This window comes from Cupressus sempervirens, chromosome 2 (assembly GCF_028749045.1).
Source record: "Cupressus sempervirens isolate cs-2001-9-10 chromosome 2, ASM2874904v1, whole genome shotgun sequence".
Classification (NCBI taxonomy): Eukaryota; Viridiplantae; Streptophyta; class Pinopsida; order Cupressales; family Cupressaceae; genus Cupressus; species Cupressus sempervirens.
This window is the reverse complement of record NC_143119.1, coordinates 192,445,051-192,517,139: the sequence shown is the minus strand read 5'-3', so window position 1 is coordinate 192,517,139 and position 72,089 is coordinate 192,445,051. Positions and strand designations below refer to the sequence as shown.

General features: G+C 35.1%; 1 protein-coding gene across 2 annotated transcripts; it reads right to left on the bottom strand.

The window, feature by feature from the left end:
• Positions 1-22,629: 22,629 nt before the first annotated feature.
• LOC149571730 (uncharacterized) lies at positions 22,630-54,538 on the bottom strand. Of its 2 annotated transcripts, XM_089813140.1 has the most exons (3): positions 52,263-54,538; positions 23,105-23,205; positions 22,630-23,010 (listed from the first exon to the last, which is right to left on the bottom strand). In XM_089813140.1, exon 1 carries the CDS (start codon positions 54,389-54,391, stop codon positions 52,643-52,645), a length of 1,749 nt encoding a protein of 582 aa, XP_089669266.1. In that variant the 5' UTR covers positions 54,392-54,538; the 3' UTR covers positions 22,630-23,010; positions 23,105-23,205; positions 52,263-52,642. The 2 variants fall into 2 exon arrangements, with proteins under 2 accessions (XP_089669266.1, XP_089669265.1); XM_089813139.1 differs by having other exon boundaries at positions 22,630-23,205.
• Positions 54,539-72,089: the final 17,551 nt, after the last annotated feature.

Here is a 72,089-nt window from a genome sequence, read left to right as displayed (position 1 = left end):
TTTATCTAGGCAGTTAATTTACTCACTACTTGCATCTTTGTTTGGCAACAATTTAGAAATATGGTACAGTCAAAGCTTAGTTCTCATCTCAGAGCTATTTCCTAATCCAAAGGTTGCATTGGATTCTCTTTCAATTTGGTAATGCTATATACCCATAGTCCTAAATCTAAAGAAACTATTCAATTGTAATGTTCTAAGATCTCTTATATTCTTGTATTTTTTAAATGTGTTGTTGCACAAACTCACAGGTCTAGAGATTTTACATTAATAAAAAAGCCAAGAGTAGAAGATTGTTCTTCATATATTTATGTGTTAGAGTAGAAGATTGATGGATTTAGAAAATAGTATAATGTGATTCTCCTCTTGTGTTTATTTCGACATACAACTATTAGAGATTAAAAAAAGATCTCTCATACCATAATTAACTCAATTGTACTCGTCGGTGTGTGCAGCATGACGTATTTCAACTGGGACATGCAAATAATATTGGGTAATAGTGTTGTTGCATGGGTAATTCCAAAACTATACATGATCATCATCATATCGGTATTAATAATGAGGTTGAGGGCGAAGACAAGAATGATGAGACTGACAAAATTGTAAAAGACATCTTTAGGATAATAGAAATTCTTACAAATCAAAAGGTACACCTTTCACTTCTTGACAGGGTCAAACAAATTTTCACTTGTGTTTATCATTTAAATTTGGGGATTCACTGTGATAGGTCTTCAATTTGGTTATTCTCATAGAAATCTTTTGGCACTTTAGCCAAACTTGACCATCTAGCTTTCTCGAACATCAAAAGTTAGTAAATGAATCAGTCAAGTCTTTAAGGTAATTATTTTTGTGCAGGTCCAAGTTTTGCAAAAAATACATTGGACACAAACTTTGTGGGAACTCAATCTCATTCCATATACTTATTGACAACTCTGTTAGATTTTTCAAAGGCTCAGGGAGATGGGATCTTGACATGCTCAGGACAAAAAATAATTTCAACTTCAATATTCTTATATCCAATTTTGACATTCTCCTTCACATTGTTAAATCCTTGAGCTCTCCTTTGATTGAATACTTCAACTCCTATGCAATTAAATCATAGTGTTTGAGGTCCTTATCTCAACTAAAATTTAACTCTTTTAATGGTATTAATAGTAGTAATAGCAGTACATTATCTCTAATTTGAATCTCTTCAAATATAAGTGCAAGGATAATGATACAATACAAAAAAAAAAAAAAATTAGTTTAAAACATAATATAAGTTTGACAGCTTCAATAATTTTGAAGGACATTTTTCTATTTTCTAAAGTACTTATTATGTTTGCTTATTAATTGCATTTTAACCAATGGCTTTCAAATTACTGCAAAATACTTTAATTGCTAATATTTAGATGCTAACAGCATTCATCTTTCCTAGAACACTACATTACCTAGCCACCCAACTAAGGTATCCCTGCTCATGCTCCTTCAAACTATCCTCTATATCTTGAAAAGTTACTTTTTTCTCTCCTCAATATTCGTCATGCTCTTCAACCTTTAAATCTTCATCGTTTCCCAAATGTTTGTGGGTCACCTGGGAGAGTTGGAATTAGCAAGAGCTTTCATAGAAAATGTCGAAATTCAAGGATTTGCTTATGGAATTTTGGTTAGTACCATTTTGAATAATTTGTAGACAATCCAAGACTGGGTTTTTTTTTTATAGTAATTATGAATTTAGTTCAAATAGTTTATAACAATGAGTTGCTTTATTGTTTGGAGAACAGCATAGATTTGAATGTCAAGTGCAGTACAAACACTGGGTGGGAAAACTTTTGGAGCCAAGAAGTACAAAATGCTTTGAATCATATGACAACAATCTATGATTCTAATGACTGTCATTGCCATCCTTCTCAAATTACTCTATATCTTTGTAGAGCCTGCATTGCATGTCATTGGGCAAAATAAAGAAATAGCTGCTCAGGGAGCCATCTTTGCAAAAGGACTCATTCCTCAATTGTTTTCATTTTCTTTGACTTCTTCCTTGCAGAGATTTCTACTGGCTCAAAATATAGTGGCCCCTCTTGCCTATATTTCTACAGCCACTTTTCTACTGCATCTTCTTCTAAGTTGGGTAGTTGTTTACAAGCTTAGGTTTGGCCTGTTGGGAGCTTCATTAACCTTGAGCTTTTTATGGTGGATTCTCACCATCACAACTCTTCTTTACATATTGTGGAGTCCAAGTTGTAAGGATGCAAGGACTAGCTTCTCATGGATTGGGTATTTAGAATGCAAAGTAACACCTGAAGATAAATATCCAAACTAATCACCAACCAGGATGTCGTTGGTGATTAGTGTAGATATTTATCTTCAAGTCTTCTTTTTTTAACATTCTATATTCGTCAACCTTTCAACCAAACTTGGTTGAAACCTAACCAAGGTTGGTCTAACTTTCAACCAACCTCCATCGAACTTTCGACCAACTCACTGACAAGGGCACTGTCATGGGCTTGGCATCCTTGTCGGATGGGTTAGGCTTTCGACGACCACAATGGCCAAAAGTAAATGTCAATTTCTAAACCTTGACCAAGGCTGGTTGAATTTTCAATTACCCTTTGTCAAAATTTCAACCAAATAATCGACCAAAATACCATCGTGGGTTTGGCATCCTAGTCAAATGGGCCACGCTTTTCGACCAACAATGGTCAAATTTTCAACAACCAAAATGGCCAAATGTAGATGTCAATTTCGACCAAGACTTGCATGGAAAGCTTGACCTCAACAAGGATTAATCAAAATTTTGATGGGAAAAATACTGACAAGACCATTTGTGGATCATTTGATCAATTTGGGTAGAAAATTGACCAAATTTTGACAAAAACAATGGCCACTTCTACTAGTGATAGGTGATTTTGATATTTTTCCACTTTAACATCACCGTAGATCTTAGGGTTTGGTTAGATTCATCGAATCCTTCCAATATTTTGTGTCCTCTTTTCTCTTCTAAAAACTTCTCCAAATTTATTCTTGAATTCTTGCATAGGAATGCTCAAACATGGTTTCCTTTGAATTAATTTCTTTAGGTCATCCATCATTATCTTTAACATGTGTTACATATTCCAAGAAATAAACTGTGTCACTAGAAATCATGATTTCCTCATAATATGTCAAATGTTGTCCCTCGGTCAACACCATGTTCTAACACTCAGTCATCAGTAGATTACTCGATCGCTACTAACATTTTTGTTTGGCACATATACTGACACTCAGTAAATATTGATGCTTAGTCGCCACTATATTTTCTTAGCTTATACTGGCACTTAGTCGACACTAGCATCACTTGGCATAAACTTCAAGTTCCTTAATATTCTCCTATTTTTCTTGATCAAACCTATGCATTTGGTCATTCTTTGATCACTTCTCTTAGGCTTCAATATAATTGTCTTCTTCACTTAGATTATGATTAGACAATCACTTTATCTTTTCAAAGTCTAACTAATCAAGTGCCCATTATATTTCCTTTCATAACTTAACCTTTCCTCTAGTTCCTTTTGTAATGCCCTTATTTTCAAATCCTCTTCATCAATCATCTTGATATGGCACTCAAATCAGATAGAAAATTGTCTTACCAGTAAGGTTTGAGATCAATGACAATATAACAATTGTCTCAATTGTAGTTTTCAATAGTAACTCTCGAGTGCACAAAGGTTGTCGAGTACTCCAAGCATAAGTTAAGTCCGTCAAAAGGAGACAGTATGTGTTGAGCACAGTAGAGATCGAGTAACACAAAAGAAGTTGAGTAGAGTAGATGCTAAGTGACAATATGCATAATAGTTATGGCCAAGCAATTAAGTTCAAGTACTAAGTAAAAAAATTTTGACATATTTGTTTGGAATGACATTGAATCCTATGTAAACCATTTTTGTCGACTTGGGGATGTATTTTTATGATCAGAGTCAATCATGAAGATGATTATGTATTCATTTATGGATTATAAATCCCTATGTAAGTAGTTTAGCCAATCAAAATATTGAAAGGTTTAAGAGGCAAAATGGATGAATCTAGATTATTGATTATCTAGAAGCTTCTAAAGAATCTATTTAAGCATGATTTGGTGATGGAAAGGGTTGTAGTCTATTTGCAAAGTTTAAAGGATTGGATGCATGCAAGGTTGAAGGTGAATGAGGCAGAGTGGTCGATTAGTATAGAGAAGCAATGAAGTGCAGAGTTAGAGATATATCTTATCAATGAAGTGATCAGTGAATAAACAGAGCAAATTTGTTATCCGCATCTTAGTCCAAATTGAAGGATCAAGTATTAATACATTAACAGGATTAATCAAGGTTTAAATCTCCTAACAGAGTGGTCCTAACAGGCCTATGTAAATCTCTTAATAGAGTACTTATATGTAAGGATAAATCATTTAATCAAGATAGACTAAATAAGTCGTGTAAGCTCTTAACAAGGTAGACCCCTCACAGGGTAGTGTTAGAAATAATAGTCCACCAAGATAACTAAGAGGGGAGGTGAATTAATTATCCAATAATTAAAATATGTATCAACTTTAAACAATCTTATCCATTCAACCAAAGTAAACAGTAACCATAACAAGATGCACATAGAAAATTACACCAGATATGTTAACAAGGGAAACCCTTGATTAGAAGGAAAACCCAGATGAGAATGATGCCCACAAGATGATGTACTAATATAAATATTTCTTGTTAGAGGATGGGACCCTGCTAGGAGTCTATTACAATGTTTAGTATATATGGGTCCCTATTAAGAGACTTTGAATCCTTGTTAGAAGATTTCAACCCTATTAGGGGTTGTGCCAACCCTGTTAGGAGTTGTAGAAGACAGAAAGACCCGCTGTCCAAATAGCTTCTAGGGAAAGACCACTGAACTCACTATCTAACTAATCTCTTAACTATTCCTTGTAGAATAATTGTGTGTATTCTTTCCTATCCTATCAACCAGACCAAATACTGTTAGACCAAGTATCAAACTTCGAATCACACAATAAAACCTCGACAATGAAGTTTCCTTCACTTCCGCTCAACTCTCCTTAACTTCACATTCCACTCTTCAATCATTCGCATTTATCCATACATACTTCATACATGATAAAGGAAAATATCCTTCCTTTATACCAAATCCATAAAACAATTCCCTGAGTTGATTGTTACACCTCAATTAATTATTATATGACCACATTAGGAACACATTACACTTAGCGATAACAATAATCTTTCGCCTTGCAACTTGAATAAATTTTTGTACATGTAACATTATAACGAGCGAGCTTGTCCACGTCATCACCAACATGTCTTCCTCACATCTTTAACTTCGGTTTCTCAAAATAACAACTCAACAAAGATATATAACAAGCTTACCAGAACTTGCCTCTGTAAACTCTATCTTAGAACAGTCTTCACTAAAACTTGCATAACTTCTTCCAAATTTAATATCTTATGCTTCTGAGGTTACCTTCATATACTAGACACATAGTATAATCTCCCTTTAACCTCACTTCTGAAAGTACTCAATGATTTGTCTATACCAACTTGATCTTTCTGTTGTTCTTCTTTCAGATACCACAAAAAACTGCTATGTTGACATCAATGACAAAAATAGTCATGAATGTAACATATCATCATGATAATGATCTAATAATGTTTTAACAATACTCCCCCATAGGAATATAATTAGCATTCATGCTTCCAACAGGTAGGTGATAAGAAGTGATCAAAATTGTAGCCCTAATAGGAAAACTTTGTTGCAATACTAAAGATTTGTGAGTGTCATCCCCACTGCAGTTTTACCTTCACTTTGGAGGGTTTCTGCATAACCAAATCTTTGTGTGATGTGTTATGATTTGTTTATGTGCTACAAGTTTATTCATGCCATTAGATATAGATCTAATTATACATTGCAGTGAAAATTTGATTTGGTTTATGGTAATAGTGAGATAAGGGTTAAGTGGTGAATCTATTAGATATTATTCATGTTTGAAGAGCCAAGGTTTTATAGATCCTTATTCCCCCACATTCTCCCCCCCCCCCACTCCCTTCTCAGAATCTTACTTTCTTGTTAGATTTCCAACAATCGATGTCAAGGCAGTATACTCTTGGAAAAAGGCTAACCACTTGAGAGTTAAACATCTTGAAGATGAAAGCCTACAAACTAGGAAAGATCATTGAGAACTAGAAGATTGAGTTAAGCATGCATATGAATAACTCAAGGCTACAAAAGAAACATTAAGGCAATCCTTGAAAAGAAGGAAAGATATGGAAATTCAACAAAATGATACCCGATACAAACAAGAGATTGTTGAAGAACTATTTGATGAAGTTTCAGCAAATATAATGCAGCAATACCAGATCTGTTGGAGAGAAACAACATTCTAAATGAGAAAGTCATCGTATTGAAAAGAGAATATGAAATTCAAGCAGTAAGGCTATGTGAAGTGACCAAGCAAAAGAAGGCTAAGAAAGATAAAGCAAAGGTTGAAGATGACAAGACAATGGATGCTGAAGACAAAAGATAATTGTTTACAAGGTTTGATAAAAGGATCAATGAAGTATAGAAGCTGACCCACAATCAGTTTGACATGATCAATTAGTTATTAAGTGAAAATCATGAGATCGCAAAAAAAGAGTTAGAGATTGCAACCTAAAATCTGAAATTGATAGACTGAAAAATGAGTTGAAAGTTGAAAAGGAGTTTGTTGAGAGGTTGAACATACCTAAAGAGGCTATGAGATTTCTTAATGAACATTTGAATCCAGACCTCATGACACCTCTAGACTAGGCTATGTCAAGTTCTTATCAGGTATCGAGCAAGGAGAAACATCAAAGCAAGAAGAACAAAGGAATGTGAATAGAAAACAAAAGAACGAGAAGACTACATGTTATCACTGTGAAAAACAAGGTCATACAACATATGTTTGCATGACAACAAATGTTTGCAAGAGCAAGACTGGTAAGTTGAACCCTAAACCCAAATTCAATGGTTATTGTTTTACTTGCAACAAACAAGGTCATCAAGCACATGAGTGTAGATCAAAGCTCAATAGAGCACCAACTACTTATAGATTTGAAGGTTACTATTATGCATGTCAGAAGTATGGTCACAAGGCACAAGATTGTGGATCTAAAACAAAGAAAAATTGGACACCTAAAGGTCAAGAGAAACTACCTAAGCAAGGTAATACCATAAATTGGGATTATAATACTTCGGCAAATTGTCAATACTGTGGAAAATATGGACACAGCGTAGCAACTTGTGCTAGGATCCATCTCAGAGGAAGATCTAGAAATTGGAGAAATTTTGTACCAGTATGTTTCAATTGTGAGAAGGTCAGTCATCTAAGCAAGGACTGTATGAACCAAGCACTAGCACAAAGGCTTGAAGAGAACAAAGGAAAGGAAAGGTAAATGCTAAAGAAGTAAGGATTGAAATGAATCAAACATGGAGAAAGAAGTTATATGGAGGTAGTAATGACAATGGAGAAGTTGTCATCATTGAATCTAATGGATTAGATGATCTCCTCGCATCAAACTAAACAAAGAAGGTACGTATGGAACGGTATTACAAATGATATATTATACATTGGTTCTTTTAGTTAGATGCATTGAAGTCCATATCAGCATATGATAAGATGCATAAGGACACGTTTGAAGTATAAACTGAGTAGTGTGAATCTATTGCAAGTTGTTGGTTAGTTGATGTCAAGTATCAGTATTGGAGTCATAAAGGTCGTAGTGTCGACCGAGTCGTAGTATCAACCGAGCTGGAGACTAAAAGTGCTAGGTTGAAATTTAGTGTTGAACGAGCATAGACAAATGAAGCATGGTTGTCGAGTGTTGAAGAGATGGCCAAGACAACTTGATGTCACCCACTACTTGTATGGAGCAATAATGAGGTCGTAAAACTAAATTTTGAGCTATTTAGTGCATTTTTGAAGTCATTTTATGGACCAAGCATTCAAGTTTATAGAGAGAAAAGCGAGTTTGAGCATTCAAGAGCTTTTAGCAGTAGTAACAAGTGATTCAAGCATGATGTCAGCAATTATTGTTGATTGTGAGGATGTTGCAGTTGCTGAGTTGCAAAGAAGTTCTAAATCAAACCTAAAATCGAAGAAATGGAAAGCAGATCACTTGTAAGTCAGAAGAAGCATGAATTAAAGGTTAGTAATGTTCAATTGGTCATATATTAGGTTTGTCCTCTATATAAGTAAAAGGTTGTCCCTTGGATGCCTTATCATTGATTCCTCCTAGGGTGATCATGGTACATGATCTTAGGTCATGTTCTATGTGCAAAGTAGGAAAAGTAGGAGCTTACAAAATAACAATGGCATATGAGAAGTTGTGAAATGAGGGAATTCTAAAGAAAGAACACAAGATAGTCACTGAGAAAGATTTAACACATGCATTGAATTTCCCAAAAAAATTCAAGGTGGAATCAATCAAAGTTGTGTTGAGTCAAATCCATGACATGAAACTCTGGTGGACCAATAAAGATAACAATGGAGATTGTCTATCATGTCACTGAATACCTTGTTACAGATAGGGTAAAATTTGTTCGACAACAAGCAACAAAAGTCATTAAGGCCAATACCTTGGCAAAATGCAATTGCAGAGGGGTATCAATTTCCATTATCGAAGACCCTGTGATTGAATTCATTGTTTGAGTAATTTCTCATAAATTCTACCAGTCAAGCGAACTAAATAGCATGGTATACATTATAGTTGATTTGGGATGGAAGCTAGTGAAGAAAGATCATACTTATGACCTAGCAAATCTTCAACTTAAGAAAGGCACGAAACAATTTGTGTAAGTTTGGATCTCTAGTTGTCTATATTTTCTTTTATGTTCGAAATTCATTTCCTACTATGGGGAACATTGTTTGGGATATGAAGAAGCTTGTAATCGAACAAATTAATGAATTTATTAGTCAAATGGGTGAAAACTTTGAGACTGTAATAGATGGTTATTTTGAGGAATTCAAGCAAAAGAGGAAAAATAGGTCAAGGATACCTAAGTCTTTAGTGGACAAATACTATGAAAATGTTTGTTTCTTAGTAGATACAAACTACACATGCGCAAGCTATATTGTCGAGATTTCCATGGTTAAGACCTTTTCCCTATGAGGTAGATATTGATGAGATACTAGTTGTCATTACTGCTTTATTGGGAGAAGAACTTGATAAGAAGGTTGAAGCATTGGGTAACTATGACACAACTAAGGCCAAAATAATGATTAAGACTGAAATTCCTAAGGTGGAAAGGAAGAATAAGAAAATGGTAAAGAGTTTGGAAAGTGCACTTGGTGATGCACCATTGATTATTTCTGAAGGTAAAGGAGAAGACTTTAGTGATGATGAGGATGAAGGAACGAATGCTCGAGAAGAGAAGAAGATAGAAGGTAAAGGCAAGGAAATAGTTGTTACCAAACCCAAAACATCTAATGGGAAGAAAGTTGTCTTTGTGGAACCTAAAATGAAGAAAATTTGAAGAGAGTAGCATCAAGTCCTACACCTACTCCATCAAGGGTCACAAGGAAAAGCACTAGGGCAACTAGCACTGCAGTTGCCAAGCCACTAAATAAAGGTGTTGTAAATATAACCAAGCTTACTCAAGGCCAAGGCTCCAAGAAAAAATAGTTCACACATAGCTTGCCAAGCAAGGGAATCCTGTAAAGAAATTGAGAAGGAAGCTTGTAGTAGGTAAGGATGATGATGAGTAAGAAGAAGAAGAAAGGATCGAGTCCAATGATCTAAGTCAATTCAAATTTTCCACGCACAGAAAGCCTCAAGATAGAGGTATGTAGAAATCTTAAGAGTAATGCAAGATTATCTAGCTTTGATTGTATAAATTATGATAAATTGAGCATGGTATTCAAAAGTAAAGTTGAGGAAGCGATTTTAGAAATGACAGAAAGATTCAAATACACTCTTGTAAAAATTTACAAGATGACTCCAGAGGAGCTATACAATAAAATTGATGCTAAGTAGAAATGGGCATTTACAACTGAGAGGCAAATGAGAGAGGTTGCACTAGTTCAAACAATGCCTGAATTAAGTAAATGGAAAATTTCATTAGCATTGTGGACTTGTAAAAACTCGTTTATGGTAAGCCAAATTTCTAAATGAGTTGGTAGATGATTTATTCAAGCTTGTAATGGTCACGTGGGGAAACATAATGGGAAAATGCATGCTTATTCTAGAAAACAAATGTCCTTTTTCCAAAAATTGCAGTTGTTGTTTGAAATGCCAGTTGACAAACACTGCATCTCAGATATCAATGCTCATCTTGATTTTCAGTCATTGGATACCACAACACTATATTGGAGTTGACTAACAGCCTCCACCTTCTCGTGGCTTGTATGTATTTGATAGCTGAAAATGCATATGGGTTTGGGAATTTTCATGGCAAGAAGAGAAGCATGCCTCTGATTGCATGGTGGCCAATTGAGGAGCAAAAATAGGTTAATGGATTGAGTATCCACAATTCTAAATTGGGATAGATGAGCTTTTTATACATGTATATCTGCAACCACATTAAAATCTCTTTGTAGTGCGCTCCCATCAGTGCGACAAAATATTTAAATGCCTCTTATGAGGTATAAGTTTCTTTAGGTTGTATCTCGTTGTGTCACAATAGCTCACCATGAAGATATAAATAGCTGAAAGCATATCTGTAAAGGACACTGAAAAAGGCTTACAAAACACAGATGTTTGATAAAACAAGTCCTTGTCTACCTCAGGCAACAACAAATTTTCTTTTTCTTGTTTTAAGCTCTTAAGCCCTTCATTTTTACTTGCAAGTGATGATGGTGCTATTGGAGAGTCCCAATCCAATCTTATCACTACAACTAAATGAAATCTCAACTTGTACAGCTAATTTCTTCCAAATGAAAGAGGGATTCAGCAATGAAAATGTTTTGCTATTGTTACTCTAGATTGAACACAAATATTAAAAAAAGGCCTGCATTTTGACATGTCACAATTTGAAATAGTGAATGATTTTTAAATCTTAATTTCCTGCAAACTTATCTGAGGCTCAATGCTGTTTTATTAGAATAGGTAGTGGTAGTCACAAATTTCATGCTTTTCCAACATTTAATAATTATGACAAAAAGCATACAAAAACTATGCAATGTAATGATAAAGGACAATGGCATACTAAGGGATACAGTTTATAGGAAGAATAGCCAATGCCCATGTAGCACATAGTATAAGCATGAAATGAGAATACACGATTGGGTAAAAGATCTTAGGACTATTTCGATTAGTTAGAGTTAGCAATGTTCCATCCATCTTACTGAGATCTTTTGTGTTTTCCATTGGATTTGACTAATATCAATCAACTAACACTCAAAAAAATGACAAAGCAAGAATTAGAAATCATAATACAAGACTATTGCATGTCACTTGATTTAAGTTCTCACATTTCCTCTTTCTATCTTGGTTGGATTGATATCATCTTACAGGGCCAGTTTGAAGAAATTAAAAGCTCCATCATTAACACAATGATGTAAAGAAGCCAGTCAATACAAATTTTAGGTGCATGGTTGCACTATTGTATAGTGTTTCAGAATAAAATTGTGCACCTGCACACAACATTTTATTGTAGTTATGAGCTTATCCCCTAGTCATAGCCAATGGTCTTAGTATTACTAATTTATTATGAACATTAGAATACCATATAGTTTATTTTAACCAAATAAGCTTGCCTGGCATAGTGCTTTCAATTGCACAATTTATTGCAGATTACCCGCAATAAAGGTAATGGGAAACCCCAAATGACAGCATTACGTAGCATATCTTTAGTGCATATGCAACAACTGAGCTATACTAAGATTTGATCAATTAGTGTGTTCTTAGAGATCTATTTGTGCAACCATTGTACAAGTCCAAAAACAAAACTCAAGACAGGTTCCAAAGACAACCATATCTTACATGAGCAACAATACAAATAGCTGCCAACTTATCTAGAAAATGAAGTACAAATCTACTTGGGGATCTCTGAAGGCCTTGAACTTGTAGGAGCAAAGAAGATCACTGATCCTATCAAAATAGAAGAGCAACACAAAGAATATTTTCCATATCATAGTGAACTTTAATATTAGAAACAAACAAAGGTTGATCCAAATCAGATCATGAAAAGTTAGTGAATCCAACTTGTTAAAGCCAAATCATTCAGGAAAAACTTCTGAAAAAGATGACTACCTGGAACAGTCTTCATATCGTTTGGCATTTTTGTTACATCCCAATTTTTTACCTAATTTGAAATATAGCCGTTGAGGTTCACATGAAGTCAATTGGCAGTTTAAATTGTTATAATCTTACGAAATGGTAAGATGGTTAGTCATTATAATTTCAAATGAAGATAACAAGTTAGTTGACCACTTATCACTAATTCATGCAATTGAGAAGATGGTTAACCATTATGATTATTTATGATTAAATAATATAATTTAATTACGAATAATTTCCTTGCAGGAAACACGTCAAACAGGTGGAAGCATTGTCAGAAAAGAAAAAATAGGCAAGGAGCATCACCATCACCGAGCAAATGAGTTGAAAACCTAGCAACGTGAAACATGATACATCTGTGGGACCCGCATGAACTATTTAAATAAATAAATTGAGAAACATAAAATAATTGAGTTAAAATATATAACATACATCAAAAGATTTTTGATCTTTCATCATATTATTTTAATAAATATTCATATACATGCATATAAATATAAAAATGATTTGGCACCATTATAATTTAATAATTTAATAATGTGATGTTTACATGTACATATAAGATTATAATAATATTCAAAATACAATAACATTTGAATTATAATCTTCCAACTCTATTCTTTCCATTTCAATATTCTTGCTTTTAACCATTTAACACTTCGCATGATAAATCAATTTAATATTTTGCAATTTGAATTGTCTTATAATCTTTCCAACTTCTCTTCCAACCTTTTTATTTTATTTTCCCTCTCTTTTTCCAATCAATTTAATATTTGGATTTTGAATTGGCATATTTTATAGCCGGCGGAAGCCAAGGAAGCACGACCTTCCTTTTAATTTAGCTGTGAATGAAGTCCGGCATTTTGTTTTATATATATAATGCTTGATTGCATTATGAGGAGGCTCATTAGTTTGATAGTATTTCTGCATATCACAATTTTCTTCTTTCGGCATTTCTTTTTCCATTTTACCATCTCCAACACCTGTGTTAATGCAACCCAGACGAAATCGATAGAAGGCAAGTATGCGGTTGTAGATACACAAATTGTTCGGATCCAGCCCTCGGCAACACAAGTTGTGAAGGAATTCTATGCTAAGATTAATCACCATGAAGTAGAATTGTTAGAATATCTTATAGCAGACAATTGCGTGTATGATGCCCTTGTATTTTCCCAACCTTTCATGGGCAGGAAGGTAATTTTTTGTCCTCAATATATTTAAATAACTTCCTGTCTCATGGGAAGTGAACCTAATGAGTTGGGTTTTGATCATATAGTGGATTTCACATCTTAAGTATGCAATTAGTATTATGAGATTTTACTTTAAGGCTTTGAAGAGTTTATTCATGGTGACGTTTTATGAAATATAGTATCCAATGATATTTTCCAAATAGCCTCAAGAACATTAATCTTCTTGTCACAATAGTGATAAGCATACTAAGCAGTGAATCTATGCATAGAGCAGATTTCAACAAGTTTCAGTATTTATCATGAGGATATCTTGTTTGTTATCTTGTTTGAATTTACAGATTGAACTTCTTTATTTTAGCCTTTTTCATGGAAGGTGATAACCAAGTAACCAAAACATGGATCCATAAATCATTACGCAACTAGGTATTAGAATTAAACAATCAATTCTGAAACCTTTAAAGAACATAATCAGGTAATCACAGATTGTGAAATGTTGGATGTAATCTTCCTAAGTAATAATGATATCTTTAACAAAGTTGTATGCTGTCACAAACCATGAGAAGATATTAAAAGCAGAATGCTCATTCAAATACACCTGGGAATCACCAGCAATGACGCCATAAATGTTGAAGAGGTGAAAAGGGGAAATGAGCTCATAATTTTAATGCACTTAAGATTCACTGGCTAGTAGCCATGAAATGGTCAAGAGGTGGAATGCATCTGCAAGAACGCAGAAGAGAAATCAAATATGATAAAATTAATTAATTAAACAATAAATTTTGCAATCTTTAAGAATATCTTTTTCAAATCACAAATCCTGATAAGTTAGAACATATATGTTATTCATGAATTGTTAGGAATCAATAGAAAGAATGATTTGATCTAAGCATTCCGAACACCTGGGACTCACCTAGCTATTTAGCTAAGGAAAAGGGGTGAAGAGGTGAGAGAAAAGAATCTGCAATAATATGAATCAGTATCAGTTATGACATAACAAAGTTTATTACTTTTAAAATGGAATATTTAATATCTCATACAAGATCCTGTTTAATGTATCTCCTGTTGTCAAGTCGAGAGGTGTGGTTAGATACCAGGATGCTCAGAAGATTGTTGGGTGGTCATTATGCACGAGGTCAACAGCAAGAATCCATTACGTAATTCCTCTCTTGAAAAGCTAAGCCTTTTGGGATCAACTCCAAGGTTCAATATTTGTCTTGCGACGTACTAAAATCCACTCAATTGAAAATAAATGTGATTGTTCACGAGGAGGCCTTTGTTGATTCTATTATGATCTCGAAATGAAGTAAATCTGTTTGCTATCTCAAAATAATACACAAAAGAACAATGTTTTTGTATTTTCTGGTTTTCCAATGAATGCAATTCTAACAGTGCAACTAAAATGAGTTTCTATTCTAGTAAGGGGTTAGCAAAGCAAATAATGAAATTGGAAGCAAATAACATGAAATTGAAATCGTAAATGGACATAAGCTACAAAAAATAACACGCTGCAAGTTAAACTTTCGAAGAAATCGGTAGGAAACCAATGAAAATAGGAGCAGTGCTTCCTAAAATCCACTGATGCAATTGTCGATGAGAAACTTTAACAATCGTATGATATTTCACCTTTCATCAAATCACAAGGCCACTAAAAGTACACTCATGCGAGACAAAAAGCTATGTAGGCACAATTCAATGATCTCTTCTCAAGCTCATTACATCAGCAGAATTCGTAAATCTATAGCAAACACCAGAACTAAAAGATCACACAACCAAAAACAACACAATAAACCTTTGGCTCAATCACAATTCTATGAATAAAATTCACAAAAATATGACACATTCAAGTAAGAATGACTACACTTCAAATGCGAGCGCCAAAAGCATAATTTTATTGCATAATAACGATGACCTTTGTTACATTTTACAATAGGGTATTTATAAGAAATCATCTCCTCAATTTGTGTTGAGAGTGAGAGATATCTTCATGCAATAAAATGTTTTTAAAACATTAAAACCAACTAAATATATACAGACTAACAATTAATTTGGTGTTTAGAGAGACTCCATCCATATTTTATTCATTAATTGGATGCATGAGCCTTTTACATGTCAAAAACAAAGAAAACATGAGAGAAAGTAGAAGGAAAGCTTTGGTTGAAGTAGGAGCATCTTGAGGTGCCAAAAATAGACGTTGGTCCTTTACTAGGCGTGTGTCGAAGTTAAACTGTCATTAGAATGCATTCCTGATGCATGGAAAGCGCTATTTTTGGAACAAGCAGTTAACTATCGACGCACCTCTGAATTGTGGAGTTGCGTACCTGTGGAGCTACGGACCTCGACAAAGTCAAAATCTCAAATGTTACTAAGTGTCAAAATTGAAATTCTGGCATCTAGGTTTTGTTTTTCTTCATCCCAAAGCTATGTTTGGATGTTTGCCCTTGAATTTCTCTATCATCTCAGAAATCTTAGCCGCATCCGAAAGATCTAAAGCCTCATACTTATCTTTTACCTTCTGCCTCTAATTGTCTACCTCAATCTTGGTATCAACAAAATCCTCGAGTTTGGTATCCAATTCCAACAAGGCTTCTTTTGTCCTAAAGGTTTGTCGGATGTCCTCATCATTAGCAACCTCCACAAAAATCTACCTAAAATTCTTCACTACTATCTCTACAGGTAACAACCTCTCTCATTCCTTATCTTCAAAAATATCCAAGCATGCATCACTATAGTGTCTCTCTACTTCCAAAATCCGCTCTCGGGCTTGGTCCTTGAGCCAATGAATCTCCTCATGTAATGTCTCTATTACTTTATTGCTATCCACTATTTTCTCTATCCAATCATCAATCATGTCTAATTCTTACCCGGTATATACATCAATCAAAACCCAATATCTTTGGCCCTTTGTGGCTTGTAGAGTCTGCAAATCCTTACTCCAAGCACATACCTCATACATGATACTAACATCTTGCTTCAAAATTGCTACAATCTTATTCACATTCTCCTACGTAGCATGCAGTAACTTCAAATTCCCCATGATGATCGTAACACCTTTCTCCTCAAAACTTTCTCGCCACTCCTGACAAGCCTTCAAAAATGGGTCTAATTGTACACCTCCCCCTTCTCTAAGTACAGTGTTCAAAGTATGCTCAGGGTGTTCAAGATCAAGAGGACCAACGACTTCGGCTAGATATCCTTTTAAGATCTCAACCTGCCTTCGAAGTGCTTGGAGTTCAATCTCCTCTTGTTCCATGTACTTGAGGACCTCTTTGACTCCCATAGTGATCATTTGTCGGGCTAAATCCCGTGTAGGCCTTCCCAACATAACATCCTTTAACTCATAGTCTTCGAGGCTAAGGCCTTCTACATCTGTGCCTTCAAGAGGGAGAGCCACTTGTGCAAATAAATCTTGGTTCCACATGGTGGTGACAAACGCCAATGGTGTTGCCTCATGTGATGGAGACTCAAGTTTGTTCAAAATCTCTACAATGTCTTAAATGTCTTCCTCTGAAGCACGGAATTGAGGCTTAGTACTCCTCATTATTTCCTCTTCACCTGATATGGTCCAATGACCAATGGCCATGCCCAACAAGGTCTTCGTTGCCTATTTATCTTCTCATAGGCTGATTCAATTTGCTAGGAAATCTCCAACAATACCAACTTGTCACTTGGGTATCTCGAGAGCTTCTTAGGATTGATGGACGCACCAACTACCCGAAGATATGTGAATGTCTTGAACTAGATGAAGTAAGCTCCAAGAGCTGTGACTTGTGCTTTGGCTCCATTGGATAACCTCTTCCCATAGTCTCCCTCAATGAATCGAATGATCGCAAAGATAAACGCATCATTCACGATTTTGTATTCTTTGCTCTACCCTGAGAGCTTTCTCTTCACTAGCTAGGGATAGACTATGTATGGCCAGGCATTAGGGGCCTGCATACTGCCTCTTCTGTACAAACTAGGATAGTTTGTCACCCTCGCTACAAGTACGTATACCACGTAAGAAGTCATGTAAAACCTCTTCTTGTCCTTCACCATCCTCAACTGCTCACACAAGTTCTCACTTAGTATGGTGGCCCAGTCCAATGGTATCTTTGCCTATATGATGGTCTCAATGAAATTGACCATGAAAGTGCTGAGGTGGCCCGCTGCGGGTAATCTCATGACTCTGCTCAAAAGAATGGAGTATCCAATGTCCTCCTTCATGTATCCTTGAGTCATGTCTACCTTGCCTGTTACTTTTCTCCGATGAGGCTTCTCAATGAGGTATGAAGACTGTATGATGTCAATTGCCTCTTGTTGATGCTCCCTGTACCATCTCTTAGCTACTTCGTATGAAAGCCTAATGAACTGCTCTGCTCTCGAAAGATGAAAGATCCTTTCAATGTTATCGGGTCGTAGATCCAAAACCACCTCTCTGGTGACACTCTTGACTACTCTTTCATTAGGAACAAAATGTTGTGACAAGGTCATGATTAGTTCTGCTGATTGTATTGACACGGGATGTGACACTGCCTTCACCAACCCGGAACTATGTGTCCCAGGTCGATATCTCATATTTTCCACATGGTCATCATGGAATCTCGACTTTGAGGGTACACCTTGGAATTTGAACACAAGTTTGGGTGCTACTCCGGATGTGGACACCATTTGATTACCTGCACATTATGAAAAAAAAAATTTATTATTAGTCAAAAAATAAATAAAACATAAAAGCTAATGAATTAAAATGAGCATTAAAAAAAAAAGTCCCCTTTAGGTATTTTATTTACTTTTTATTATTTTTTCATTTTATCCCCTATTTTTATTTTTTGAAATTTTTTCATTTTTTATTTATTTTTGAAATTTTATATAAAAAAAAATTAAAAATAAAAAATTGAATTTTTCTTTTTTTAATTTTTTAACATTTTTTTTTTAAATTTGTTTTTGAACTTTAAAAAAAATAAAAAATAAGGCGCGTGGCAACATGGGAGAGCGTTTGGCGCTAACAGAGGGCGGTAAGGGCTTTGCACAAGAGAGTGCATGGAAGAGGTGAAGCGCATTAGGCGCGGGCGAAGGAGGCATGAGTAGCGCAAGAAGCGCGTTGCACGCCGCGGGAGAGGTGGTTTATATGGCACGTGCACGGTCGTTTCATGGCACGCGACGGAGAAGGGGTCCATGGTCTGTAGCGTGAGGTGGAGTCAATATCGAACGGTGCCAAAGGGCACAACCCGTGACACGCAACGCAAAAGAGCGCACGACACGCAAGGCACAGCCCGCGGTGCGCGACCTGCGATGTGCAGCCCGCAACTTAAAAAAGGGCTCATGGGGTTTGCAAAACTCGAACATACCTTTTCCTTCAGCGCTCACATATGTAAAAAAATGAAAATGGTTGAAGTGTTATGCGAGGGGGGGAGAGTTTTATAACCCTCCCCGTGCGCGCGACCTTGCGCTAGCTCGCGTACACATGCGCGTCGCTTAAAATTTTTTATTATTATTAATTTTTTTTATTATTATTTTTTTTTTTTCTTTTCTTTTTTTTTTGTTTTCAATTTTTTCTAATATTTTTGTGTTTTTCAAATTTTCAACGACTCTAACACTAACAATTTGCTCCCAACTCTCAAACTATGAGTCCGAAAGTCAAAAAAAGTAGGTCGTCCCCATTCCTAGTGAGGAATGGGGCGTGTTGTAGACACCACAACAAGGATGACAAGATGATACCTATCTATTCCGAGTGGGGGGGACCTTTCTCGTTAGAGATTGTGTGGGGATATAGTCATGGTTCGAGGTTGGGTGGTTAAACCCCTAACAATATTTTACCTTCCCCCAAGTTGTTAGACGTACAGCAAACATAGATAAGCTATATATTCAATTGGTTACCATAAATAGGTGTTTTTGCTTTATGATGTAAATGCAAGATGAAGGTAAGATTAATTGAGTTATATCATTGTTACAGTTATTTTACATTTAGTTGCAAGGGATAGATTTATGGATTGTTTTTCATTTATATGAATATCAAATATGAACATATCTTCTAATCTTGAATTATTCCCACAGTTAAGTAATCAGAAGGAAGAAATGATACAATGGTATATGGAAGCCCTAATTGATTCAATGATATCTGATGTCGTAAATGCTCTAGTGGTAATTGTAGCCCTAAACAATACAATGGTATTTGAAGCCCTAAATGACTCAATGCTAATCAATGCCCTAATTGATACAATGGTATGAGATGCCCTAATTTTATATAGTGGTATTAATAGTAATCGTCATTTGATTTTGATTTAGCGATATTGGATGGAAGTCGTTATATGATAATGTTATAGTAGTATTTGTAGACTAATTTGGGTGATTGCAGGAGCATTCTTACAATGACTTATCGATTCAAATTCCATGGTATGTGAATTTTAATTTCTATAATAAATTCCTTGATGGTGTATTATGTTCTTAGTTAACAAATTTTGTTTTAACTTTTTTTAACTGTCAATCCCTTTTCACCTAAACATGACTAATATAACTGTCTTCCTATGAAATGAAGTAATAACTGTATTTCTATGAGTATGTTAGTTGTTAATTAAGACCTGGGAAAACTGGTTCTTACAATTTTGAATCAGATCTTTGGTACTCTACTTGCTAGTCGACTTATTTATGGACACCTTTGATGGATTGTTATAATCCAATCATTGGATTGAATACTCCTCAGTTGAAATCCCTAGATATATGCAACATGTGAGTAGCAGAGTGCATTTGAAGCCATTTTAAGAACATCACAAGTGTTACATTTAGATGGTATTGTTGGTATCCTTGAACTTCTCAAAACGGCACCAAGGACATACATTGAAGATAAGCCAAGGCATTGCTTTTCTGGAATTTTCACACATTATGAATTTTCAAGACAAAACTCTTTGTTTCCTAATCAACTTCTGTCACATTTCAATTCTTGTTTTGTTTAATTTCATGCTTAAGATAGGCTATGCTGATCACAATACTAAAGTAACTCATTGCTAAGCACATATTGACAATTTTCTTGAGCAAATGCAAACAGAACAATACAAAAAATCAACTATGTTCTTAATAAACGAAACGAGATTCACGTTGCTAAAGAGTACGTAGGAGAATTTCATGCTAGTTAGGGGCCAAAGAATCACTAACAAAAGGATTCCTGAAGTCATTAACATTGCCAAAACAACTTGAAATATTGAAGATCACTCTTCCCTGGAGTTATAAAAGAGAGTGATAATGAACTCCTGAAAAACTGTCTTCCCTTGAGCTATAAATGACAATCATGATGAACAATTTCATTTACTGCACTCCTATTTCTAATCCCCGTGCAACTGGATCCATCTTTTCTAATGGTCAAGGTTCTTTGAATGGACTTCTGGCTGTTTTTGCTAGCAAACCTATTCAAGCTTCATGTACTTCCTCAACCTTGAATTCAATAAGCCCAGAATCTTGGATAGAAATTTGACCAGCCAGAGAGGAATTAGAGACATTTATTAAATATTATCTTTTGTTTTAGGTGCATCTGCCTTGCAACCCACTTCTTTAAGAAACTTCTCAAATGCCAAAGCAAAATGGTTTTCAGTAAGTGAATACTTGCATTGGGCACACACAAAACTCATCCACACCTGGAATGAGAGTACAGGTGTTAATTGCAGCCAATCCCAAACAACACTCATTCAGCACAGCAGAACATGCCAGGCATACTTGGTGCAATTTCCCTTGGTTTCAAACAAAGCACATTAAATAGTGTCTTAATATATTAAAAACCTAATACATCAAAGAGGAAATATAAGAAAAAAAAACGCTTTTTATGTTTCAAGTTTCCAAATTAATGTTCCATTTTAAATATAACAATAACCCAAATTACTTACATACTGAACTCTTTAGGGTGTTCAACTTAAATACCAAATTTTTGAGGGCCCACAATTTATCTACCCTACAGACCTGCACTTTATATCTCCCTGAACCCAACGATGTGTTCGTACTCCAAAGAGCACCCTACCACTTATCCACGTACTCCTTTCAACTACATGCTTGAATTCTTCCATCTACCTCAAACCATGTGCAACTTCCCCTGCCCTCCATCCTCCTTTTTATCTTGTTTGGGTCTGCAATTCATGTATTCTACGACTCTAGCTCTCTCCTGTCCTCATGATAGATCATGGTGACATAAAACGTTGAAAGTTAAATCCTGAAACTAATCTGCCTTCTTAAGAGAATGTTGCATTAGGGATTAGGCAAAGCTCGGGGGAGCTCAGGCCCTTAACAATAGCAGGTAACTTTCCAAATTTCTGGCTCTGCAAAATCAAAAGGGGCTTCCCTGGAGATTCTACAGGGCAGTGAAATAGAAATGCAACTAAAAGGCCACACAGTTTATAGATATATCACATTCAGGAGAACAACCATATGGTTTGTCACTAATCACTCTGGTCGGCTTACTGGAGATCTCAGGTTCAGCAGATAAAAACTCATAATATAATTGAAGGTTCAACTCTAACAATTTAAGGCTCTCTTAAGAATCTATCAAATATACTTTCTTAAGAATTCTTGTAATCAATAAACTATTGAACTGCAACTCAAGATGTATAAAATTACATTACCTGATCTAGTGCTTACTCCAAACCCATGTCTGAAGCATTGGTGTCACAGTCAGATTCACAGTGCAATCAAAAAAATATTGCAAATCATACTTTCAACATATAGTGTGAACTGAAGTTTGCCATGAAATATCACTAGTCTAGTTGCATCCTCAGTCCAAACCTTCCCAAAGACAACAGAAACATAAGCCAAGAATAATGTAAGCAACCCCCAAATTAATTCACTGCATCCCTTGTGAAAAGTTTGTTTCCTCTCAAGGCAGAAAACTCTAGGTGGGTTTTAGAGAAATTGACTGAAATAATTTCGAAAAAATTAAACAAATAATTTCAGGAAGAAATTATAAATTTTGTCGAAAAAATTTAAGTATTAGATCTGATATCATATTACGGAAGTAACTAGTAAATACTTGCTTGTTATTAACAGAGACTAAAAGGTCAATTTATACAAAAGAATAAAACGATGTTTCCTTAGGAAACGATCGTAAAGAATAGAAACATTCTATTCTAACAAAGAAAGCTAAAAAACAAAAGCTAACTAAAGCCAACTAGATATTTACAATAGATAAAAATGTGACCCAGAAGCCTAAACACAGTCACAACCATGGAGAATTTCCCTTTGTAGAGAGATTTACAAATCTGAATTCCTTCACAAATTTTCATTAAACATTTGTCCAAGTGCATTATTTGTCCTACTTGGGAGAATAACAAAATTAGTCACAACAATTCATGAACATAATAATTATTTTCCATGAACATCTCAACTGCCTATGTAGGTAACTATAATGGAATAATGTGGATAAAATTTAGGTTGCGTCTCTACTGAAGTTCTGTGGAAAGTCCTCTACAACCTTTTGTCAAGTTATAGCCTGAGGGAGATAAAAATTAAATAGAAAATGCATTGCAAATAAATATCATGCACATGCATCCTCCTTCAGAGTGCTATATACCTTACGAAGAGCTTCAACATTTAAGCATTCAGAACATTGGTAAATAGGGATTTCTTCAGCTCTGCTACTTCATAAAACAAGCAAGCGTGTAAAGATATACCTCTCTTCAAACTCAAAAAAGGCTTCCTTGCAAGTAAAACAAAACTAACCCAGACCTCTTGGGATGCTTTTCTGCTTTGAAATATGCAATACAAACAAACTTTCAATAAGCCTATCTTTTTGTAGCAAGGTATGAGCCCAACTCCATTCAGAAAACCTACACAAGACAGGATGTTTTTACAAATTTTGATTAACATGAATGGCCTAATCCATAAAAAAAAAGACTATACTTCTAGAGACAAAAGCATAAAGACTAGAGAAACCTCAGCTTGGGTTCAACACAAGATTCATATCCAATGAATGGAGTTGCATAAAAAACTACAAAAGCCACACTTCATTGAGATCTGCAATACAAATCCTTAAACTCGCAACAAAAGCAATTCAATTCAACCGACATACAAAAATCAAACAAAATACTTGAAAATTATTCTCAGCAGCAAGTACATATAACATAATCATTATATAAGCAATTCAATTCAACCGACATACAAAAATCAAACAAAATACTTGAAAAATATTCTCAGCAGAAAGTACATATAACATAATCATTATATAAAAATCTAAGTGCCAGTAACAGTTATTATAGACATTTACAATATTTTACAGCCAATTTATTTGAGATAAAAAGCATATGGAAATCAATTTCCTATTTATGATTGAGAACTAAGTTTCCATATTCACTCAGAGCAACTGGGATTTGAAAGTCCGTTCACTGCATAGTCATAGTTGATGCGAATTTGCTTGAAAGTAGTCTTTGCACAGAGACATTCGTTCCAAATTTGCCAAATTCACTAACGAGGATCAGCCCAAAGTGACTTCCAGCGAATGGCGAGTGAACTTGGTCAACAAAAAGTCATGCTGATTTCTAATATGGTTTTTTTAATTGTTTTTGTCATGAGAATGCTTCTTGCATCACGTGACTTCCTCCTGCATTTGGTTTTAACTCATGATTCCTGTGCTTTGTTTATCTCACATACTCAGCAAAGCAGTTTTGAAGGCAGAATACACCTGCAAAAAGATGGCAATACTCAGAAAAGCAGTTTCATTTTCTGTTTCTGAATACACCTGCACCATAAGAGGGGTAAAAGACTGCCATTTTTGGCTTCCAGAATCCACTTCTTATGGTAAGATTTTGACCCACTCCTTGCTCCCCACTTCCAGGTCCACAATGCGCTCCATGAGAATGATGATGGACCACCTTGAGACATGTTATATAGTTCTATATTTGTTAAACAGATTTCTGATTTAGTATTAGAAGTTTCATCTCTGAGATACTGTAATCTTCTTTTCCTTAGAGGCTGCAATTTCACCAAATACTGTCTTTTGTATTTGTTACACAGACAGAAAAAAAATCTCAATATAAGCTGCAACTTCTATAAAATATTATTTATACAGAGGGGCTAAAATTTCTATATTAAGGTAAATAATAATGTTTTAGTAGTTTGAATAAATAACAGCTATAGTAGTCCTCGCCATGGACTACTGTTTAAGTATTTTATTTGATTGCTGCATGCCTCAGTTTCTACATATTTATAAATTTAGTCTGGCAATTGAATCTATAATTTGACATTTATTTATCTAATATTTATTTTCATTCGTGTTGCTTGTAGACTCAAAAAATGGCTGCAAGTGATTCTAACACAGGAAACACCCATTTCAAAATAGAAAGATGCTCTTCACTGTGGAAATATGTGGAAATAATTCAACCAATGCCAATTGGAGGAGGTTATATGTGGATTTGCAGGCATTCATAGAGGAAATCAGTAACTTTTATAGAGTGAAATCACATTTGTGCTTTATACCTCAAATGAAAAGGCATTAAATTTTGTAAAAAGAAACCAAGAGTTGATGGGGTGCTACCTAAAAACCTTTCTTCCAAACTACATTGTGAAAAAATATATTCAAGCAAAAAATAAGCAGACAATGCAGCAAGTAGGGCAAAAATCCAATCCTTTGCAAAATGTTAGAAAAAAAACAAAAACATCATCTATGTATTCATCTTCCACTCCCAATGAACCACCCACAATGGGCCCTCCATTGTTGCATGTTCCTCAAAAACTAGATGCAAATAAGAGAGCAATGGGGCCCTTAGAAACATCATTTCAAATGAAGCTAGAGGCATTGCCGATGAAGTCATAGCAGAATGAAATCTATGCATAGGGATTTTCATTTAATGCTGTTCATTCACCGTACTGGCAAAAAATGGTGAGATCAATTAATGAGGCTCCAAAGGGATTCAAGCACCCAAACTATGAGTAGGTGTCCACCGCTTTATTGTATAGAGAGGTCCGTCCATGCAGCCCATGAAGGATTTATGGATAGAAATAGATGTGACCACAATATCCGATAGATGGAAAGATGCGGAAAAATCGTCCTTTGGTCAATGTTAATGTTTCTAAAAGTTGTGGATTACGAAGGACAAATGGACAGTCCTTTCATTACAAACATTCTCATCCAAGCCATTGAGCAAATTGGCCCTCAAATGTAGTTTAGGTAATAATCAACAATGCCAAGAATTGTATGTTTAAGAAGTGCTTAGAACTCATTTGTTTGACACTTTGTGATGTGCACTCAATCTACTACTGCAAAATGGCACTAAGATTGAGTGGATAAAAAAATGTACAAAATGCACAAGAGATCCAAATGTTCATCATAGACCACCATATGATGCAAGCCATATTTAAACAATCCTCAAAATTGAAGCTCTTTAAGGTAAGTTAAATTCTTTAAAATTTGAGTATGTTTGACAAGTCTAGTCACTTTACTTTAGTAAACTTTTTATGATTTTAAATTCAAATTTTAATCTTGATTGTAATTTATTATTGTTTTGATCTTAAAATAGGTTGTCAAGACCTGTTTTGCCTCCAACACTATTGTTTTGAGACGCCCTATCAAGGTTAAAGAGGCATTGTCTAGAAAGGTAATCAGTGCCAATTGTAGCATATCAAGGCAATCTACTAGTGTCAAGGCAGCTGCCATTAAGACATTGATACTAGATGACTCTTGGTGGGATCGTATTTAGTACCTCCTGAAGTTCACTAAGCCTATATTGAGCACAATCCAATACGCTAACATGGATAGGCCTTCCATGGGTGAGGTATATGATGGCATTGACTCCATGATTGAGGATATCAGGAATATCATAAATGAGAGAGGAAGATCCTGATGAAATGTTCTTCAAGGAAATACAAACAATCAAGGGAGAGAGATGGAACAAAATGACTACCCTTTTGCATCTACTTGCCTTTGCATTGAGCCCCAGGTTGTATGGTCAACCAGTCCTCAAGGGTGCCAGTAGAGGTGCCCCATACAGAGATCCTAAAGTTGTTCAAGGTTACAAGGCAGCCTTTCAAAGACTCTTTCCCAAGCACCTACAACTTGCAGTGAGGTCTGAATTCATTGGTTTCGCAAGCACCAATGATTGTGGTCTTGAAGCTCTTGAAGAAAATAACAATGTTGATGCTCATAAATCATGGTACTTCCATGAACAAATGTACCAGCACTTGCATCCCATTGCCATCAAAATTTAATCAGAGGTTCTTAACTCTTAAGATTCTAATTTCTACCAGTTGCACAATACTGTAGAAAAGAAAAGACAGAATCAAAAGAGTTTCTCCCAAATTGTTATAGGGGAGACAATGCAAAATGGTATAGGGTCTACCTTGCAGGAGGAGCATCCTAAAACACATTCTTTGGTGGTGGGGGCTGACAGGGAGCTACTACAGAACACAAACATTGGGACTCCAAAGAGTAGAGAAAAATGCAAGGCATTGGACTCCCAGGTACAAGCGTCAATTAGAGTTAGGAAGGATCTGACTCAACATGAAGTTTCAGAGGCAGTTGACCAAGAGCTGGTCACTGAATTGGGCGACTTAAGCTACCCGAGTGGAAGGCGGTTGGCAAATTGTTAAGGGGAAAAAATATAGGAAGTCGAAGGATGTGTCCTTTGAGATGACTCTTCGTTCGCACACTAAGGCTTGAGGCAAAGTTTAAGTCTTCTGGGTTACTTTGCAATTTGGTTGTTGCTGTCTTTTGTGAACTGTTTATGGTCTTTTGTGTTGATTTTATCTGGGTAGTATCTGCCAATAAAGTGGCACCTTATGTAATACTCTCTTAATATTGATAAAAACTACTTTTACTGAGAAAAAAAATTCTACTTTCTAAATTCTTGTTGATTAATGTTGAATTTAAATTTTATTTTAAATTATTCAAAATTCTTACTAAGTCCAGAAATGTAAATCTTGATAAGTTGCTAATTCATCATCATCTAAGAGGAACTGGAGCACATACTCCTTCATCCACTCGATAAAACGCAATAGACTAAACTCCAAGAAGGCAAATAACTTGGTCTTTGTGCATTCAAACTTGAGGCTCACAACACACAAAAACAATACTTACAAAAAAGTGGGGGCAAAGCATTGGGATGTTGAACCAAATACTACAGAGTTGGAAGCCCACTTTGATGCACTTGCAATTGATGATGGTGATCACGAGCTACTTAGTGAGGTTGGCAAAGTATTGATGCTAGTGGCACTTTTTGTGCTTCTAATTTGCAGCAGCAAAATGATGAAGATTTTTTTGATGGTTTTTATGATATTTGACCACAAATGACTGATTATCATAGTTACACCACCCTGGGGGACGGGGGGACGGCGAAACGGGGGGACAAGTTTTCGGGACGGGGGGACAGAGGGGCCTTAATTTGGGGACGGCGGGGGGACGGTGGGGGGATGGCGGTGGGGAGACAAGAGGGGTGTATATATCTATGCATATGGTATTTAAAAATGTTAGTTATGAAAATATGTATTGCAATATAGGATGTAAAGATGTAAAAGAGTGAATACTTGAAACATTGCATTGAATTGGAACATTGAACATTAAACATAAATAGTCGAATTTGCAAATACTGAATAACAGGATGTCCCCCATCCTCGGTGGAGGTGGTGGAATCTAGTGGCACCGCTGGGGACAGGGAGACGGAGTCCCCAAGTCTCCGGTGCGTTGAAGTCTCCGAGACGTCGGGCAAAAAGGGGGGGGACGCGTCCCCGTGTTACTATGCTGATTATTAATGTTGACATTATTCTTTTTGAACCAAAACATCGATATGGTGGTGTATTTTGGCATTTTGCTATGTCATTTGAACTAAAACATTAATATATGTGGTGGTGTATTTTGCTAAGTTGCTTTAATATTACCATAGTGGTGTATGAACTTATTTGTTGCGGCATATATAAAACCCAAACCTAACCCAAAAAAAAAATGTTGGACGAATTTCATACGCGCTACCAGAATCTGAACCGGCAACTTAAATTAGGAAGCAAAATATTGTGAATGTAAGAATGATATGTCTATTTGCAATTCAGAACAGCTGTAACTCAAATCGCACTTGTCATTTTTTCTGTCCTTGGTTATTGTTCTTGTTTTCTGCAGACTAATATACAGTTTCTTGGTTTGGGCCGCATCAGATAACTATCTGTTTTCCATGCTCTTTTGTTAAATATTTTGATCTGCTGCATTTGTTTCTTTATCAATCACAAAGAAGAGAGAAGTGCCTGCATAAAATACTTCTGTAACTTTTGGACATTCCCATTTTCTTTGTTTCTGACTTCCTTTCATCACACAAATACAAAGCCCCTTTGCAATTTTACCTTCTACCAGATAAACTTATCCTCTAAATTGTCATGTTTCTTTGATTAAAGAAATCTATTGCCCCCATAGCAAGAAAGCGGTGATGTTAGCTCATATGCATTGCCGTGAATGTGGTGAGGTAAAAGGGTTTCTCTGCATTGAAGCTTTTAGTTAAAAGCGTACAGTATTTTGGAGGCATGTCTAAAAGTCAAAACTAGTAAAGGCTGTGTCTTTTTTATTAGGTATGAGTGCCAACTTAAAATGGCATATTGCCTTAGTATTTCTCAAAGTGAACACTACAAATGGCTGCATATTTTCCTAGTGCAGGCAATACAGGGTAGCAATTTAGTTCTTAAACAAAAGAAAAAAAAATTATTCACACATTCAAAATTACAACTTGTGGACATTTATCAATCAAAATTAAGGGTTTCATAAGTGCCAGTCCAGTTTACTGGAAATCTTGTCAAGCCACTATTTGCTATGTTCTAATATTTCCAAAAGTGGAAATGGATAATGGATGTATTTTCTAGTATTTCTGAAAACAGAAACTTTTAACAGCTGTATAATTTTGATAGTGTAAAAACTACATGCTCACAGTTCAGTTTGTAAATTAAAAATAAACCAGAAGATGACAAATATTTGATGTCAATTTAGCTACAGTCACCATTTCTGAAGTTAGTTACTAAAGCTCAGATTCTGCTAATACTTGTTATTTAGAAAAATAATAGTTATTATTCACACATTTAATTTGAACTTGTGTAAGACTATACACCAAAATAAAAGATTTAAGTGTAAACCCACTGACTGGGAATCTTGAAGAATGGTGTAGCATTAAGTCGTCAATTGATTGAATAGATGAATTGTAGCTTCCACCCCTTCCCCATCCTTTCTGCTCTTGGGCTTGCACAAAATTATTTGACCTAAGAACTAACAAGTCCATCTGTTAGTGGTGCAGAAGGAACCGAAGTTTTTGGGGTAAACCCTCAATTTTGGCTTGGAGACCCTCTAATGGAGTCTTGAATGTAATAAGGGCAAGTTATAAACCCATTGTGATGTTCTGGTTAAGTTCATTATCATTTTGGCAAAAGTAGGCCAGTCAGGACGAGTTGACACAGAATGACACTTCTCCCAATTTGGAGTAGCAAGGATGTTTTGAATCAGTTTTTTAATCTTAAGAAGGCTAAGAAGTCAATCGAAACAAAATTGCATCAAGAAGAAATGAAGTTGCAAAAAGGAGGGAAAAGATGATTGAAAGTTGCATGACAACTTTGGAACATTGACAATGTTGCTCCAGCAAGAATTGCAACTTTTTCCATTTGAAAACAAAAGTAGTTATAGAAGCCAAAAATCAATTGGGAGAAGGATAGGAGTCATATATATAGCCCTCAGATTGAATGGAATGAGGTTGGAGAAATCAAAATTCATATTCTTGCAATTCTGAATGCTGTGACAATTTTGTATTTTTTGTACAGTTCAGTGCAACAATATCATTTCTTGAATTTTGGATCGAATTTTTGCTTCTTCCATTTTGCATAGTTAGATTTTGTTTAGCTCTGGACTTCTGCATTATAGTTTTCCTTAATTGTGAGTTTTGGTGAGCTAAATAAAATTCAGGCCTGTGACTGCATTTCTCTGGTAGTCCTAGGGTTTGATAAGAAAATGCCTCTACCTTGGATCCCAACCATTGGAATTTCAAGGCCTTGGAAGGCATAAGAGTAGTGCTAATGCACACTAACTTGCACGAGGGATTTTGCAGAAAGACTTCATCTGCTAATTTTAAGAGCAAGCCCTAGGCCAGCAACCAGCAATGCCCGGCAAGGAACTTGTAGAGCAGACAGGATTAACATAGGGAAATGGAATGCCTGATTGATGGAAATGACAAGGGTTAAATGGAGGTAGAGAAGATTGCTAGAAAGGTTGCATTCAAGTCTTGAATCCAGTGTTCCATTGTTGAACAAGAAAAAGCTTGTCTAAAGTTGTATTTAACCTAAATGCACTCAATTGAGGAACAAGGCATTGCACGGAAGGCATAGATAAAAATCTCTCCGAGAAGTGGCAGATATCTTTGCTTCTCCTAAAAACTTTCGCAAAACAAAAAAATTAAGGTTTTCTGGAGTGAAATTCAAACCGAGAAGACTCGAAATTCTTGTCAATTAGTTGACCACTTCTCTACGATAAATCACAAACTTCTTGCGATAACTGAACTACTTCTCTCAAGCAACACCAATAAAACTGGGTCACCCAATGACTTGCACATTCATTGTTTATTTTGCAATTTTAAGTGTTTGGAGGAGAGGAGAAGGGTTTTGGTGGAGAAAAATAGTTTTTGGCAGCCTTGTAGATTGATTATAAGTGGATCTGAAGCAGATTCAAAGAGATTTTCACCCAAATTTGGATTCACAAGTAAGTTTTCTAAATTTTCTTTCTTTTTAGTGGGAAGGGGAAGAGGGAGATGTAGATTAGTTTCATATTGTACTTAACATTTGTATTTGCTTATCCTTTTAAAAAGACAATTTGTTATTTCGAGTTTACCCATCAACATTCCACATGAGGATGCAATTTTGTTACACATTACATCTATACATATCTAGATCAGTTTGTTTGGTTTGCTTACTCATTAGATGCATATCCTTATTGAATTTTGGTAAAAAATGCATTTCTTATTAAATTTAAGTCATTTTTTATATTCCCAACATTGTCCTAAGAAGTTGCCAATTTATCTCCAATATTTGCCGAGAACTTTATTGTTCGCCTCGCCGATAAGTGGCAAAGAACGAGAATTTGAACTATGATGGAAGGTACTGACCTAAAAGTTTGAAAATCTATAAGATCTCCCAAAAGGGTATCAGGAATGGTTCTTGGTTTTGGGAGTCCTATGGAACATTTTTGAGTAATTCCTTAAAAATAGAACCGTAGGCCTAATTAGAGGTTCATTCTAGTAGGTCTAAAACACCTAATTATGAACTTGATAGGAAATGGATTCAAGGAATTTCAAAATTAGTTGATCTAAATTAAAAGTGAGTTGTTTAAGACCATTTCACCCTACGTTGATCCATGTACACACTTGTCGAAATGTTGAGTAGACTTATGAGCATAGACTTGGTTGTGAGGAGTTCTATTGTAACTTGTTTGGGTGGCCCTAGGACAAAGTTTGTGGATGTAGAGATTATCAAGGAAAGAGTCTAATTCGTGTAAGTTCATACCTTACAAAGGGGAAGACATATGTCAATGGGATTGATACTTTGAGAACAAAGTTATGCTAGAATCCTAGGGCATGCCTATCAATAAGGGTCGGATTGCAACTCAAACCAGCCAATAGCCAAAACTGGGCCATTGCTCTCATGTACTTGCCCTCTTCTTTATGGATCACCATTTTTGTAAACCATACAAATAACGAGGTCCAAATATAGGGCACTCAAACATAATCATAAAGAAATGTCTTCAAGTCTTCAACACAATGCCCAAAGTCGACTTCAACCCAATTACGGCCACGCACCAAATAACATGCACCTCACTAACATTGACAATTATTTTGGTTGGGTAATTATAGTTTCTTTATGCAAAAAAAATTAAGTTCTCTCAATCCTTTTGTGTCTTGTCTCTTCCCTTGCTTGAGAAGACTATTAATGATTGAATTGCACGAGGATCACTCTGAAGTGATGCCCTTAGCTAACAAAGTAAGAATAATGACTTTGCCTCATCAGGCATGGAAGCTTTTACAAGAGAAGTTACCAAAGCCTGTACAGCCACATTGTCAGGGCCACCACTCAGTTGAAATATTTCATGAAAAAGACTAACACCTTCAACCATCTGTCCCTTCAAATAGTAACCATTTATCAAAATAGTACGATTATCAAGGGCACACCCTCTATCTCTACCATTCATTTCTTCAAATGATTTTATTTGATTCCTCAACATTTCCTACTTTGGAAAAACCATCAATAACCATATTATATATAAAACTCCTTGTAACAAACGAATTTTCATAACCAAATCTTAAGATCTATATCTTCTAACGTTTACAAAGTAACTGATTCCATTTCACATGACAAAGACTTCTTTTAACCATAATAGGAAATAACGATATTAATATTCAGTTCAACAACTATTACTAATCCAACTATATTTTCATGTTAAGCTGATATAACGAGAAACATATTCATTGTAAACAATTTAACTATTCCTATTTGAAAACATATTCAGCTGAAAAATAAAGCAACGACTATCTTCCTTAACTGAAATCATGCTTAACTAGAAGTATTCTTATTCAAATTTAGATGGCAATTAACTACCCTAATTGAAATAAAAAGACTATCTAATATTCATGCTAAATGATTAACAAGTAAAAGAGTGGAAAACATACAGTAATAACGGAGGATCTGTTATCTGATTGTGCAAGCTTTGGCATTGGTGAGAGGAGAAGCATTGACATAGGCTTAACCTCCCAACCTCGGACCATAATTATCCCACACATCCTAACATATTATAATGGCCCTCCCTACCTCGAGATCAAGCTTGGGATGTTCTTCAGTCTAGCCATTCGAATTATTTGGTGGTTTTCAGTGCCCAGTTAGTTATACCTATATAACTGACGTCTACGAACATCAAGTGATCATAGAATGGCACATATGCCTATAAACTACCTTGGCCAAGGATTTCCGTTTGGGTTCAACGACTCGATCACCACCACTCAACAACAGATTCCATTACAGGGACAGCACGAGCTATTAAGTGTTTCATTACTTAGTTATTCATATCTGATTTCATTCTTGGTTCTTGCAGGTTAACTCCACCTCTTCACCATTTCAATGGCTTCTTTGCCGGTGAATCCTAAGTGCCTGAAAGATTATGATCATTCTGTTTTATTTACACCTCTTCACCATTTCATGGCTTCTTTGCCAGTGAATTCCTTGGTGTTTGTAAGATTATGAGCATTTTGTTATTATTTACACCTCTTCACCATTTCATGGCTTCATTGCCAGTGAATCCTAGGTGTTAGAGAATCTAAGAGTATTTTGATCTTTGTTTCAGAAATTATGATAGCATGGTTATTGATGCTGATTCATATAATCATTTAAGTTCCTACAACTACCATTCGATTTCATAAATGATGTTACAATCACAGAGATAAAACTAAGAAGATCTTCAATGAACACTATGAAATGCAAGAGACCATCAGCAAGGTATTTTGTGTTAAAACAATGTATAGTTGGCTGCTATTGGACTTGTACTTAGAAAAAGAAGAATTATGAAATACAAAGGTATGTATTCATGACCTGAGATTGGGCTTGAGGTTTGTCTGGATGTGGCTCCTCCCGTCCTTGGCTGGAACTCTTGTTGGCTATTTATCTCGCCTGCTGGTTTGAGACTTGATACGCAGATTGCAAAATGCTGGCAAAGTAAGGGAAGAACAGAGTTATATTGGTTGTGTAGTCGAAAAGAATGTTTTGGCTAGAAATGAATGTTCTCAGCTTGAAATGGGAACGTAGCAGACAATGGAAAGAGACTACTTATCACACTCAGATCTGAAACAGTTAACTTCACCAGCACGAGGAAGTTTCCATCTTAACTGAAATCTTGGTTTCAATCCTGAACGTCGATCTGAGTTAATCTCAACCATTGATGGATTCCAGGAATTCTATTTAAGAGACTCCTAATTCCTCATTACGGAAGTTGAATCGAATTGGTATTGAATCTCTGCTGAATTGGTTCACAGCTTATCTTAAAAGCTAGCTGTGACTTCTCAGCTTCTATTGGTTTCAAAAAGTCCATTCGAATTCCAAAAACATTAATTCGATTTTAAAATGAAGGAAATGAAGAGGGAAAAGAAATTAAAAAAAAGGAGTTGAAGAGTTATAAATTCATTTTATTATTCTTATAATACATTCTTATTTTTTTAAGGGGTAAACGCTTTGCCCTGGAGCTATGAACCAGTGAGGCCACAAACGGGGGACCTCATCCCCATGAGATTTGAACCTTGATGGCAAGGATAACAACGTAACAACTTAACCATCACAACATGCCACTATTGGCAAAAGGGTTTGTGGTAACCTAGTGTGACTCGAACCGGAATTGATGCGTAGCACCGGGATCATTAGCCTAACACTACGCCTCACGACTCGCCTTCACACCAACTCGGCTATTCACTCACCCTTCATAATACATTCTTATATACATTCACATAAGTATATTGATGAGGTGACATCATTAGATTATGTTACTTTAATTTATTGGTGCCATTTCATTATTCTATTTATGTGCTTGTATGTAAGTATTTATTATAATGATATGATAAAAATTATTAAACAAATCTCTTGAGGTATTTATTATATTTTAAATTAATTTATTTTATGTTTTTCCTATATTGTTTCCATAGTAGCTCATGCGGGTCCCATAATGTAACCTGTGGACAAGTCATTGTATCCCTTCCAAGGAAGTCTAAGGTCATACCTACCGATCCTTATGACTAAACCAAACGAATATTCCATTCCAATGATCCCATTTAGCAATCTTCTCCTACAATCACCCATGAAAATACTTTTGTCATAATAATAATTCCATAGTAATTCAAAATAAAACATATTAATCGCTAATTTAAATCAAACAACTGCTAATCAACAATTAGTACAATGTATATAAATAACTAACTCATTTCACATGATCATGAAAAGAAATAATTCGTTATCGACCATATCATCAACAGTAAGTACAACGTATATAAATAACTAACTCATTTCACAGGATCACGAAAAGAAATAATTCGTTAAACCAACAGTTATGATCAACAACAAAAAAAATTAGGGCAAAATTTGCGATGTAACACTTCTGCCAAGAATTCTCCTTTCATTCATTTGTTACAAGAGATGATGAGCCTTGCTTAACGTATTCTCCTTACAAAGCCCATTGATCATTACCGAATAAGTATATACATTAGCAGCCATGCCCCGCCACTCATCTCATGCAAAAGCATAATAGCATCATTCGTCTTCCCGGCCTTACAATAACCATTAATCATACTAGTATAAGTAACCACATCCGTGTTCTTCATTTTCTAGAACAAGGAATAGGCCTCATCAATTTTACCCTCTTTGCAAAAACCATTAACAAGAACACTATAAGTCACCGAATTTGGCTCAACTCCACATTGAATCATCTCATTGAAAACCCTCTCAACCTAAACCACCATCCCTTTTTTACAGACCTCTTGAATAACTATAGTATATGAATACACACACGTATGGAGCCAAGACAAATATAAGAGCCATATGACATCAAAACAAATAAATGGCCAAAATACATAAGAAAAAATTGCACATGCATACACAATAAAAGAGAAAAGAAAGCTCTTCCTTTGACAAATTCCAAACATAGAATAAACTAAGTCAAAAGACACTAGAATAAATATCTCATAGCATCCAGAATACAAAACAATTTCCTTATTGATGTTATCAACCTAGCTTTGATACCATGTTGGATTTTGAGCCTAGAAATCAATGATGATAAACAGCAATAAGAAAGAGTCAAAACTGAAACAATTTACACAAGAAATATCCTAGGAAAACCCTTCTAGAATGAAGGGAAAAAACTAGCCACACAACAAAAAATATCATTTTATTTATCATAAAAGTTCAAGTGTACAACGACTTTCGCTTGATGCGATATATATAACAAGAGGATAAACCCTTCACATTACAACTAGAGGTATCTTGAGTTTCCCAAAATATGACTCTTTACTTTCAAATACAACTCTTTGTATTTGCATTGTATCAACACATGTTGAACAACACATCTTAACATATAATATAACAATTTATCATAAATGTCCTTTTCATTTGAAGGTGACCATAATGGTATTAACACCCAGGGATAAAGATCTCTATTGGAGCTACAATCTCCAACATTCCACCTCTTGCAGGCAATGCAAGTTGGTGTTGTTTTCTTCTCTGGGAGAAGATTTGAGGTGTACAACCTCATCCACCCTCTATAGGCAATGCCATTAATGTGGTGTCGTAGTCTTCTCTGGAGAAGATTTGAGGTGCAAGACCTCTCCTATCCTCTATAGGCAATGCCAAGTAGGTTCATCCTCAGCAGATATGCAAGATGGTATCATGGAAAGAGTCCATGATGTTCTTGATCACCCTCTAAGAGTGTCATGGTGATGATGTGAATTTTCTTTTTGAATCCTCCCTAGCTAAAAGGGAGTGTTAAAATTAGCTAGATCGGGTGCTAGCATATGTTGTTAGAGTGTTGTCCTTGCTAAGAGAGAGACTCCATTTAGAAAAAGTCTAACTATTCAACCTTGGAGGTTAAAAAGTTGATTTCAGTCCTAGAGGGAGGCTCCGCTAAAGGGGAGTCCTAGCATTCAAGTGATCTTTAGGTTCTTTATGAATTCTTCTCCAAGAGGAAGAAGTTTGTGGAACAAGTTCTCTTTAAGCATGTACGGTGGATACTGTTACATGGTTGTACTTTTCACCCTCTGGGTGTAGCTATGGTAAACATCGTGTTAAACAACAATGAGCACTTGTGTTGATGGTTGTCACCATGTGGCTTGGTTGATCAAAAGGAATCCTTCCTATCTAAGAGGGAGTGCTGATTTTTGTAGCTAATCAAATTCCTTCTTTGCTGACTAAGGTATAGCTATTGTATTGTTTACTTCGATATTATAATTATTATATTATGAGATAATATAACTATATTATGCAATATTATAATTATATTATGCAATAATATAACTATGTCAAAGATTATAATATAATAATTATATTGATAATATAATTATTATATTATTGTGGGAGGACGTGTTTATATTTTTTGATTAAAATTATTATATTATATAATAATATAATAATTATTATAAGTTTTCAGGTGGCCCAACCTTATTATATTATTAAGGGCGAGGGTTATATTATTATTATATAACAATGTAACCCTTGTACTGGGGTACGTCAAGACATCGAGACACATTTTTGGGGCAGAGGAAAATGGGCCTCATTTTTGGGACGACCGAGGAATGGCCAAGGGACGGTGGCAAGGGGAGGGTGAGGTAGGGAGGGGTGTTTTACAGTACACATATAGAACTAGAAATGCTTGTTATGAAATGATGTTTCAGTATAACATACGAAATTAAAATACATGAACATAGAAAAATTGAAACACGAGCAAGAAACATTAAACATTAGAAACTCAAGTATCCAGTGCAGGGACATCTCGGGGACAAGTACTTCGAGGTTTGGGAGGGGGTGCGAGTCCCCGTGTTACACTGTTATATAATAATATTGATTGGAAGAGGTGCATCCCTCCTTAGATCCTAATTTGATCTTCCTCTATTTGATGTAGCATAGTCTACGATCTATGGTAGGGAGGGCAAATCATAACCCGTGATAAACAAGCACCTAAGCTTGACAATCAAGGTATAGTCACTCCTGGTGAGGATTGGGCCAGAGACTGAGTCAAAAGAAGCACCAATGTTTTCATAGAAACGGAAATAGAGACAGCAGCTACTGGAGCATAGTTAGTTCAAATCAAAATTCCAATCACAAATCCAAAATAAAGAAAAAGTGGAAATATTTGAAAGAGTTGAAACTTTTGCCATTGATGAATCGTATCCCACCATAGGTGTAATACCTGCTACTACAGGCTATGGATCCAGATATTATCGATTGATCTCTACTCTAGGGGATGAGTTGGGGTTATTGCTGGGGGACATGAGCAATGAGGCCTATAAGAGGACTCAATGCTAAGGGGTTTAGTGAGACTGATGATTTCAAGAAAGGAACATGTTTTTTGGAAGAATTTTTATACCACATGTTGGTCATTTTGTCACCTCATGCCTATCCGAATATATCTCAAAGTGAATGTTCCAGGTTCCTTTTGTACAAATTAGGGTTTGGTCTCTTTAATTTTGTTAACCCTAAAAAAACCCTACTTTTGTGTTTTACTAAAATGTTGCCCTAAAAAAACTTTTGGATTAGGTACCTTTTCAAAGTATTTTAAGCGGGAGAAATCATTTTAAAATCACCCCCTTTATATTTCCGAGAACTTTTTAAGAAGTGGTTCGCGTATTTCCTAAAGATCCCGAAATACTTTTAACCTAAGCTTCTATCTTTATTTTTCCGCAGGTTCAAGTTTCTTTTTGAAAAAATAATCGTTTTAATGGTAACCCTTGATCTTAAAAAGATCAAGGGTTGTCGCCTTGTCGCCATAAGAAGTTGCATGTCATTTACCACTAGTGACATAGTGACCAAGCTGCGGGACCCACTCAACAAGTAAACAATGTTTTAAGGTGAGTGATCCACACCGTCATATCTTCCCGTAATCAACGATGGTCACCTTGTCGCTACGGGAAGTTGCATTAACTTTACTGCTAGCGACATAGCAACCGCCCGAAAAAAGGAAATACAGCGGGACCAAACTTAAAGACGACGCTATGAATTTACCTGCCATTAATAGCCTCATCAGCACATCAACTTGGCAGAAGTGTCAGATGCAACTAAGGATGCACACTAGTAGAAAGGTATTGCTGATCTGCACCGTCAAACCTCTTCAAGATCGACGGTGGTCGCGTTGTCGTTATGAGAACTTGCTTGAACATTACTGCTAGCGACATGGCGACCAAAGGGAAATACTGTAGGCCCACCATATTTACAATGGAATAATCATAAAGTTTTAACTATCTGATCAAAACATCATCAACGATGGTCGCTATATCACCATGGGAAGTTGCTCAATGTTTACCCTTGGCGACATAGCGAGAGCATGACACGTGTCCAAAGGCACAAGTGGGTCCAATGTAAATTGCCCGCAATGATAGAAAAGGCTTATGTGGAAGGGTTTAATTGAGTTGATTGCCAACTTGGAGAGTTGAAGCTGAGTCATTAAAGATTTTATTCCTCAATCGTCAAATTTTTCAAAAAATCAACGGCTTGTTTTTTAAATTGGAAGGTGGTGCCACTTTGTTTTTCTCTACAATCCATTTATGAGAATTAAGGCTCCCCATGCAAAGCAAAAACCAAGGATATATTGTAGAACTCAGAGATTTTCCTCGTGCAAACATATTTCTGATTTTCTAAGAGCAAGAGCTTGTTGAAGAGCTTTTCCCACCTAGTAGAATTGTGAAAGAATTTTCTGTATTAGCAATTTACTGCAGATTTCAAAGAAGAAACAGGAGAAGCAAGTATATAAGCCTATCCCTCAGAGAATTCTGGTTTTTCTGCATTATTATCATCAAATATGCCTCCAAAGAAGGGTTTTTCAGGAAAAGTAGAATAGGAATATACATGATGACTTCTTGGAACGATTAACTGAGTCCACAAATGAGTCAACCGAAATGAAAAAGCTAACTCCTGTGAACCCTAGACTCAAGATTGTAGATGGTTTATATGATAAAGGGAACTGAATTAGGGATGTTATTACTTCTAAAACAAGGCTCCAACTATTCAAAAAATGGTTCTCAAGGAGGAAGTTGTTTGCCCCCCATGGAAATAAATGGAATTTTGATTTGGGTAAGTAATCCCTGGGGTTTTCATAGATTCAGACCTTCTCACAGCCATAGCCCAAAATTACGACCCAATAGCTAAGATAGCGAGGAGAGTGGATGGGGAATATTTGATAAGAATTAATGCTGAAGAAATTCGAGAGGTTTTTGGGTTGGAACCAGTCATAGATTACCATAAGATCATTGAATTTCAGGGGTTGGAAAAAGAGTATCTATCTAAAAAGGATCAAGTCAGGCAAGGTGCATTGAGAGAAAACCTGGCCACAATTGGAAATTTGACCTTTGTTACACCATCAATTAAAGAGCTTTTCAAGAAAGAATTTTTCACCACTAGGGCCATAGACATTTACATGACTTTATGTAGGGTTTTTGGTGAGGATGAACAAAATTTTATGCCCATAAAGTTTATGTACATGATAACACAGATCTCTTCTTTTGGTGTGGATAACATCTTTGATTTTGTGTCTTCTTGTAGGACTGGTTGGGATTGCAAAAGGCAAAGTTGATAAAACATTTGGCCATTATTCATTATTGATGCATATGTTCTTATTTAAAGGGGTTATTCTTATTTAAAGGGGTTACTTACTTTGAAAAGGGGATGGTTTTAAACAGAGAATATGAGGGAGAAGCTCTGCCAATCCAATTGTGGAGTGCAAATATGACCTGGGATGCAGAGGAGGCTAGCTTTGTTAGATTTGATAGGTACTTCACATCCAGGTTAAGGAGCCTCATATTAAGGGACAACCCTAGAATTCCCAAGGCATTGTTGGATTTTATCAGGCCTATGGACAACCCTGCTGATTTGGAGGTGTCTCATAATTGGGCAGATATTATACCCTACCCTATGTCTACAGTTTTTAGAGTATATGGATTCCAAGGGACTCCCCGTGTACTTCCTTACCAAGTACCTTTGAAGGTAGGGATAGCTGAAATGCTATGGTAGATAGGTGGATTGGAGGAAGCACAATTGACTAGTAGGTCTAGGGGCTCAATTTTCCCATCTTGTACCATTGCTCACCAATTCATAATCACCAAGGGTGGTTGGTTGTTTCTATATGAATTTTTGGACCAATATAAAATGGCTGTCTCCCATGTTCATTTCAATGACAATGAGGGATTTTTTGATATATTCAGATGGAGGGCTAAGACCGGTGCCAAGGATCATCAACCCTACTTCCTTGAGGATATAATAAGGAACGAATTTTCTCTTCAAGAGCAAGAGATCAAAAAGGAGAAGTGGAGAGTTTATTCTAAGCTTTTAGAAATTATTAATTGTTTTGATAAGAATTATAAGCCTCTAGAAGATGCCAAGATAGAGGCAAATAAATTAAATAAATTGATGATCACCTTTCCAAAGATCATGGAGGCTATGAATGAGAAGAAATTATTCTTTATTAATTATTATCCTGATAAGGCCCAAGAGGTCATGAGAAAATTGTCTTTCACCCCTACAGTAGGATCAGGGTAGTTATTGATTCAAAGAAGGCCCGACTATAATGTAATTCAAAATAAGAGACCTACAGTGGACAAAGGAAAACAAATAATTGGGTCAACCAGTGTTGTTTTGGAAGAAAGGCTTGAAGAGCCCATGCCCAAGAGGCAGAAGGTAGAAGAAAAACAGATGTCTCAAACAGAGGAATATTCTCCCACTCAATCCCCCTTACATTTAGGAGATGAACAGCTCACTAAGGAGCAAATGGAACAATTGGGATCCCAAGGGGGAGTCTTTATCACTGCCATGGAATTAGAAGAGGGAAATCCTCATGAGCCTCCCATGCCAAGCCTTAACTATTGCTGACTACAAAGGAAGGGAGTTGGACCCTGTCGTAGAACAAGCCAGCCATGAATTCATTTCTAATGACAATTTTGTTAAATCTAAAGCCTTTTATCATTTTGCATGGAGGACCAATATTCAATTGTTTGAAGAAAGGTGTAATAAAATGAAAACAAAGCATCTTGAGATGGAGGAGGCAGATTTACAAAATCAAATAAAGGAGGAAATGATGCAAGAATTTAAGAGTTTAACCCCTAAAGAGGGGAGGAAAATGATCAAATCATCTGGGGTTTTGTTGCTGCCAAATTAGGACATTGTTGATGCAATGGTTTTTAATTCTATCACCAAAAAGTTAAATGCAGATGAAAAGGTGAAGAAAGAATTGAAAGGTGCCAAGTTTAGTGAAGATCATGCTGCATTAGTAATTTGGTCAATGAGAAAAGGATCCAGAACTAGCTCTGCCCAACCTGATGATACCGGCTTGATAGGAAATTTAATTGTGAAAAGGGTAGAAGATACTACAAGTGAAGACGCCGCAGAGCTAGGTGTTGGATCAGCTAACTTCACCCTAGCCACTACCCAGAGAGATAAAAAGGAAAGATTACAATTATAGGATAAGTATGAGAAAGTTTTGGTTGCTTATAATAGAGAAGTTCAAAAGAGAATTGAACTTGATAATAAGTTGATGGGGCACCAAAGACAATCTAGCAGGCCTAGAATTACTTATCCTCGCCCACCAGTGGAGCTTTTTAAATCCACCCCTCTTATTGAAATTCCAAATACACCATAGAGACATCAGTATTACACTGCAGAGGATTTTGAAGAGGAAAAGAGTAAACTGTGGGCACTGCATGTAGAGCTAGATATCCAGTATGAAGTTAGATTAAGGAAAGCCATCATGTATTTAGTTGATAAAATTAGTTGGCCAACATTTTATGAACAACTAGCAAAAGTAATAAATATATGGGATGAGCTGAAAATAAATGGTGATGCTCTAGGGCCAATTGTCAAGAAATGGAGCAAGAGGGACAAAGATGTCATTCTTTTGTGTTTTTCAATTATTACTTTGTCTTGTTAACATATAGAAGAAACTTATGAACTGACCAATGATCTCTCCCAGTTTGATGATAAGAGAAGTGCATTACAAAGGAGAATCATTAAGAGAATCATTAAATATCTTGAAAAATATAAGAGTAAAAGTTTTGGACTTTTCCCCCATGCCCTGGATAGAAGAATAGGTTGAAGAATAAAGAGGAATGGGCCCAGGAATTGAATGACCTATTATGTCTTCAAATGAATAGAGTCATAAATGAAAAGGGAAATGCATGGTGGGCAGCCACAACTAAAGAAGTTGTAAAAGTTCAATTATTTTATGATTCTTTGAAAGAAGATTTTATTGAGATTGACAAATTGGGAGAATGTGTAATCAAGAAACAGCGTGATATTCTGAAATTTAATTGGCCGGATGACACACTTCTTGACAAGTGGATGGCAGATTTTGTTCATGCAAAACAATTGGAATATGGTGAAACTAATGATGATGAAATGGAGCAGGATGAAGTGCAAATAATTGACACATCAGTAAAAATAGAAAAGGACAAAGGTAAGCAACTGATTACAGTTACAAGCACAGAGGCCCAAATAGATGATTTGACAACAGGACAACCAATTGTGGCTGTCACTCTGTCAGTACAAGATGACGTGGATGGAGAACCCCAGGTTCGGCTTAGCTTTCGAGTACCAGATCAAGGCCCATCACATGTGAGTCTAGTGGTCACACACTCCGAGGAAGAACAACAACAAAACCAATCATGAACTCCTCAACAATGAAAAGTGCAGCAAAAATGGTCCCACAAGAGAATATTCATGATGAAAGACATTCTATTGCACCAATTTTTGTCTTTTGTGACAAGAACTTTGTAAATATCTTTGTCTTAAGGACAGCTGTCAGTATTCTCTATGCCTGAAGCTTGTTGCATCTCACACTATATAAGTCAGATTCCAAGGCTAGAGAAAGGGTCCGAGTCATTATATAACTTTTAGTTTTGCTAAGTTTTATTCGGTCCAGTCCTTGATGCAAGTTTTACGATGTATTTTCTCTGCAAATCTGAGGATACATTAATCTTCTAGCATCATAGCGTTTTGTCTTAAGTTATTTTGAGTTCTATTTCAATGTCATATAATTTTCACAGAGAATTTTTACAAAGATGAATTGTCACTATATCTTTTCTCCCTGAATCTTGTCTCCATTTTTATTGACTGGTTATTTTGAGGTTGTGTGGGCAAAGCCTTTCTCAATTGAATGCAACTAGGATAGGTTGTATATTAATTCACTATTGCTTTTAATTCAATGGATTAAGTATGTGCTTCACTGAATATGATAGGATTTCCAAGCAGTAACAAGGATAGGCATAAGAATGAGATTTAGGAAGAATTGCTGATGATATTGATTGTAATGCAGTTAATTAGGTCAAGAAATTGGATAGACTCTAAATCCCAATGGATGAGGCACTGATCAACTAGTTATGTTTGCATCTGAAGAAATCATCGATAGGCATCAAGTACAATCTTAAAATTAAAATCACTTTTACTTTAAATGTATGAAGAATATTATAGTTGGTCAATACTTGTTTACATTTAAGCTCTGAGTCAAAGTTAGCTGCTATTACCCAGAATTATTTGTAAATTTTAGAAGAATTGTGACCAATCTGCTTTAGAGGATGAATATTGTTATAAAATGTCATGGAATGAATGAAATGTGAATGTAGTACCAAACTTTGAAATCTTTTATCCCCAAGGTGCACCCGCCTTGGTTTTGCAGAGCCAAAAGAGTAGAAAATCTTTTGTGATTTTGTTGAAGTTGGGTCCAGATATGAAGAACATCTAGCTGTTTATGGAAAGTAGCTAATCCTTAGGTTATTTTGATCTTCATCCTCTTGGTATGAGGTATCCTTGGTAGTGTAAAAACACCAACACTACAAAGACCAAATTTTGTGAGGGTGGTAAGAGCCATGAAATTGTGATTGAGTGCCAAAAAGGTGACCCCAAGGATCCTAGGTTGTAACTTGTGTGTTAGGATTCATAAGCAAGTAGTTGTGGATGTGAAGCATTTGATATGGAAGTTCAGGGGAAATCAGACCATTTTGGTGGATGGGCTTCCTGTGGAAATGGTGTTGGATGTACATGACTAGTTTTGTAACCTAATCTTGATCATGATGTGTTCATCTTTGACTTCTTTTTTATTTTCATCATTGGCTGAAGAGACATGGAGCTCCAAGTCACTTTCCCAAAGTTTTAACAAACAAAGGGAAATTTCTTTGCATGGATTTCTTTTGCATGGGTTCCTCCAGCAGATCTGCCTGCAATGCTGTAGTCAAAGAATGTGAAGATGGCATTTGTGAAGTACAGTATGTACAATCATTTCCTCTTCAATTTTTGTGCACTGACACAACCTTTGTTTTATTGTTTGGTAGAATGTAAGGATTTTAACGAGTATTGTTTGAAAACATTTGTTGACGATCAATCTCCTCACAAGCCCAAACAGATGCTGGATTGCAGTCTGGCATCTAGCTTTTGGGTAAAAATGGTTCTTTCCTGCATCATTGTCAGTATACTTTCAATTGGTCTCAGGTAACCTTCTGAAAAATGAGTTGAGGCACCTTTGTAGCATTATTATGAAGCTTTATAGCTTTGGGGGATACATATCTGCATTAACACAACCCTTATTGTTTGTGGGTAGAATACTATGATTTTAATGGGTAATGTTTGAAAACATTGACTGATTGGGCTAGCTCTTCATGACACGAAAGAAATGCTGTTTGAAGGTTATTGGAATTGTCCTTCTATTTAATTTATTGGGGCCTAAATAGCATCTCCTAAAATGTTGTCAATGTTCTTTGAAATGGTCTTAGAATCTGGTGTCAACATCTTTCTGAGGAGTCTATGTGGCACCCTATATGGAGCATTTAACCTTTGTGTGACATATTGTTGGTATTACTAAAATAGGCTCTTTCCTCATTTGAAGCAATAACTTCTGAACATCTGATTGTTGCACATTAATGAAGCTTTTATGGATGTTCACATGTATAATTGAAGTCAAATTTGTCTTTTTTGACAGTGGGTCACATTTACAATTGAAGTTCCACTTTCCCACTGCTCACAGGAGCAGTGACAGTTCCTTTTTCTGAGTTTCGACTGTGAAGTCTGGAGTCGAAACCAAATCTACTTCAAAAAATAAAAATGATCAAAATGAGACAAAATTATTTTAGAATACATTTGGGTTACATCAATGGTTATAATCTTCTACCTTACTAATTTGAATAGTCGGCATGACATCCACAGTGCTGCAAGCAACAGGAAGAGGGCCACATCTGGCCATACCGCTGGAACCGGCAATAACACGAGTGCTCTGGTATGGTTTTCAAAACTAAAGAATAAATTTTACTAATCAATAATCACCTTGCCGTAATAATATGACAAGTCTTATTAATTTAAAAAGCCTAATCAATAATTACCTTGCCCTGATAATATGACAAGTCATTAATTTAAAAAGCTAAACCTTACAGCATTTAGACCCTTTAAATATTCATAGGACCAGTACGGTAAGTGTAAATCCCTAATAAACATTATGGTGTAATAAAATGTGAAACCTCCAGCCCTTTGCCACTAGCAGCAAAAATCTTTCTCCTAAAAATTTGGCAGGTCCTATTTTTCAGGTGTAGATGTTATGTTTTTATGTTTGCCCAAATGGAACCACCTCTAGTTTTTTTTAATCACCACCAAAAGAAGGTTAGGGTGGAGACTACCATACCATTAAGGTTCCTATTTTTACAGAGCATTACAATTGATGGTGGATTAGCTCAGCTGGCATTTCTGAATGACTTGGTTGCAAGGTTGAAAGTTGAAAGCTATGGAGAACAAGATGTTACAATTGAAGGTAAAGTGAAAGTCTCCCTGTTTACACATGAAAGGTTTTATATGCCTTTTGAAATAACTTTATCCTGAAGGTACATACATTTTTGTATGATACATAAGGCTCGGAGAACTTAACTGTGGTATTCAATTCCTTATTTTTTTGCAGTACCAAATCAACCAGATCTGACTGTAGAACCTTGGACAGATATTTATGACAGAACTAACTTAATATGAAATACTGTTCAACATAATACAAATAAATGACCCTCCTTGATAAACCTACCATCCAGTCTCACTATTTAGACATGTCAGCTTCGCTGCCAACATTTGGTAACTTATAGGAGAGTAGTAACAACAAAAGCTCTTTGATATTGGTTGCTTGTATTTGATTTGAAGTCTGATTATCTAATAGGAAATTTATATCATTGACTAAGTCGTCTTCTTATAAACAAGTGCCCATTAGGGATGCTTTCCTTGTAGCAATGTTTGGGTGTTTAATGTTTAATAATAAGGGTGTTTCAGTTTGTCCAAGTTTTGTGGAAATGTCCAGTTAGTAAGATGGCAAGTAATTCTGGAATTTGATTTTCATTCAATTCTAGAGTGATTAATTGTGAACTACAACTTTTGTTATGGCTTACTTTCAATCTTTTTTAATATGTCAACTCAGTACCGTAATCAGACTTACATTGCTACACTCGTCATTTAAGATTACATTGCTACCTCTTCGTCTCCATAGCATAGAAAACCTATTCTATTTCTTGCATTCAATTATGCAAATCGCTCCTATCGGCTCATTGTTGCATGTACATTAACGTGCAACTGCTAGTACCTTCTATCAGATAAACTTATCCTCTAAATTGTCATATTTCTTTGATTACAGAAATCTATTGCCCCCATAGCAAGAAAGTGCTTCTATTAGCTCATATGTGTTGCCGTGAATGTGGTGAGATAAAAAGGCTTCTCTGCATTGAAGCTTTTAGTTAAGATCATACAGGACTTTGGAGGTATTCCTACAACTTGAAACTAATAATGGCTTGCCTTTTTTATTTAGGTATGAGTGCCAAGTTAAAATGGATGTGTTGCCTTAATATTTCTCAAAGTGAACACTACAAATGGCTGCATATTTTTCTAGTGCAAGAAATAGAGGGTAACAATTTAGTTCTTAAGTAAAAATCAACAGACAGTTACATCTTACCATATTTAATGCTAAATTGGCAGAAGCCACCACTCTTGCAATTGCTGGTATATTAAGTTCTAATACAAACTGCACATATACAAAAGAAAAAATTTATTCACACATTCAAAATTACAATTTGCAGGTATTTATCAATTGAAATTAAGGGTTTCGTAAGTGCCACTCCAGTTTATTGGAAATCTTGAAAGAAAGTCTATTGTGAAGCCACTATTTGATGTGTTCTAATATTTTCAAAAGTGGAAAGTCTATTGTGAAGCCACTATTTGCTGTGTTCTAATATTTTCAAAAGTGGAAATGGGTAATGGATGTATCTTTTAGTACTTCTGACAACAGAAATCTGTAATAACTGTATCATTTTTATAGTGTAAAAACTACATGCTAACTTGTCATGCCCAAAAATTATGGCCAAAAAAACACACCAAATTTTTTTTTTTTTTTTTTTTTTTTTTTTTTTTTTTTTTTTTTTTTTTTTTTTTTTTTTTTTTTTTTTTTTATAAATGTATTTATTTAAACTTAAGTGCACTAAGTTGATACAGTAAGTTCACATGAAACATGGATGCCAAGAAGGCGGTTACACGAACTCTTAACAATCAATTGATTCAGTTAACAACCCCTCTTATTTAATTAGAAGACCCAATTAATTGATAGATTTAATAAATCCCTTTAAAAGATTTACACTCTAAGAACATTAGTAAATTTCTTAAATACAATTTTATTTAAATTTTACATATGAATTTGTCGTCTACTTCGACAAGGAGTAAAACTAAAATTATCATTCATTTTATGAGTTAATCTGGATTGCATGACCCTCCAATAGACATAGATCAATTTTAAACTATAAAATTCTAATGTTTAAGGCTTATGAATTTAAACCACATTTTACTAATCCCGAAAATAAAACTTCCCATTAGGAACTGCTAATCGACTAATTAAACTTAATTAAGTTATCCTTAACTACATTAAATAATAACTATATTGCATTCACAGAATTTAATAATTAACGTTACAAATTAACGATTAATAAATAAACAGATAAAACTATTTTAGAACGATTCTTTAATTAATAATATTCATTAATTATTAAATTCGCTAAGCTAAAATTACTAAATTTATAAGTTGTTAATGAACTTCATTAATACACATTATCATTTAAACTAATAATTAAATAAAATAAAAATAAAAACTACTAACAACTATTTTTAACAAATCTATATAAACGAAAATTTAATTTAAACTAAACTATATAAATGAAAATTTAATTTAAACTAAACTATATAAATGAAAATTTAATTTAAACCTAACTATATAAATGAAAATTTAATTTAAACTAAACTATATAAAAAAAAAATTTTAAAAAAAATAAATAAAAAAATTGAAACGCCGCCCCACGCATATATATGCGTGGGGGATCCCACGCAATATATGCGTGGGCCTCACGCATACACATGCGTGGGGATCCCACGCATTTAAATGCGTGGTCCTCACGCATGGGTATGCGTGGGGTCTTCCACGCGTACGTGGACTGGCCGCCGGGTACGAGCCGCAGGCTCTGCCCGGAATTCGAAATTTTTTTTTTGTTTTTTTTTTTTTTTTTAATTTTTTTTTTTGATGGGTTGCATTAAATAAGGTAGGTCGCCCACCCTTTGAAGCCTTATAATAGGAGGGTGATTTACTATAATTTATTGACTGTAATAGAGGGGTCTCCCCTTTTTTTTTTGCCCATACATTTTCCAGCAAGTTTGAGCACCTACAGGCCTCTATTTTTTTTTTGAAGATTAAGTTTTTATCAAATTTCTCCATTGATCTTGAGACATGGGTGTCAATAGATTGGTGAATCTATACATTGCATATTACATCATGAACACAACCATACATTAATCAAATGATATGCTTATAACATTTTTTTTTTTTTTTTTTTTTTAAAACTAACTTTAGTTCCTCTTCCTTTGTTGTTGGATCAATACAATTCTATTTTCTTTCACATACAAATGCAACAACTGCATATGAATCCAATTTTATACATAATGCAACTAATTACTCCATGGGAATGGAAAATAGGAAGATCACCATGGGTGTTTAAATTCTCTATAATTTCATATGCATATATTTTCTCCATACCATTCTAATGTCTAATTGAACTCAGCCTTTCCTAACATAATTCCTTCATATACAAGATTAACATTCACCATTCACAATCCATCACAATAATATGCATGAACAAAAAGGTGGTTGAATTGGCTATAACAAGTTTCACAAAATGAGAAGACCATTTAACTTACATTACGCAAATTTTCCAAAGAACATGGGAGCAATGCAAGGAATTTCTCATAATATCTTTTTTTTTTGTATTATTCATCCTGGTTCAAAGGCTCCACTCGGGAAAGAACCAGTAAGAAAACCCGAGGTCATTGCCCAATACTTCCAAGTTTCCAATCCATTTTACATCATTTTACAACTCACATAAGTCTCTACAAACTTCCAACATGTGCTACCTTCCAAATAACTTCAAAATCACAATAAAGGATAATGGGGAAGACAACACTAAAACAAGGTGGATAATCACAACAACATCAAATCAAACATACACTCCAAACCCGGTTTGCACAATAGATCTATACATGGAATCAAAACAAGGGGGGAGGTGGATTTTCCCAATGGGAGAAGTCAATCACCATTCCATTACATGGCCCTTTCGGGGCTTGAATTTTAAGAATTTCCATTCTATATAAGGCCCTTTCGGGGCTCCAATCACAAGGATACTCATTTTCTCTTCATACACATGATTTCACAACATCAATAAGGAAGGTGATGACAAGTAGGGGCCCATACACCCTACCCTTTTTCCTTCCTCTCACCATGAAAGGAGACTCTCACCAATGAGGTCCAACTAAAGCCCTACCCCCATACATGGCCACTTCTTCCCTATCCAAGGGTGAGTGATGCCATCACAATCCCCATGAAAACTCAAAGAACAAGGTCTCAACAAAGCAAGAAATGAAATCCAAAACAAGGTAAAATTCCCTCCAATATCCTCCCAATACACACAACATAAAAGGACAAGAACCTTCACAATACTATAACAAGATTCACACATGATCAACAAAAAGGAAAGCTAAGCCCATGAGAGAGAAATTCCTACCTCCACAAGTGTTATGGCAACAATGGAAGTTTTTTTGAGAAGAGCTTCTTTCCTTTCTCCTTCCTTCAATCTTCAAGCTTGCTCTCTCCAAACTAGAGATTGGGTAACCCCCCCTTCACTACTTCCCAAGTGCCTCTAAATAAGAATCTACTTAACTAGGCTTAGGGTAACCCTTTGGTGGAGTCAAGGTCACCAACCTATGAAGTGACAACCAATTTCGAATTCAAGCAAAGATGGAGTGTTTAAGTGACCATAAAGGTCAACCAAGGAGCCTTGGGGAGTGGAAAACACTCCCAACCCAAACCCTTACCCTTAGGGTAATTAATTTTGAAGTTTTAAGGCTTAAGGATTTAATAAGGACAATAAAACTAGGGGAAACAAACTACCAAAAGAAATACACCTTAAAGATGGACTAGGTAAAAAAAAAGAATATAGCACAAAATAAACATGGGGTTCAGCTTTTGTCTTCCCATTGGATTTCCCGGCTAAATTTCCTGCACACTCATTGCACACGTCAGTAATTCGAGAAGCACATGTATATATATATAAATATAAAAATACGCATCAACAATTTCATGAAATTTAAAACATCCATTCTTCCATAATCTATTCATTCATCTCATTCTACTCATTAAAATTGGAGATTCAAAGTGTTAGTTTGCATTCATTCATTTTATCAGCATATACGTTATAAAACATTAAACTACAGAAATCAAATATCTGAAATAAAGCATCATACATCATAATTAGCAAAATAATGTTCAGTGCCACAAATAATGCTCTGACATATCGAGCCAAAAAAAAATAGTATATAGTATCATCGAGGCTAGGATGGGTCGAGGCGGGGCCTCACATAACTATTCAGTTCTTAAATTAAAAATAAACCAGAAGATGACAACCATTTGATGTCAATTTAGTAACAGCCGCTGTTTCTGAAATTAGTTAGTATACTAAAGCTCAGATTCAGATAATATTTATTATTTAAAAAAATAATTGTTATTACTCACACATTCAATTTGAGCTTGTATAAAACTTAACACCAAAATAAAAGATTGTGTAAAACTGCTTACGGGAAATCTTGAAGAATGGTGTTGAATTAAGTTAATTGATTGAATAGATGAGTGATATCTTCCTCCCCTCCCCACATCTTTTCTGCTCTTGGGCTTGCACAGAATTCTTTGACCTAAGAACTAACAAGTCCATCTGTAAGGGTCGGATTGCAGCTCAAACCAGCCAACAGCCAGACCCGAGTCATTGCCCTTAGATACTTGTCCTCTTCTTTGTGCCATCACTACTTCCTGTAAACCAAACAGACAACAAGGTCCAAATATAGGGCATTCAATTATAAACACAAATAAATGTATCCAAGTCTTCAACACAATGCCCAGAGCCAACTTCAAACCAATTACGCCCCCAGACCAAATAATATGCACCTCTGTAACATAGACAATTATTTTGGTTTGGTAATTTTAGCTTCTTTGTGCAAAATCTTTTTCAGTTTTCTCAATTCTTCTGTGTCTTGTCTCTTCCCTTGCTTGAGAAGATTATTAATGATTGAACTGCACGAGGATAATTCTGGAGTGATGCCCTTAGCTATCAAAGTTAAAATTACTGATTTTGCCTCATCAAGCATAGAAGCTTTTACAAGAGAAGTTAACAAAGTCTGTACAGTCACCTCGTCAGGGTCACAGCTCACTTGAAACATTTCATGAAAAAGACTGACAGCTTCAGCCATGCGTCCCTTCATACAGTACCCATATATCAGAATAGTATATGTCCGTTTATCAGGGGCACACCCTCTATCTCTACCTTTCATTTCTTCAAAAATTCTCTGTGCTTGCTCAACATTTCCTACTTTGGAAAAACCATCAATAACCATATTATATATAAAAGTCCCGCCAAAAATTTTCCTTTCATTCATTTGTTTCAAGAGATCATGAGCCTCACTTAGTCTATTCTCCTTACGAAGCCCATTGATCAATACCGAATAAGTGTATACATTAGCAGCCATGCCCCGTTCACTCATCTCGTGCAAAAGCATAATAGCATCATTCGTCTTCCCGGCCTTGCAATAACCATTAATCATACTGGTAAAAGTAACAACATGCGTGTTCTTCATTTTCCGGAACAACGAATAGGCCTCATCAATTTTACCCTCTTTGCAGAAACCATCAACAAGAACGCTATGAGTCACCAAATTCGGCTTGACTCCACGTTGGATCATCTCATTGAAAACCCTCTCAGCCTCACCCACCATTCCCTTTTTACAAAACCCTTGAATAACCGCAGTATACGAATAAACATTAGGCCTACAGTGCTTCAAGTTCCGCATCTCCCTCAAAAGTTTATACCCCTCATCAACCCTATTAACCCTACAGAACCCAGTTACAATTGTATTCACTGTCACTTCATTAGGCCTACAGCTGTACCTCTTCATCGTGTCTAAAACTTTATATACCTCCTTCACATCCCCAACACTACAGTACGCCTTGACTAATATATTAAACGAATATGAATCTGGGCTCACATTTTTGCAAAGTTGATGTTTGAAAAACCCTATGGCCTTTTCCACGAAGCCTTTCTCAATCAAAAAATTCAAAACCTCATTGTAACAGACCAAAGAGAGACTGCATTTGAAATCCGGCGCCTTTTCAAAAAGTTCTAGGGCTTGATCGATCTTGCCGGCGGTGGCGAGGCTCGTGACCACTGCCATAAAAGTCTTGCAGGAGATGTTGTGGTCATCACTCTTCATGTCTTCCAGCAGCTCACTCGCAGATTCGGGGAGCCTTGCGCGGAGCAGGCTTGAAATGAGGTACTCATACGTGGCGACGGTGTGCTTGAGCTTCACGGCTATTTTCACAAACCTGAAGAAGTTTAGCCCTGTTTCGGCATCATTTAATCCCATAATCACATTCAGTACATGCTCCGGGGTTAGGGTTAGCAATAGACGCTTCAGGGCAGATTCAATGGCGGGTTCAAAAGTTGGTAGATTTTCCTTCTTCAACAGATTGCATATTGATTCCACCACATTCGAAACTGTGCTGATGTTCTTTTCTGGACTTTCGGATTCCTCGGGAAGCAGATTCGAACTGCAGAAAGGCGATAAGGTGTACCGGGCAACTGCAATTTGTTTCAAAACGGAACAAATAATAAACGGAGGCTGAGGAGATGATGAAAAGGAGACCTTCAACCTCAACATTTCACATACTGATAAATACCCTTCACAGTAAACGCCATAAGCATTGTGGAAATTAATCAGCTTTCAGTGATTTTGTTGCATATTTGCATAGAATATGTACACCTGACTGAACTGGAACACCCAGGATTTATGTTCAAGTTTTCGAAGTCGACAGGCCGTTTGGTGAGCTGGAATATGTATTTCAAAAATTTTGAATTTCTTGTTTGGATGCATCAAAATGGAATTGGAATACGAAATAAAATAAGAATACGTATTTTAATTTTGGTCCAAAAATGAAGTTTTGCAATTCCACCCAAATAGGTGTTATTGGAATACGTATTCTTATTCCATTTTTTTTTATTTTAAAAAACATAAATTTTCAAGTCTGCGAATTCCCATCAAATATTGGCTAAACCAAATGGAAAACAGGGATACGTTCTGTCTCAGAATACATATTCCTATTCCACTCACTTTACAATTGGTGTACTTAGTACAGCCTAAATTGGTCTAAAATGTGTGGATCTGAATAGATTTTTAAATTTGTGGGTAGAAAGAATGGGGAGGAATGAAGTTTTTTAATGTGGAAAGTTTAAACCTTCTTCATTTTTCAGTTCCTACTATAGCATCTTCTTGATGCTTTTGCTATATTTGTTTGTTCCAATGGGTGAACTTTATTTTTCAACTTACAACATTTATTGTATGGTTTTACATGTGTGCACATTTTTATTTTATTTTTAAATTTAATATTATATTTTTCTATTTTTCTTGTTATAGTCTGATTCTCATGTTCTCATAGTTTTGATTTTATTTTATTTTTTGGTTTTAGTAGGTTTGTCCATTAACATAAAAGTGAAATATTGTAATATTTCAATGCAGCTTTTTTTAAATAGTTTACACAGTTGTATTAGGTATAATAATTGTCATCGTCAGGGTTAGTCTTTAATGCTTTGCTTGGTTTTTTTTTTTGGGTCAATTGTCTTTTCAATTGCAGTGTTCCCATCAAAATTGCAGACAAAAATCTTTCCTAAATCTATCATATTGTGATTTGGATTTATTACTTCCATTGTTTTGTTGTCATGTTGTCAGAGAACAGGTCGCTTTTGGTAGAAAATGTGCTTTAAATTCTTTTGTTTATCTTTTACTTATTGTCTTGGGGAATGTTTATCATCATCTACCGATTGTATTCAATTCGCATGTTGAAATGTGCTCATCGAGAGTTTCTATTTATTAATGCTTGTTGATTTCGGAGGTACCGAGAAAATTCAACACTTGCTCCTGAGTGGTTCTAAAGTTGATTTGTTGGAGCGACATTTTTTGCTTTGAACATTTTTTAAAGTTGCAAAAAGCTTCTTCTGTCAAGTATTTTCCTCTTCTCATTTGAACTATTTATAACTTGAGCTTAATCCTATTATGTTGTTTTTGAGTGCTTGTGGAGAGGGTTATTTTGTTCTCTTTTTTTTCATTATTCCAATGCTGCATTTTCTATCGTTATGTACCAGATTTTCGCTATTGCATGTATTTTGCCTAGGGTTTTTTATATAAGAGTACATTTGTTAATTTATGTTCCTATTCTAGAAGGTGCACGTATTATTTTTGATGTTTTTGTATTTTCATTCATAGCAGTATTTGAATTTATCCTTAGAACCTACTATTGTTTATGATTGCAAGAACTATGACCTTTAGAAGGTGATAGATGCTTCTAATGTTTTGCACTTTTATTCGTAAGCCATCTTATTCAGATTTAGAAATCTTTTCACCTATGAAACCTAATAGAAGCAATCTTGTCATTATGTTTTGATGGCTAGATGGGTGTTGTGAGTGTGTCTTTCAATTTATCCCCTTTAGGTTGCCTCTTGCAAGAGCATATATGTATGCTATGTTGCCATCTATAATGAGAATGTGTTGTTTGAGATCCAAAAATAGGTGGCTTTTAAAGAGAAATTGTACTAGATGATTGAGTGTTTATAAATGTTAAGGATATGATCTTCTAAGAGGTTTTCAGCTGAAAGAAATCGCCACATCTTCCAGCACAGGAAAACTTCATTCTAGAAGATGGTAACAAGAGGGTCAATCTTGGCAAATAACATCCTCACTTTTTTTTCTCCATTTTCTGTCTATTTTGTTGTCATGAGATCCATCGTACGTCCTTATTTGTCTTAGCATTCACTATATTCGTTGTTGGCTAGTTTATTCTTCGATGCTTTCTATGATGTTTTCCATTTTTAAGAGTGTCATTTGGGTTTACATCAAGGTATGGACTGGGTTAATTGATTTCTATGGTAGATAGTAAAAGACCAAAACCGTAAAAGTAAAGTAAGAAGAATACATTATAGTCGTCACTATTTTTCTAATGTTTGTTGACATTGGAGTAATATGTTATTGTTGTAAACCATAGAGCAAACTAACTTAATAGAAATTGATAGTATTTTGAAATAATCAATGGGTTTGGGAACTAAAATGTAAGTATGAAAGTTCAAGTTCATTCTTTTTCTATTTGTTCATTGACTGGAAACAAGCAAGATCTAATATAGTACATGTCATTATGCCTTCAAAATTTTGTAAAAAAATGGTTTAGAGGTTAACGGAGGTATAGGTGATCTGTGGGGTACATATTTCTCCATTCACAGTAGGCATTAATAGTGTAATTTAGCACTAATGGGTCATTGCTTCTTTTAAACATTGTTGATAATTTTAATTTGTTAGAAATTTGACTTTTAGAAAGCTCGTTTGCCCATTTCATCCAAGCTGATGACAAAGTTTTCGATAGTGTCACTAAAAGAGTAGATTGCTATCCAACAAATTTTCTATCCTTTGTCATGCCAAAGATTGAATAAGCAGAAAGTTTGCGTGGAAGTGTCACATTTAGGGATATAATGACTTTAATACTCAATTATACTAGCACAGTTGGATGCTTTGTTTTAATATAATCTATATAAGACAAAAAACAATTATTATGTTAGTGGACAAAACAATTCTCTTCAGCATCGAATTTTCTTCTATAATAAATTGAATAAGCTTATTGAATAATCTTATTTTAAAAACTCATGGCAATATGAAAACTATAATCGTACCAAGATACAATCATTAGCCTTCGAATAACCTTCTGTGATAGTTTTCCTTATTATTTTCAATGAAAATTATAGGCAATGTTATTTAAATTATGTACTTGTTAGTTATATTTGGTAAAATATATGTTGTGGTATTGGATTTTACGTCATACATGTTTAAAATATTAGTTGTCAATAAATTATTCAAATTATTACTAATATTTAATTAAATAGCATTGTTTTATAGAATCTCTCATAAAATAAACAATATATTGTTTACAAAAATCTACATATGTTATTAAACTATTCTAAACAAGTTATAAATGATTACTCAATTTTACTAAACAATTGTGCATTATTGTCTTTAATTGCTTTCAAAGCAAGATAAACTGGACTAAGAATCCGTTAAGTTCCATTATTTGTATTAAAAAAAAATTACCATTAATATTTAAAAAAATTAGTTAAATCCATTGTTTACAAAATTAAACAATTAAGGCAAATGACTTGACTTACTTTTCCATAATATAATTTGAGACCTTCAAAAATTCTTCCTTATGCAATACTTGGAAATAAAATCTTGCAAAACTAAAAAGAGTTAAATTGTGATAGAAAGGTAAAACCGAGCCTTTTGTGTAATGCTGTAAAATTTAAAAGCTAAATCACCCTGAAATTTAATTTTTATTTCAGGAATGCAAGAATTTTTGTTGTGTCTTGTTTGGAGTTTATATGATTGGATTTTGAAGCTTTGGCCAAGACTGTGTGATATGGGATCTATATTACCTAGATGTAAACATCATATTTGAAGTGTAGGTCTTATATAATCTTTTTTTTAATGTTTCATTTAAAGAAGATTCAAGGCTTTTTTCATATTTTTTTTCATAAGTCATTTTAATTGGAATGTGTATTTTTTTATTGGTATATTTTTTAATTTGACATTTAATCAAAATTCCCTAAAAATGAGTTTCTCTAAAGCAATGTTATCGTCAAAAACTAGTTGAAATATATTAATATTTTTTTTTTAAAATCTCATTGCTATTTGTTAGATTATTATGAAAAAAATGTAAAAGTGAAAATTGCTTCTTTTGTGTGCCATGTTACAACTCAAGTATTTAATTTACGGAGGATTTGAAATTGATTTGAATGCTTCTGAATTGATTAGCCAAACATTTCTATCAATGTTTAGCATTGCACTTTGATCCATCACCAGGATATATAGAGTGAAAATTTCCAGAATTGCATATGCAAGCACTAATAGTTGTTATTAATAACCATTCCATGTTTATTATTATTAGTGTTCTTTTTGCATATTTGTTTATAACTTTGAAAGAAAATAAGTTTTCATTTCCAATTATTGTATACCTCTGTTATTATACAAAATCATTATTACATTTTTGGTGTAGTCTATTTTTTCAATATCATAGTACAAAAAACTAATAGTAGAACAATCTAGCTCAATTATGAGTCAAAAATTGTGAGTTTTACTACTAATTTAAATATAGTATAATTACGGAAGAATTATTGAAAATGTAAGTTGAAAATAATATTTGAGTAGTAGGTTTTTTTCTAATGTTAAATATGCAAATGTCATGAAATCGTAGACCAATAAGAATATCAAACATCATAGTATTGCACTATTTCAAACATTTATATATTAGTAGTTGTTGGGACATTATATTATTCTATTTAAAAAGTCATAGAAGCCAACAAAGGAAAGAAGCTTGTCAACTGGACTTTTTGAAGTGCCTTATATTGTTCTATATTAGTGTTTTTTTTATTTACATTAAATATTATGTTGGTAAACAGATTGTTCTTTTATTCTACTCTTTGAATGCCCAATATTTATGAATAATATATGGCTTCAATAGTTGGGAAATCATAGCTAAGTGATTGACTTCCCTCTGAATTCTCAGGTATAACTCCCTTAGATTTTGTGATTTGCAATGAATCTTGTTTATTCCTAAGTCTAAATGGGGTTTGTACTTGACTAGAGAACAGGAGAGGTAAACCAAGTTAGGCCTAAAGAGGAACTAACTCAGGCAAAGATTTGGGTCTTAAAACTAATCAAGTTTGTGAACTCTCACATCTTGCGAACCCACAAAGATTGATGAAATGATAATGGATTCTATCTATGAATCAACTACTCAACTGAAAGCTTCTAACTCTAATAAGCAAGAGACTAACCTTAAGAAAAACACAAAACAAAATCTCTTTAGACTTTTAATAATATTATTATTATCTACAACTTGTTGTATTAAACAGGGGAACAAAGCTCTATTTATTCCTTACCTCAATTCAACAGAAAGAGATATCCTAAGCTATCACAAAATAATGGAATAATAAATAATCAACATAAAAATACATTCAACTTGTCTCTGCAACATGAAGCATTTTATGCCAGGAATTAGTTGACCTTCTATTAATCTTTCAATTAGATACATATAGGATTTCGAGATGACCGTTACAAAATGAGACTCAAATAGGTTCATCTCCTCAAAATTGACAAATGGCAAGAAGCCAATTGTTAGTTACAATCATTACATCAAAATATGAAAGGGTGGGATAAGAATCACTTTGCCTTCTTTCATTTTTCTAATTTCGCCCTATAGGCTTTGCTAGCAATAATGATTGGGATCAACTCCTCATGTCTAGGAACATGAACGTTAGTGTATCTTAAGAGCCACTTGGAATGCTCTCTAGCTAGACCTTTGATGGCATTCAATCGCTCCTACGTTTCTTCCATAGCCACGTGTACACACCCGCCAAGCTTTTGGAGCTCTGACACTCTATTCTAGTGATCAGAAGATTTCTCTAGTAAGTTATCCAGATAATTGGAGAAATTCTTTTGCATGACAACAACTCCAACTATCGCATTCCCTTGTCCACTATCTTGGGAATCTATATGTAGACCTCTTAGTAATTCATAGTCTCCATCCTTATCCATTTTAACTTTAACTTTTATTTCCTTCAATCCTTCTTCTGCCACTAGGATCATTTCATATTTGAATTGCATACATTGTAGCCATTCAAATAAGGGTTCGTCTCCCTTAGGTAGAATCTTTGCCTCTACTGCTTCTTTAGCCTTCATGTGGATGATCATTTTCTATAAGGAAATGCAATCCTCACTCTTGGTTTTCTCTATTGACAAGGTAGCTCAGTTAGCTGAGATATTATCTTTCTCTATTTCAAGCCTCAGTTCTGCATTACTGATTTTCTCTATGATTGTAAGTCCCTCGGACTTGAGTTTTCTGCTCTACCAATTTTCCCAAAGTGCTTGTCTTCTTGTAACTAGGAGATGATAACCTAAATATTAGTGGTTGTGGGATTACTAGTGGTTGACATTCTCAAGAAGCTTGCCAACATGGTGACTAGTTATCTGATGAAGCAATTAAGTTCATGAATCTCTACCTGCATTATGACTTTAGCTAGCTTAAAGCTTTCGAGTTATCCTTCTATCACATAATTTGTTGATTTCCGTATGCCAGTCTTAGTGTCATGTATAATGTCTCTGAGGTCCACAGAATATAATGTGAAGTCCTTAGTAGACATGTCTTCAATCCTCCCTTCCTTAGTGGGCTTAGCAATGTCCAGAGTCAAATGCCATGTATCAGGATCTTGTCCAAGAATTGACAAGGTCTTCTACTTCTTAACTTTACTCAATGTTGATCCAGAATGGATAGCTAGAGATAAAGTTTCCTTGTTGGGGACTCCCTCTTTTTTCCTCTTCCTCTTTCTATCCAAGGTGTCTTCTAGCCATGATTCTGTGTCAATCACCTTAGATGTAGTCCCAAGCATATCCAAGCTGAACATTTTCCTTTTGACTGGAGTCGATGTCTTTGTAGCTAAAGAGAAAGGGTTCTTTGGGACTTGGGAAATAAGTTTTGAAGCTTTGAGACCTTTCCCTATTTCTATAGTCGTGTTTGTGGCTTTGTTGGACTCAGTATACTCTCTCTCACTGCTTCTACCATCTCCAAGGTTCACCACTTGTATTTGGGGACTACTTGGTAGGAGTAATGCAACATTTACATATGAGATATGACTGTTGTGGGGTGAGAGAGTCACCATAACTATGTTGTCCTTCAATTCCTTTGCCTTCTTCTTCTGAACCTCTATTTTAGTTATGATCACTTGTACTGAACCATCCTAACAAGTCTTATCAAGGGGTATATTCTTGTTAAGAGGTTGGTCACCTCCACCGGCCAATTGAGCAGGCCCTTGAGTGATGGGCAAGATTGTGCTTGAGGCACCACTTTGAGAAGATGAGGATGTCGCTACATTTGAAGAGTCTTGGGTGGTCGTTCCTTTACTCCTACTTTCTCGTGCAATGGTCCACTCAATCCATTTCCTAGTTCTCTTGTAGATTCTAACCATCATTATGTCTAGGGCTTCCACAACTTCTTCATAAGGTTTTAAACTTATGGGAGTACCTCTTAGCTTGGTCAAGTAGGTATTGCTATACATGTTTTGATCATCATCTTCAACCCCTTCTACATTAATATTAACCTTATACATCTTCACTTGGTTGACTATCAATCTAGCAAAGGCCCGATCACAAATCTTGAACTCATCTTTGCAATCAGCCCAATAGTCCTTAATGGTAGTGATGTGTTTTATCACACTTCCTATCTATAAAACATCTTTGGCATACCCATTTGGATTGAACATGGGCCTCAGGACTTCATACATGTCCAACTCATATTTCTTCTCAAACACCTTCATCATGTTTTTGGCATCAGACCTAGTGTCACAACTGAAGGCTTTGACTTTCATGGAGAATTCATATCCTTTCTTCTTTAGGCTCCCACTTAGTATATTCACTTGTAGGGCTTTGTCATATGATCTTGATCAACATGATCATGTCACTTGGATACCTTGGTAGCTTTAAAGGAAATTCATCAAACGTTGCAAGATGCAAATAAGAAAATGATGAGAATTGAATGAAGTGACATCCAAATTGACTAATGGCAGCATGGCTTCTGGGCTAAATCTCCTTTCTGGGCACCCTTTTAGATCCTTGGAATCCTCAAAGTAAATGCATCATTCACCTTAACATAATTTGAATAACTATTTTGTAATTGTAGACATGGATAAAACTCATAAGATTTAACATCTTCAGGGAAATTCTCTAATCTTGGGAGGCCAGGCCATAATTGCAATGATTCCAACATGGAAACAAAAAGGAAGACATGTAAGAACATATTACAAAACTTGGCTGCCCAGAGAGCATTGGATGAAATTTTGCTTACCTCTGAGCCCAGTCAATGTATTGGGTATCTGAGCAAATTACTTGAACTAAAAAGAAATACTGCTCGACGAAATTCAAAGCTTCAACCTCACCTTTCAACCTATGGATGAGGACCAAAAAATCAATGATTCCTGGTCCCAAACAAGGTTTTAGGAACTTTACTCTTATCACTCTAAGGTTTTTGGAACCATGTCCTCATAATTTCTTTCCTCCAGATCATTTTTTTAGTTGAGAACTTTGAGATGGCTCCACCAATGTCAAAATTGGAGAACTCCTCCCGCTTTGGTACATGAAGGCAATTCACCACTATTTGTCTATCAATTGAGATTAGCATTGTATCATCAAGTAGCACAATTTTCCTGGTTTCAGGGTTGTAGCGATGAATGCATTCATAAATCAACTCAAGGGCTTGGACCGCGACTGGGAAATCAACTACTTCAACTAAACCACATCCTCAAAGCTTCTCAATGATAGGATAAATTCGTTTAGATCTCAAACTTTTATAGAAGTTTTCCATGTCAAAGAAGTGAAGAGAAGTATCTGTGAAGTTTTGTAATATAGACTTGATACTAGTTAACACATTAAAACCTGCAAACTTGGTTGCCATGAGTTTGTGAACAAGATTTTGATTTGAGAAAGTGAATGGGACAACAAATACAATAGTCACAGGTTTTTCAAAATCTAATTGTATTGATAGAGTGAAAAATCAAAGAAAAAGCGGTAACCAATTCAACTGCTTGTCCATATTTATATGAGAGCCTCAATTCATCCGTTGATCTTCAGAATTCATGCCACATGAATGAATTTAAGGAAATACCCGTTGGATAGTAAATGTAACAATTCAATGGACATCTAGAGGTCTTTTCACTATTTCTTTGAAGTCAATGGTAACTTTCTATATTTCCACTACTTACTTTTCCATTTTCCTTTAAGTTCTAGAAAGTTACCATTGGGGTACCCCATTGAGGAAAGTCTGCTAAATGAGATTCTTGCTATATTTCTTCTTCCTTAATGACTTGATCCATTCCAATATCACTCTAAAACATTATGGATCTAGTACAAGGGTCAAACTTTAACCATTGACTTGATTTTCTTGAAAAAATAGAAAATTGTCTTCATGGGTTGGTAACCTGCTGAGGAGAAGACATTTTCCATTTTTCATCATTGCTTCCTTCCAACTCAAATCTTTGACAAAAGAACTTATAGAAGCTTGGAATGCTTGGTCAAGGTGTGAGGACCTATTTGAGATTCATTAAACATTTTTTTTCCACCTCAAGTCATTTTGTGGAAAATTGTCTTCATGGGTTGAAAACCTGCCGAGGAGAAGACAACTTCAGGTTTTCCACCAAGGCTTAAATATTTGAGTAACAACAAATTTGAAAAATGTTTGGAGATCTTAACTTGGATTCAAACATTAATTTATCTTAGAAACCTTCACCCTTTGCACATTTTTACTCCATATGTGTCTTCAAGTGGTTATTACGAGAATTCACCTTCATGGGTCTGAAACTCGCCAAGGAGAAGATGATTTTCAAATTTTTGCCAACATCTGCTTATTAAAGAGTGGTATTCCATGAGTGAATATGGAGCATGATTGATCATCAAATGAGAAAATTTGATCTCTATCAGACTAGGTACTAACTTACTCGACTAGTACACGATAAAATAAACACCCACCAGGGAAGAGGGGAAGAGAAGGTAAAAAGAGGGAAAATTCGATAGAGATCACCTAACCTTAGGGGCTTAGACCTAGACTCAAACATGACTGACAATTTCAATCACTTCTCTTACTAAATAATACTCACTTTGCCAACTAGTTAGAAAACAAAAAGTGGGGCAACGTATTAAAATATCTAATTAAAAACTTGCAAAACATCTATGATTACGAGTGTCAAATGAGCAAATTGAACATTCCATGTACACCTAGCTTGTCCGTTGAATGAAATAGTGATTGGAAATTGTATATGTGTCGATGTCGTTTGACATTTGATTGGGGAATGGTAACATCAATGTCCATTTTGAAATATTTAACTATCTAAAACAGATTGGATACTTAAATTCCCTATCTAATTTTGAAGTCGACTCTAGCAGATTTTGGGTACCAACAATGTGTGATCGCATATATATATATTCCAAGTCTAGGTGGTGATTGGGACTATCCCCTAATTGGTGCAATTGAATTAGCACATTTGGAAAATGTATTTGTTATAGAGTTTCTAAATGTTGAGAAATCATTGTGCATTTCTCTTGGCGAAGATTTTTTGAAAAATAAATATGGAACAATACATTATTCAGACATTGTTTCAAAATTCCTTGCCAATTGAATGGACCTTTTTAAAAATGAGGAAATTGTAAATCAACTAGCAAATGGATATGTCAAGAATTACTTTAGACCTATTGAATACTACAATGCATATATTAATGCATATGTAATAGAGATGAGTAATGCACCCATAGGTGGCTTGTTCTCCCTTGAAACTTTAAGCTCGTGTGCTTTTTTATGACTTGTGTGTATAATTCCTTGGAAATTGCTATCAAAACTAAGTGCAAATTCATTGTCGATCATGCATTGCATGCTCGTCATTCCCTATTTTTTGAGCAAGATGCATTGAGGATTGTAAATTTTTGTGATGCAATGGCATTCCTACAAATTCATGTCTCCTCCTGTTGTTTGACCTGATCAGGTAGCATTTAATTCCATGCCATTGACACGTACCGCATAAGGGGTTTGAGATTTTAAATGTTATGGAAAGTTGCTTGTCATCGATCAACATTTTAGAGATAAATCTACACAGCGAATAAGTTGTGTAATGAAAACAATCTTGTAAACAAATGTAATGATATTAAAACTATGTATTGTCATCTTCTTGTAACAAGGTGGACATTTTAAGTTAGTATTGTTTACTTCAATTTGTCTTCATACATAATTATAGTAAATGATAGTACACAATGACACATCTGAATTTAAATCCAGGCTTATTCCATGGAAGCAATAATAATTTGACAATAATTTGTGCAAACCATTTTAAAACTTGGAAATAAGAAAGCAAGACATTAATGAATGGATTTGTTCTTTCATAAATGGTGTCTAATTGCCTAAAAAATTATGTTTTTATGCTCATAATATCTAAATATATGTAAACATTAGGGATGATGTTGGGTTTTCTTCACTGATTCTTTCCCAGTTGACCTCATTGAATCAAATTAATAAATATTATAGTGGCTAGCCACTTTTGCCTATAAAAAAAATTGTCGTACTTCAATGACTGCTATGTATCATCGTATCTTGTACTGAATTTTCTAAACAATTGGTTATATCCATATTCCAAATGGATTAAATGAATCATTTATTGAAACTGTAGAAATCTTACATGGCTCATCATATTCTATGTTTTGAATTTCAGGGGTTGTCGGAGTGTGTTAGGAGTACTTCAATCTTTGAATAGATCTGACAACATCAATTGCAACAATTTGGTATGTTTCTATACCGAGTTTTCCAAATACAAATTCAATTTCTTTTCTCCAAGTATACTGATAAAGTGGTGATTACTACATCTTAAAAATAAACCTATTTTTCCCTTGTACTGTTTTTAATTATTTTGCACATTTATGTTTTCAATTTTTTATCTTCTCTTCTAATTTTGTGTTCAATGGATGTTTATATCATTTATGAGATATATAATGAATTTTAGGATTTTATTTGACATTGTTCAGACCCCACCAAATATAGTGGCAAAAGAAATTACAAAGATAGACTCTAGTGGTTTGGAGAAAAAAAAAGTTTAGGTTTCCAAACTACTATCCTTTTCAGCAATGATGAACACTCTAACATTGACAAAGTTATTGATATGAGATTGTTTTGAAGTGGAGAACTTGTAATGGAACAATAATTATTTTGTCAATGATATCAAATATGCTACCTGTAAGGAAACTTGCAATAAAGAAAATATAACTATTTTTGCATAACCCATAATAGATTTGAAATAAATATGCAATTGAAATCCACATGCAAGAGAATAAACAACACACCCACAAAAATGTGACACAAGATATACCCTAAGAAATCCTCATTGAAGGAAAAACCTAGCCTCCAAAAGCATCCATCAGCATGTATTATTCAACAAAAATGCCATTGCAATACAATCATAGAAGCCTTCAAAGCCATAGCCACAACTGAGCAATCTATGTGAATAAGCATGAATCCACACATCCCATGCCATGCTTCCAACCTTCACAAAGGCTCCCTTGGCTAACCTATCAAGCCTTGTTGCACTTGAATCTTTTCTTTTTTTCCCTTTTTTCTTCTCCCACACCAACAAATACCCTTGTGGCTGCTTATATAGTAGCAAGTCTCACAAAACCACCAAGTGGTATTACATAGACCATGTGATAAAATCATGTATTACCTAACCTATTGATCCCACATTTAATATTGAAAATTTAATTATTTTCCCCAATATTAAATAATTACCTGAAATGTTATCACAATGTTACAATACAACTCATCAAGTATATGCCATGGGAATCTTTACATGTTGCATGTCCATCTAGGTGGAACATTACATAATAAAATAAAATAATACAATATAACAATATTATGCAATGTGTGCAACACCCATTATCTCAACAATCTCCCACTTGTTGTATACATTGCATAAGGTCAATCCATAGCCACATAAATGAAGAAGGGAACAATTCCTTCTAGCACATCCACCATCATGGATCAAAGTACAAGAAGTGCTCCATCCTTGTACCCACAACAATATCAAATTATCTGGCATCTCAAACATGAATGAAGCCACCTTCTATTATGTCACCGTCATTGAACATACATAGAAGCCATTCAAAGAGAAAGCCACCCAACCTGTCGCATTAGAAGATCATAAAATCCTATACCAACTGAAATGCCAAGCACAAAAAACTCGATCCAAAAGTAATCAAATGTATCCGTTGTTTTCAAAATATCCATAGCTGAAATAACACTCGCAACAAGTGTTAAACCCAACTAACTATCCATACCTCCAAAGGTATACCAAGTGAATCTCACATCATCAACATATCCAATCTGTAACCTGCAATCACAAGCCTCGACAGAAATACCTGCCACATATATACCAAGAAGCTCCCACTATAAAAGATAATGTCAAATATATAACCAATCCACTCACAACATTTCAAAGAAGTGAATCCATGTAGTATCAAGGACATCCACAATACATAAACCAATAACCTGCAAGAACAACTCTCGTAACAAGTGCCCAACACTCTCCCAAGTTCTCCACAACCAACAAAGGAAAGAGATAAAGGAATAACCATGTCATCTCTCACATAACATACACGAGCACAAATTAGTGATCACAATCTCTAACCAATCTCAAATCCAAGGTAAGTGAAATCGAACATCCAGGAAGATAACCAAGACCAAAGAGAAACCAAGCAGATCATAACCTATATCATGCCCTTCTACACACTCCTCTAGATGTAAATTGTGCAAGTATGATCTCCTCCATAAAACCCCAACCAAGAAGCCTCAATAACACCCAAACCATACCATATAACTAATCATGGATGTAAGCCTCTCACAAGAAGATCAAACTCATGAACCATTCCCATTCTAAGAAATATGTCCAATATAAAACCATCTTCAAAACTTAACTAGCATAACAATATATGCAAATAGAGATAATCAATGCTAATCCACCTTTCAAATGAACCCTCCAAGACTAAATCAAGTACCATAGCTCAAGATTCATATCCATGAAAAACAAGCATAAATATAATGCACCTGAGAGAAAGAATGGGATATACCTCTCAAGTAGAAAAACGTCGAGTAGACCAAGAGTGGGGAATGAGAATGCTCACAAAGATATCCAAGTCTCTAATGAAGACTCATCTAAGAACAATCTCCTCTCAATTCCATATCAGGTGAATGCCCCTCAGACTTCTTGTTGAAACTAAATAATTATCCCAATAAATAATTCTCTAATCTAAGAGAAACTAGCACCACTACCATCTATAAGTATCCACGAGTGCATATGTAACCAATTAGTCCATGCCAATTTCAAATGAAAAATAGCAATATCATGAAGTATCCAGCTTATGATTAATGTACTCAATACCAAGAAACTAAACCAAGATTAATTTCAATGTTCCAACCATGGCCTCAGGAACATAAACATGACAACATGATCTAACCATTGTAGCCAAAGAGATAACATACTCCATATGGACATACTATAACATGTCAAAAACCTTTAAACACATATCAAGAGTATACCATGACATAAAAAAGTGAAACCATTCTAACACCAAGGATAACATGTCAAATGAAAGCATAAACCACACTTGTACCAAGAACTCCATGAGCCTCGAGATGCAACCATCTCAACACACCATGAAGAAAAACCATCTCCACATACCATGAAGAACCATCTCCACACAACATGAAGATAACCAAGAACCTAATGAGTCCTCAAGATCTTACCATCTTCACATACCATGAAGATAACAAGTGCACCATGCAAATGTCAAAGGCACTTCTACATCAATAAGATCTAAGACAAACCTCAAACATCTACAAACACTCAATAAATATATCAATGCCAAAAAATCTCACTCACCCATGACATCATAAAATCCATCTCCTCTATGAAGATCCTCTAGGTCTACAACCAAAATGTCAATACCAAGTGAAACCAAGATCTCCAAACCAAGAAGATACAAACTAAACTAGGAACTAATCCTACACTGTCACCTCATCACTATCACAAGCTCCCACTAAACTATGTATCCAAGCTATCCATGACATCATGATGAAAAACCATCCTCTAATAATGAGAATCAACCAAGGCATCAAACCATCAAAGAACTCAAAGTGCACATCATGAACTTCTCAAAAGAAACCAAATAACCATGATCCTCAACCAAGAAGATATACCACCATAACCAAATTAGAAATCTAAATTGATGAACATCAAGGATGTACCTGTATATCCATTCATGTTATGCCAAAATCCATGGCACCATAATCACATCCATGAACTAAAAATCTAACTCTTAATGTGTCCAATCTATTAGCATAAAATAGTCAACCACAATCCTCCACCATGACTATACCTGGTAACAACATCTCATCCCTTATACATAAAGAAAAAATTAGCAAATCATGTGACTTAGGGCATAGACAACCCAAATCTAAGCCACCAATATGAATATGCACCAATAATGAAAGATCAATGGGCAAAGACAACCCATAACCAAGCCATAAATGCAACCTGTAAGTATAGACCACTTACAACACTGCACAACTTGTAGACCCAACAAGTTATCATGCATATCCAAATCAAACACTAATAACCATATCATCATGAGACAATCTAAAATATGAACTGAGTATACAATGACATTAAATCTTAAATCTCCAAACATACAATATCATAAACTCACAATGCTACCATAGTCAATATATATCATAAACTATTCAGATCAATATATCACCAAATAAACCATGTCAAACTTGCACAAAATCTAAACCAATGTGTAGAGCTCTACAAGAGCTTTTTGTTGACTATTTGAAGTCCAAAATTTGACTCTGTATGCCCAAGTTATGCCCTAATCTGTGCTCAAAATAAACATCTAACTTTCGAGCTCTTAAAATTTGACAAAATTTCAAAATCATAGAACCAAACCTACACCAAGTTGTATTGCTCTGAATAAGCTTTCCAACACCTATAGGAAGTTTGAAATCCAATATCCCGAGAGAAAGTTATGGTCATTTTACTAAGACAATCTTTTTAGCATTTTCACTGCAATTTTTTTTTTGTGACGAAAATTTCGACAAGATTAAATTTGGCAGCAATCACAGGCTGAAACTAAAAAACTCTTTTATTTCCTCTAAACATGGCCAAACTAGGGCATATTATATATCAAAATTTATGGAAATGTCGACCTAGATCCAATGGTGAGGTCTATTTTACCTAGGAGGTCATTTTTGCAAGCTCCCCCTAAAACCTTTATTTAAATGAAACATCTGAAAAACCCTTTTGTCCATCAATTTCACATGTCCAAAATCTACTAATATCCCATCATAACAACTCTAAAACCCTTAGATCTGCAATACACAACTCATATATCTTGCCCTTTATTTTATTCTCTCATGCATTCCCATGGATTCAATATAAGGTTACAATAATAAAACCATAGCTTTGATACCACTTGTAAGGAAACTTGTAATAAAGAATATAACTATTTCCACATAACCCATAATAGATCTAAAATAAATTTGAAATTGAAATCCAAATGCAAGAGAATAGACAACATACCCACAAAAATATGACACAAGATATACCCTGGGAAACCCTCATTGAGGGAAAAACCCAACATCCATCACCATTTATTAATTAGCAAAAATACCATTGCAGTACAGCCATGGAAGCCTTCAAAGCCATAGCTACAACCGAGCAATCTATGTGAACAAGCATGAATCCACACATCCCATGCCATGCTTATGACTTTCACAAATGCTCCCTAGGCTAACCTGTCAAGCCTTGTCTCACTCGAATCTTTCCTTTTTTTCCCTTTTTTCTTCTCCCACACCAACAACTACCCTTGTGGCTACTTATATAGTAGTAAGTCCCACAAAACCACCAAGTGGTATTACATAAACCATGTGCTAAAATCATGTGCTACCTAACCCATTGACCCCACATTTAATATTGAAAATTTAATTATTTTTTTCCAATATTAAATAATTACATGAAATATTATCACAATGTTACAATACAAAAATCATCAAGTATATCCCATGGGAATCTTTACATGTTGCATGTCCATCTAGGCGGAACATTACATAATAAAATAAAATAATACAATATAACAATATTATGCAATGTGTGCAACACCCATTATCTCAACACTACTTGCTACCTGTTGGTGAGACAATTGCTTTTTGGTCTAAAGACTATCATTTAATTAATTGATGAGGAGGATTTGAAAAGAGGAGATAATAAGAGAACCTAGAGAAAGGTTGAGTTATTTGGTATATAAAAGAATCACTGAGACCAAGTAAGACTTTGATACTATAATGTATTGTTTATCTACTGAAAATTTGAAATGAAAGATTATTCAAGTTAAGACTGGAAGAAGATCAAGTTAAAAAAGTGTCCACCAAGCCTTGTCGAGCAATCAGTGCAAGCCGAGCAGAAATCAGTGGAAGCTGAGTGAAAATCAATAGGTGTTGAGCAAAGAAGACAAACAATGCAAGCTAAGTGAATGTTAGTGTATGTCAAGTAAAGTTTAGTTGGTGTCGAGCATTAGTAAACTTTATTGTTTGCTGAGTGAACTAGTGTTGGCTGAGTGACAGAACAATATACATGTCAAGTGATAGCAAACGGTGTTAAATCAAAGATTTAACAAATCTAAGTTGACTAAT

Coding starts and splice junctions, on each gene's coding strand:
- LOC149571730 (XM_089813139.1), bottom strand. CDS start 54,391: ATGTTGAGGTTGAAGGTCTCCTTTTCATCATCTCCTCAGCCTCCGTTT.